General features: G+C 45.7%; 1 protein-coding gene across 1 annotated transcript; it reads right to left on the bottom strand.

Moving 5' to 3' along the window:
* Positions 1–41111: 41111 nt before the first annotated feature.
* On the bottom strand, positions 41112–50522 carry LOC138292477 (regulator of G-protein signaling 1-like). Its single transcript, XM_069231094.1, has 5 exons — positions 50349–50522; positions 46545–46625; positions 45431–45492; positions 44698–44864; positions 41112–42042 (listed from the first exon to the last, which is right to left on the bottom strand). The coding sequence occupies exons 1-5, from the start codon at positions 50444–50446 to the stop codon at positions 41851–41853; spliced, it is 600 nt and encodes a 199-aa protein (XP_069087195.1). The 5' UTR covers positions 50447–50522; the 3' UTR covers positions 41112–41850.
* Between the last annotated feature and the right edge of the window lie 21567 nt (positions 50523–72089).

Genomic DNA, 72089 nt, shown 5'->3' with positions numbered 1-72089 from the left:
AAGTTTACAACAAAATTCGTATAGTGGCAGTATTTCTGATGTCTCAGAGTTTAGTTTGTAGCCAGAAACTACAGCAAAAGATTCAACCTCCACAAGAAATTGAAGAAGTGAAAGTTCAAGATTGCCCATTTGTCTATACTGGTAATTTTAATTTGTTTCGTCTTTAGGTAAAGCCTTGAAGCTTCACATTTTTTGGACTTTTTATTAGAAATGGTTCAAGTGCCAATATAAATAGAAGTGGTGTAGGGGCATCCTTGTAGCACACCTCTTTGTAATGAAAAAGACATATAAGGTTTCCCATTAACAGAAATGGCAGCTTTTGGTGTTGAATATAAGAGTGATATTAAATTCATATTCTTACAGTCAAAGGCAAACCCATTGAAGACAAGGAAACATAAAGCCCCAATTAATTCTAACAAAAGGATTTTTTAGAATGCCTTTTAGAAAGCTTTTTTCTGCATTGAGTATATTTATAAGCGGATGATTTACTTAATATATTAAAGAATAATCTAGTGTTATCAGAAGTATAACAACTTCTGACAAAACCAGACTGCTATCAATAATACATTTAAAAAGGCATGGTTCTGAATGAGGAACCGTGATTGTGGTAAAAAAATTATAATCTGTGTTACCTAGTGAGAGAGGTGTTAAGTTTTACAAAATTTAGGGCCACTGTCTTGTTGACGCGTTAAAAAAGTTAGAGCATCTTGTGATCTGTAAAGTGAGTAAAGAGAGTAGGAGGTCTGGGTAATAAAATATTAGATAAACAGACATAAAATTCAATTAAAAATCCATCAAGTCCAGGAGCTTTATTCTTTTTTAGTAACTGTGTTGCTGAGGTAATTTCATCTAAGGAGATATTATTTTCAATTGATGTAAACTCAGTTTTGAAGGGGTTTAGAATAAAAATGGAGGAAAAGTATTCAGAAATGTTTTCAATAGGGGCAGTATTTTCTGGAGTGTAAAGTAATTGTAGTAGTCTACGAATGATTGTGAGATTTGTTCGTCTTGCCATGTCAATACATTAGTTTTGGTGTAAACACTCTCAACCAGTGTGCATTCTTTTTATGATTTTTAAATATTTGACAATAGTTTCCCCATTTTTTTTTTTGTCTCCATAATGTCTTGCACCATTTGGGTAAAAAAGCAGGTGCATTCTCAAAGTATTATTTGTTAATTTGGAATGTTGCATTTACTAAGGCATCCAAATGTTATGAAGACTTAGAAGTGTAACATAAATGTTCAAGATCTTTGATGGAGGACAGTACTTCCTTTAGCTTTGTAAAGTTCATTATTTTTGTCTTAGTAATAAATCTTATAATGAAATTTCTGGCTGCTGCTTTATAAGAATCCCAAATAATAAGAAAAGGTATGTCGGGGGAGTGTTAAATGAAATAAATTATCTGCAAAAGATTGAAAAGATTGAGTAAATATGTGATCTGACAAAAGTGTATTGCTAAATCTGCATCTTCTTAAGTCTTGTGAGGGAGGAAACAAATCCATATCTGCTATTACCAGTGAATGATACAAAATCAGAATAAGGACAACACCAGCATGTACTGTTTGTTGGGTTAAAGAATTTCGATAAACATGTAAACTACTCTGGTTTGGGAACCATGAACTGGTGAGTAAAAAGTGAATTCCCTTCATTGACAAGTCCCCAAGCATCACTTAAGGAACATTGAGTAATGATTTTAAAAAGTAGCATCTGCATGCTTTTGGGGATGTATTTAACCTTAGAATATATGTGCAAGACATTGGGTTGTTTGTTGATTGCGATTTTAGTCCTGGTCGAGCAACAACCACAAACCCTGTCAGTGTAAACAACAAAAAGTCACTACATTAACCTGTGCTTAACCATGGGTATCTTGGTAGCTTGGCAGAAAACACAGTCAGGCTTAACTTATATGCAATGTGTAAGGTATTTAAGCAGCACACAAACATTAATAAAGTGAAAACACAACACAAGAAATAATCCCACATCTATTAACAATAAAGTAAGATTTAATGAATTAGGTGACACTATAATGACAAAATTCCAATCCGTAGGATCAGAGTTATGTATTTTTTAAGTTTTAGTAAAAACAAGCACCTAAAAAATCAAACTGCCATCTGCTGATATTTAATAGAGCGATGCTGGGTCAAAGTAAAAAATTCTGAAGAAAAGGTTCTGAGAAAGTAAAGCTCAGTGCGGCAAGACTGCAAGTAGTGTCTGAGGAGGGAGTGTCATTGTCTGGGAGCCAATGGACAAAGTCACAGTGAGGATTTCTACGGTCAGACTTAGCCACTTTTTTGGAAGCTGAAAATCTTCATCCGGGTGAAACTGAAGGCTGCAGCTGATGAGAGTTCCAGGAGGCTGGAGACCCTTTTGAAAATGAACCGCTGGAAATGATTTGCTGCTGTGGAGAAGAATGCTCAGGAGCCACAGTGAAGTCAGGATGACCAGCAATGCATCACTGGTGGATCAAAAAGGAGGTTGATCCCAGCCTTCCCTCATTTCTCAGAGCACTTTTTAACCAAATTTTTCCCAAGATTGACATTTTGGCTATCTGGGCAGCTTTACCACCACCACCAAGGGTCTCGAACTGAAGGGACACCGCCTGGGGGGGATTAGAACTTACTCAGGCTGGTTCCAGGTGCAGATTTAAGATGGTAGACGCCTGTAATGTCCCTGTGGTTCTGACCAGGAGGCTAGTAAACTTGCCCTTGTAGTCAATCTGGTAGTCCTGGGTTCAAGTGATGAAGCAGGGCTGACTGAAGAAGCAGACCAGGCCTCTTAGGGTTCAAGACAGACTCCAGGCAGCAATGCAGTCCTTCCAGGTGCAGCAAGGAAGTCTTATGGAGTACACAGCAGGCCATAGCTGTAGACAGTCCTTCCACAAGGCCAGAAAGTAAACTGAAGAGGTCTGAGGGCCCTATTTTTATACCTGGTGCCTTTTTTAAAGTAGGAGAATTTTATTGAGGATTCCCTTTGAATTGTTTGGAACTTCCTGACTCCCCTACACTGGCTTCAGGCTGATTGCAAGGGCATAAATGTGGTGACAAACCCTTTGTGTGAAGGCAGAGCACAGCCCATTTATTTGCAAGTGGGGCTGTGCCTAGCTTTGTCCCCCTGCCCTGACAGAAGATGGCCCATTCAGGTACATCTAATCCCTCTATTGTGTGACTGGGAGATTTCACAAAGTCTAATGGTCAGTTACATCCAGTCATGTGATCCAGGCCAAACCACAGGTACAAAAAGCTAAGGGCAGAAAAATGCCAGCCTACTAAAAGTGGCATTTTCAAAATTGCAATTTGAAATTCGATTTTAACATTAAATAAGATTTTTAATTACAATTTTATAGATCCCAAACATGAAATGCTTATCTGTTCCAAATCACAAATAAATGTATTAAGGTAACCCAGTGTTATCCGATGGGACAGATAGGCCTCACTGTAGTGAAAAATGAATTTAGTGGGTTTTCACTACAGGGACATGTAAAACTTAAGAGTACAGGTCCAACCTTTTTAGTTACAATGCACCCTGTCCCATGGGATGCCCAGTGCCTCCCTTAGGGGTGATTTTAATGCAGTGAAAGGGTAGTTTAAGGTTTTACAAGTGGTTATGTTGTCAAGTCAAATTAGTAGTTGAAAACTGCTTTCATACTGCAAAGGCAGACCTGGAACCTGTTTTAATGGGCTACTTAAGTGGGAGGAACAAATAGGGCTGCAGGCCCACTAGTAGCATTTAATTTCTAGGCCCTGGGTATATGGCATACCAATCTCCAGTGGACTTAAAATTAAATTAAATATGTGAAACAGCTGTAAGGACAATTTTATCATGTTTAAAGGATAGAGCGCAAGCACTTTAGCAGTGGTTAGCACTGGTGAAGTGCTCAGAGTCCTATGACCAATGAAAATTAATTCAGCAAAAAATAGGAGCGGTGAAGGTAAAATGTTTTAGAGGTGACCCTGCATAGAGGGCGATGTCCAACATGAACCCCCCCCCCCCCAGCTCAAATCCCAGGGAGACTAATCAATGCCTTCATAGCATTTCTTCCTTGGGTGATAGAACATGAACAATGCCCTTCGACTGCAGAGGTATTCATCACCTCCACGCCCTTCTAAATTCAGTTGAGTTCCTAAGTCTACACTCTCCTGAGCCACTGAACTGACCCCTGGGGAAATCTTCACCTAGGGACCCCGTCTGTGCAGCACCTAAACTTAACTTGCTTAAAGATGTATCCCAGTATGCAGACAGTACCATCTTGGCCAACAAAATGATGTGACACACTCCACTCTTTTGATCAGACTCCTGACACCAATCCAAGGAAACTCTGCATAAGGTCAGCACCCAACAGAGACCACTGACAATTGTCAGTGTCAAGAGCCAGGCCCCAAGCCTTCGAGGCATCTCTGACCTCTGAGGTTTCTTAAAGTGGAAGCCAACAGCCCTGGGTGTTAAGCACCCTTCTGTCACTCTCTTTCTCATCAGTCCAGACAAAGCAGTCCTTCCAGGTGCAGCAACACAGTCTTTTGGAATACACAGCAGGCCACCGCAGCAGGCAGTCCTCTGAGAGTCCTTCTGCGGGTCCAGAAAGTGAACTGAAAAGCGTATCTCAGGGTTCTATACTAAACCATGTGCCTTCTTTGAAGTAGGACAATTTTCTAGAAGTTTCTCTTTGAAGTGCTTGGAATCTCCTGAGTCCCCAACCCTGATCCCTGCCTGGATACAGGGACACTTAAGTGGTGACAAGTCCTTTGTGTGAAGGCAGTGCGCAGTCTATTCAGTTGCAAGTGGGGCTGTGCTCAGCTTCGTTCATCCTATCCTGTAAGCAGATGGCCTATTGAGGCACAACTAATCTCTCCATTGTGTGACTGTGTGGGAAGACTAACTGCCAAATGCACAGTCATGTGGGTTAGGACAGGCTGCAGGAATTAAATGGCAAAGGGCACAAAAATGACAACTTTCCAGAAGTGGCAGTTAAGTATCTGACTTTACCATTAAAGATATTTTTTATTTACAATTTCACAGATATCAAGCTCGAAATGCTTTTCTGTTGCAATCATAAATGAGCACTCATTACATGTAATAAGGCAACACAATATAGGACAAGGAGGCCTCACAGTAGTGAAAAACAAATTTAGGAGTTTTTCCCTATCAGGACATGTGAGACTTACAAGTACATGGTCAATCGTTTAATTACAATGCTCCCTGCCCTTTGGGCTACATAGGATCTGCTTTAGGGGTGACATATGCAATAAAAGGGGAGTTTAAAGCTTAGCAAGAGGGTTATATTTCCAAGGTTAAAACTCCATTTATGCTGCAATAGGAGACCTCGGAAATGTTTTAAGGGGTTAATTAAGTGGATGGCACAATCACTGCTGCAGATCCATTAGTACCATTTAATGTATATGCCCTGGGTATATGGCATACCAATGTTCAAGGGTCTTATAAGTAAATAAGTACATTAAATATTCCAAACAGGTGTAACCCAATCTTACAATGTTTAAAAGAGAGAGCACAGGCACTTTAGCACAGGTTAGCACTGGTTAGCGATCATAGGGTCCTAAGGCCAATAAAAAGGAATTAGGCATAAAATGGGAGAGGGAAAGGCAATGAATTTGGGGGTGACCATGCAGAAAGGACCAGATCCAGCAATATGTTAAGAGATGGATCCATTAATTGGTTGCAATCGCCAGCAAAATAAGGTTTTCATAACCATATCACATTAGCTTAGAGGACTTGCAATTCCAAAAAAGTATGATCAACTTGAGTTGGGCCACTAAGTTAATTTAGGTAACTGGTATCTTATCAATAGCCAAACGTACACATTTTCACCTTCCTTCTGTATCAATTTCCTGTGATGTATGAACTATATTTATTTTTTGGGACAGAGATGAATAACAACATTTTTGTTCTTACTAGAAGGTGAGAAGAAAGCACTACTCACCCACCTAATTACGTTTAGGTTTGGCAGATTTATTGACATTTGTGAGGGTGTCGTGCTAAAAAGCATCATCAACGGTGTTTATTCAAATTACGTATATCTCTTTGTCTCTTTATGGGTGAAACAAGCCCCTTAACATTCCAATAGACTATCTTCAGTGCTATATAGATGGAGTATTAATTGATAGACAAATATTAACACAGATAGTATTGAAAAAATAGTTCAGTTGTTTTATACAAACCAAAAGGACTCCGCACTCGGAATCTAATTACACAGTTATTTAATTTAATCGGAGGAAACATGACACCAACGTATTTAAACTTTTCGATCTTTCTCACAACCAATAAGGTTCCGTTTTCCATTGCTATTTGTACTCTCCTAGCTTTTAATGCTGCATTTTGGGAGGGGACCCCAAAAAATGTAATGCACAGATACAACATGAAATACATTTCCCATAATGCAATCTAAACTCTATCTTTACAGATTCCTAAATACATTCATCAATTTCTGGTACATTGAAAATCAATTGATGTAGTGATCGACTAACAATTGATTAGCATATCGATGAAATTTTTTTTTTGCTAATTATTGTTTTGTTCATTTTTAGCCCGAGTCGGGCAATGTATACAATATATCAGTATCAATCATGTGGGACACTGTAATAATCAAAGACAAAAATTACATTAAACACACTTACATTTGTCCGCTTGAAAAAGTGTTCTGGAGGAACACAGATCATCACAGGAAGTAGCAGTCTTCATTGGCGCCTACCCACGTCCCCTTCATAAAAAATGTTTAAGGAGACACAAAGCTCACAGCACACATCTACAGCACATTAGATTAGAAAAGTAAAGTCTTCATTTATGGGGCACCAGAGGGATTCATTGGGGGAAATACTGGTAAAAATGACTTTGAGCTCTAATGAGAGACACCAACTTTTCAGTGACCATAGCAGATTATGAGGGGCCAATAAACTTAGGCCCATATTTATACTTTTTGAAGCAAAACTGTGCAAATGCAGTTTTGCGTCAAAAAGTATAGCGCCGTCTTGTGTGATTCCAGGGCGCCAGCCGGGTGCCAAATTTATGGAATCCCACATGCTGGTGCAAAGCATGGGCTAGCGTAAAAAAAGATGATGTTAGCCGGGTGAGGTTGGCGGTATGGGAGAAGGGGGTTTTGCACGAAAAAATGACATTAGGCTGATTAGAGGCAAAAAAAATGCCTCTAACCAGCCTAGTGTCATTTTCTGATGCAAAACCATCCATACTGCATGACTCCTGTCTTAGAAAAGAAATGAGTCATGCCCACGAACCCAATGGGCAGCAGAGGGGACTAGTGTCCCCTGGGCATGGCCATTGCACCCTTCACCATGCAGGTGGCCCCTAGTTGGGCCCCCAATGGCACTTTAATAAAAAAACAAACCAAAAAAAAGTACCCTACTTACCTGGGATGGGGTCCCCAATCCTCCGGTTTCCCTCTGATGTGGGTGGGGGTGTTCCAGGGGCTTGAGGAGGGCACCTGTGGACACATTCCATGGTGTTCAACCATGGAAATGGGTCCACAGGTCCCCTGACTCCTGGTCTGATCCAGGCGTTAAATAATGGTGCAAAGCAAGCTTTGCACCATTATTTAGCCCCTCCTCCCACCCGTGCATCATTTTAGCACAGGGAATAAATATCGGGCTAGCACCATTTTTTAGATGGTAATGCCTACCTTGCATCTCATTGACGCAAGGTAGGTTCACGCACCTAAAAAATGGTGCAAACTCCAATATTTTGAATTTACACGTGTCTAGTGTCAAAATATAAATATGGAGTTAGTTTTGCACCGAATTTGTGTAAAAGAAATTACCAAAAACGGCGCAAATGAAGTACAAATATGTCCCCTAGTATACTATAGGTAGGAGTGCATTGTGTGTGTCTCACTGAACAGCAGAGTTCGCACCGTGTGTGCTTCTGATGAAGTTTGGAAAACAAAGACCATTTTTTGTACCAAGACATCCGACCATGAGCCTTGCTATGGCATATTTGCCTGTTTCCAACACTGCCCAAAAATAGCTACTAAAATGGGAAATAAACAAGCCATGTTTTGCCACCACAAAAAGGCAAGAGTCGGCCAAACTCAAGAAGTGATAAAATACAGCAGAATTACTCCGCCGTCTGTCCGACCTCTGATTAAAAGAGCGGCACAACAGATATTCGAACCTGCGGCGGATGCGCGCCAAGCAGCGGATTTGAGTGCCAAGAGAGTCTGACAAAGCCAGCATCCGAGGGAGTAAATTGGGATTCAAATATATGGGTCGGTGACGTAAAGGAGCCTCAGAGCTCACGTATTTCACGTAAATGCTCTTCTTTGTATATCATTGTCAGTGGCAACAGAGGTACAGTCACTATGATACACAGGGTATCTGCTCTGTTTATAGAATGTCTCAAGAGCACAGGGCCTGGCTGCGAATCATCAGACGTGCCATCTCACTGGCAGAGGCACCGACGCACGGGAACTCAGTTCCAGGACTGAATCCTCCATTAGGTTAGTCAGCAATGCCAGCCACAGTTTAGTTAGTCACAAGTTATTCAGCGCCGTTCACTTCAAGGGAATATGTTAACGTTGATAGAAATGAGCATTTTTTGCTACCCACAAGGAAATGCTAAAAATACACTTTTAAATATACATTTAAAAGAATACTACTCTCATTGGAAATGGTCTGATTAAGTATGTGGTGAATACAAGTTCCAGAAACACTTGGCTTTGTCTGTCCTATTGCTTCACTAATGAGACCTGCGTATGTACTGCATGTGTACATTTGCTGTAACAATCATAGAAGCCCACTTTTGTTCTGAATGTGTACTGTATGCGACTACCTTCGGATTCCCAGAATGAGACTGGTAGCTATATTTTGTTCAGTATCACCGTTAGCACTTATCGAATAAGGCCTTCAAGGGAAGCGTGTCTTAGTAGCCAACGTGGCTCCTGAACTCGGAGCTCCAGGATGAGCCTGCCTGTTTCTTCTTGATCCTCCTCAATGAACAAAATGAGGCCTTCGATCTAGAGGTCAAAATAGTGTATTGGGACCACCTAAATGGAGCAGGGCGTCTGTCATGATGGCTTTTCTGTGTTGCTTCTTTTTGGATCTTCACATTAACTTCAAAAATCTCCGAGTTGATGCATGTTTTCCTGATAGCATAGCTTGGCAATAATTTAAAACCAACTGCTAAAAACCTAACGCAATCTCGACCCACCAACAGTGAAAAGAAGCCCATTCCTGAAAGCCAGCCCATCCTTAAACCACCACACATAAACACCAATATTTACAACATCTCAGTCCGCTAGTCCCCAATAATAGTCTGTGTGCAAGCCATGCCGTCACTTCCCCCTATTTAGTGATCGACCTCTTCTTGTTCCACCTTAAACCCTTCTCCCTTTCCCCACCCATTTCTTTCAAGAACATTAAAGCTCAAATCTACCCCCTAACCTGCCATGAGCTGACGTATTTGTTCTAAGCCAGCCCCGCATTCACCTGTGGGAGTTATCTCCCACCAGCACAACTACATACAAACCTGTCCCCTAGCAGCAAGCAGCCCACAACAAAAGTGCCTGGTACCTAGTGCTGTTCCAAAAAGCAGCCTGATAGCTGTGTAATTGGTAATGATCCACTCAAGAAGCAACAGTCCCGTTATCCATGGAGTGCGGGGAGTGAGGATGGAGAACAAACTGGCCAGCGATCAAGTGTGAAAGAAAATGGAAAAATAGGAAACCTCTTGCGCACCAGCCATTGGTCCACCCCTATCCCCAGTCCCAAGACCATCTGTACGCCAACCCTTCAACATCATACATGGCACACTAGCTACCCAAAAGGCTGAGGAAGAACCTAGGAATCCATGTTGCAACAATAAGGTTGTGTGTAAAAAACTGTTGTAATTGAACAGGTCTGTGCTACCAACAAATCAACCCTTATGTCAAGAAAAAAATCCCATTTCACTAATGCAAAGTCAATTCCAAAGAAACCAAACCATCCTCAAACTGCCCCACGTGCCCACCAACGCCTAACACATTGCACCTTGCCCTTTGTCCAATCACTGTCACTGTACACATCCTACTATTGCTTCACACTTCTCTTTGTTTACCCAATTTTCTCTCCCCGCTTACGTCTTCTGCCTTCCTCATCCATTCCTTACCAGAGCATTGCAACTCAAAAACACCAACCACCATGTTTCAAGCTGACTCACCAGCTCAGTGTCAGTGGCAACCTTTCTGTCACCACTCCAGCTTTTATCCAGACTGCGTGTATGAGACATTCACATGCCCCCATTGCACTTCTTTCTTCCAAACCCCAAACGTGATGCATGCCCATCCCTTAGATTCCCATGTGACTCTTAAACCTGTGAAATTAGCCCGTCTCTCAGTTGGGAAAACACACAAAAGTCTCACCGGTCCATCTGGGTAATTTGCCAGGAATTTTCAAAACAGGAGACTGCGTCAGACCTAAGATGAGAGCCTGGCATGGTTATTTTAGTTGCCCCACCCCACTTTCCTCATAGAAGTCAGTGAATACCACAATGGCGCATTACACGCCTTTATTACAAGCTAATCTTGTATATAAAACATAAATACTCGTCTTTCTTCAGGACTCAGAGATAATGAATAGTAAGGATTCAATGTAAACTCAAGATTAGTACAAATGAATAGTGTGAGAATCAGGATTATTAAATTGGGGTAAATGATTTACTTCCAATACGTTAAGTAATTATGTTTCTAATAGGTAAAACGCAAGTTTCAATAATGGGTCCGAGGTGTACTCTGGGTGCCAGTAGATCAAAGTAACAACCTCCTCTAAAAGAACATACAAGTAATTTATTTTAGCTCCACCAACTCACCCTTAAAGTCAATAAATCAGATCTATTTAGAACAAGGTGAAAAAATGTTATAATTGCAATTCCTCCAAAACGACAACCGTGGTAAATGGGTTCAGGAGTTCTGAATTAAAAAATGCTAAAAGCATAAATGAAAACTCAGAGGGAAGATAGAGGCAATACTTGCCTATATACAGCACAAAAAGGGGCCACTGAGGCAACTCTTGCATCAAAGATGGAAAAGAGTTTCCAGCAAAAAGCTCTGCCTCACGCTGGCTTGCAGAACAGGGACACTGTCAGTTGCTTTGTATGCAGGAAAACTAAGGCCCTGATTTATACTTTTTTTCACCGCATTACTGTCATTTACTGACGCAAAAGCAGCGCAAACTTAAAAAAATACAATTGTATTTTGTAAGTTTGCGCTGCTTTTGCGTCAAAAAATGTCGGTCATTCGGTGAAAAAAAGTATAAATCAGGGCCTGAGTCCATGCACATAAAATGTTGCACCTTGCTAGAAATTATATTTGAACAACCTGCATTTTAAAAAATATTCGTACTTTATTTTGTTGAAATACCTATCTAAACATAAAGCAGTGCATTTTGCAATTCTGAGAGATTGTCTCAGCTTGTGTGGTAAGCAAGCACAGTTGAATTATCATAATGCAACGACATACCAGTTTCATATTTGGCATGTTTCACTTCCATGAATTATGAACCTAGGCCATGTGGAATCCGAACACATTTCACATTATAATAATGCAATAACTATTCCTTAAGGTGCCATCAAATAAAGGATATTCGTGTGCTCTATCTTAAGGTATTTTTAATTCTGACTTTATCCCTGTCTTATCCAGGTGATTAATATATCCCAAATTCTCCCTCATTGATTGGGATTGAGTCTGCCCTGGTAGTATCAGCTTGCCAGAGTGAAATGAGGTGGCCAATGATGAAGCATGCCACGTTACATGGGTAAGACCACCTCATCACAATACCTCTAAGTGGTCTGGTACCTAGGGGTAAGTGACTAAGAACAGGGAATTATCCTTCACCTAACATATTCACTGTACCTGTTGTGTTTTGATTCTCTCCAGAAGGGAACCTGTCCTGGGCCTCATGACTGGCATGCAGCTTGAGTCTGCAAGCACAGTGAAGACAGATCTGTACTCTAAGAACCAGCCCACCCCATACCTCACTGATGAGCCACAAATAGGTTGAAACCGCCCTGTGGTTTCTTATTTTCCCATTTGGGGGAACCATGACTGGCAGTTCAGGTTGGACTGTTTTTCTTAGAACATGATCAAGCTTGGTGTTCATGAAAGTGGGATTTGCCTGGATGTGCATGTTAGGCAAGAAACGATGTGCAGAATAATCACCAGGATTTGAGATTAATCCAAGCTTTCCACTCATCACCTTTTGTTTTTTCCTTGTATATGAAAACCATCACTTGGGTCTTGTGGAATCAATTTGCCTGTTACTGAACAACACTGGAGCTCCACTGTCCTATGGGGAACTCAGTAATCCATTTGACATTCTTAATGGATGTATTACCTGAGCAAAACTGTGTGCCCCTAATTTAAAATGCCCTCTTTTCTATGAACTGTGGTTATGCTGTATGAGAATGACACTGTTCTGTCGGAAAGAATGGAGAACAATCTATCTCCACTGCTAGTAGGCCTTGAAATATTTTACAAGAAGATAGACCTTGTATTTGGCTTTCGTAAGTGTAAGTTGTTTTGAACTGGCATTAATTATAAGCCTAAGACAAACATCTTTATGGTTGGTTTAAGGCTGGATCAAGAGTATGAATTTGATTACTTGGTCATTTGTTTTTGCACAGTAGACAACTGTCCTTCTAAACTTATAACAGCATAGATGCACTGAGGGAGGATTGTGGTGTATTATTTGGTATGCTTCTGCAACCTTATTAACACTTGGAAAAATAGTATGGGTCCAGTTAGTCTCATTTGTAAAACCTTTAGCTCAACCCTGGGTAGCTGTGACTTTGAGCAGCAAGGCTTAAACAAAGAAATTAGTGTAAAGCATTAAGAGGCAGCAAACAACAAAATAAGAAATCCAACGCAAATTTATAAAAATAGATTACATTTTTATGTACCAGACAACAAGAAGAGCAAAGTCCCCCAGAGGGTTCCGAAAGGTTATACACTTTGAAGTAAAATGTAAATGTCAACTTTTTCATCCAAAGAGAAAATAAGCATTTGGAAACATAAAGTTTAGAAACTTTTGAAAAGTTTGAAAGAGTTGTGTTATTTTACTATGGCCCAAATGGGGCGACCTTATCCAGCAGGGATAAGTTCAGGATTGCATCTAAAGAGTATTTGGACTGTTACCTGGCCACCAAAGTAGTCTCAAGTCCAGATTCACGAGTTACATTAAACCTGCCATAGACTTTAATGGAGTGGACCTGATGCTGGAGATGCAGGATTCTGAGGATACTTTGGATGGTGTGTTGTCCACGGGGGTATCCTTGTGGTTACTTTTTGGTCCATGGATGAGGTGGGGAGACTTTAGCCACAGAGGTCAGGGTCTCTCAAAGTCCTCTTTAAGCCAGAAGAAGGCCAGCTGCTGTGCTACTGGTCTCTGTACAAGTGTGTCTGGCAGTATCCTTTGGTGGAGGGTTTTGTCCCTTGGGTGTGACCAATCCAGACTCAGGCAACACTCCCAGGTCCAGTGGACTTGAGTGCAACTTTGAGCCATTGAGGATTTGTCTCTATGGGTGGCTAGATGCGGTTGGAGATGATTCCAGGAATGTGAGTACCACCTTGCCTGATGGGGCTTCAGCTTCGATGGCCCTGTCAGACAAATTACCCTTGCAGTCACTTCTTTGGTCTGGGGCTTAGGAACATCTTTTCCCTGAGCCAGGCGCCACAGACAGAGTCCTCTCTTCGGGGTACCAGGGATGCTATATTTATGACCAGAAAGTGCTCTGAGAGGATGATGCACTCACTAATCAATGGACTACCAGGATCCCTCCCGGCATGTGATGGCTTCTGGCTATGTATGACATCTAGCAAGCTCTGAGTGCACTATTCTGCCCACTTCCAAGATAGCTGAACCCTTCTTTGGATGTTAGTAGTTTGGTAGCCCACCCGACAGGTGTGACAACCTGGGGGGTACACACCCATGGAAAACCAACTTGGGCACTCTCCATTCCCGCCGCCACCCTGTCTAATTAAACAAGTGGCAACTCTTCAGGAGTGTGATTACTATTTGCCCTCCAAAGGCAGCTTTGCCTTTGAACCATGTCTCTTAGGCCAGCACCCTGAGTGGCATTCTGCAAGGGGGAGGTAACATCTCTCCCTGTAGCAGGCTTCAAGTGTTCCCATACTGGGAGACATTCACTCAATATAGGAGGCTGGCCTGGTTTGTAGTGGGTACCAAGGGTTACTTACACTCTGCACCAGGTCCAGGTATCCCTTATTAGTATAGAAGAGGTGTCTAGCAGCTTAGGCTGATAGAAAAGGTAGCTTAGCAGAGCAGCTTAGGCTGAACTAGGAGACATTCAAAGCTCCCACTATACCACTGGTGTCATATGCACAATATCATAAGAAAACACAATACACAGATATACTAAAAATAAAGGTACTTTATCTTTATGACATTATGCCAAAAGTATCTCAGTGAGTACCCTCAGTATGAGGATAGCAAATATACACAAGATATATGTACACAATACTAAAAATATGCAGTACTAGCAATAGAAAGCAATGCAAGCAATGTACAGTCACAATAGATTGCAATGAGAGCACATAGGTATAGGGGCAACACAAACCATATACTCCAAAAGTGGAATGCGAATAACCTATGGACTCCAAACCTATGTGATCTTGTAGAGGGTCGCTGGGACTGTAAGAAAACAGTGAGGGTTAGAAAAATAGCCCACCCCAAGACCCTGAAAAGTAGGTGTAAAGTGCACCTAAGTTCCCCAAAGAGCACAGAAGTCGTGATAGGGGAATTCTGCAAGGAAGACCAACACCAGCAATGCAACAACAATAGATTTCCAGACGAGAGTACCTGTGGAACAAGGGGACCAAGTCCAAGAGTCACACTCAAGTCGTGAGTGGGTAGATGCCCAGGAAATGCCAGCTGAGGGTGCAAAGAAGCTGCCACCGGATGGTAGAAGCTGTGGATTCTGCAAGAACGAAGAGGACTAGGAACTTCCCCTTTGGAGGATGGATGTCCCACGTCGTGAAGAAGCTTGCAGAGGTGTTCCCACGCAGAAAGACCACAAACAAGCCTTGCTAGCTGCAAGGGTTGCAGTTAGGGTTTTTGGATGCTGCGGTGGCCCAGGAGGGACCAGGATGTCGCCAATTGCTTGAGGAGACAGAAGGGGCGCCCAGCAAGACAAGGAGCCCTCTCAGAAGCAGGCAGCACCCGCAAAAGTGCCGGAACAGGCACTACAAAGAGGAGTGAACCGGAGCTCACCCGAAGTCACAAAAGAAGGTCCCACGACGCTGAAGGACAACTCAGGAGGTCGTGCACTGCAGGTTAGAGTGTCAGGGACCAGGCTTGGCTGTGCACAAAGGAAATCCTGGAAGAGTGCACAGGAGCCGGAGCAGCTGCAAATCACGTGGTACCCAGCAATGCAGTCTAGTGTGGTGAGGCAAGGACTTACCTCCACCAAACTTGGACTGAAGAGTCACTGGACTGTGGGAGTCACTTAGACAGAGTTGCTGAGTTCCCAGGGGAGGTGCAGGTCAGGGGAGTGGTCAGTCCCCTTTCCTTTGTCCAGTTTCGCGCCAGAGCAGGGCTGGGGGATCCCTGAACCGGTGTAGACTGGCATATGCAGAGATGGGCACCATCTGTGCCCATCAAAGCATTTCCAGAGGCTGGGGTAGGCTACTCCTCCCCAGCCCTGACACCTTTTTCCAAAGGGAGAGGGTGTAACACCCTCTCTCTGAGGAAGTCCTTTGTTCTGCCTTCCTGGGCCAAGCCTGGCTGGACCCCAGGAGGGCAGAAACCTGTCGGAGGGGTTGTCAGCAGCAGCAGCTGCAGTGAAACCCCGGGAAAGGTAGTTTGTCAGTACCCGGGTCTGAGCTAGAGACCCGGGGGATCATGGAATTGTCTCCCCAATGCCAGAATGGCATTGGGGTGACAATTCCTTGATCTTAGACATGTTACATGGCCATGTTCGGAGTTACCATTGTGACGCTATACATAGGTAGTGACCTATGTGTAGTGCACGCGTGTAATGGTGTCCCCGCACTCACAAAGTCCGGGGAATTTGCCCTGAACAATGTGGGGGCACCTTGGCTAGTGCCAGGGTGCCCACACACTAAGTAACTTAGCACCCAACCTTTACCAGGTAAAGGTTAGACATATGGGTGACTTATAAGTTACTTAAGTGCAGTGGTAAATGGCTGTGAAATAACGTGGACGTTATTTCACTCAGGCTGCAGTGGCAGGCCTGTGTAAGAATTGTCAGAGCTCCCGATGGGTGGCAAAAGAAATGCTGCAGCCCATAGGGATCTCCTGGAACCCCAATACCCTGGGTACCTCAGTACCATATCCTAGGGAATTATAAGGGTGTTCCAGTATGCCAATGTGAATTGGTGAAATTGGTCACTAGCCTGTTAGTGACAATTTGGAAAGCAAAGAGAGAGCATAACCACTGAGGTTCTGGTTAGCAGAGCCTCAGTGAGACAGTTAGGCATCACACAGGGAACACATACATATAGGTCACAAACTTATGAGCACTGAGGTCCTGACTAGCAGGGTCCCAGTGACACATAACAAACATACTGAAAACATAGGGTTTTCACTATGAGCACTGGGCCCTGGCTAGCAGGATCCCAGTGAGAGAGAGAAAACACCCTGACATACACTCACAAACAGGCCAAAAGTGGGGGTAACAAGGCTAGAAAGAGGCTACTTTCTCACACTCTACTCCTCAGGAGAGCAGAAGTCTGTCTGGTGGCTACAACTGTGCGCGCCCATTGAACAGACAGGATAACAGAGTGATAACTTTCTAAAAGTTGTCTTTCCTTAAATTCACCCTTAGATGTAAGTCAGGTTTAATGCCACAATTAATTTGATACCTTGAAGTACCCATTTTAGTAGTCTCATTCAGAAGTTAGACGGGCTGTGGGGTCAGTTAGTAACTCAGTGTTAGCTAATAGGGCTGCAATAGTTTCCACAGCAAAATGACAATTTGGAAGAGTTGTTGTCAGGACAGAATTAAAGTATGTGTCCTATTTAATAATATATAGCTCCCTGCCTCATGGCTTAGTCGGCCTTTCTTAAGGGAGACTCACATATACTGTTAAGGGAAGTGAGAGCTTTGCCATTGGTTTAAATGATACAGTCGAAATAGCAGTTTTAAAACTGTTCTTCAAGGCTGCAATGGCAGGCTGGTATAAATTCTGTACTTTGTCACACCTAGGGTGGCACAACGAGTGCAGCCCTGAGGGGACACTCAGGCCCTCATTACGAGTTTGGTGGTCTTTTTGCAAGACTGCTGCGCTGGCGGCTGCCAAAAGACCACCAGTGATGGTGGTACAATGACCGCCGTATTACGAGTCACAAACTGAAGACTGCCCAAATACAGCTACAAATCCTAAACCAGGGCAGGAGAGAGAAGGTCCCACCACCAGCCCCACCATGCCAACAACAGCCCACCCTCCAGATTACTACCCACAAATAAGCACGGATGTCATTGCACGTCAGAAAACCATTGGCAGTGTGAATCGCTGCGGTCTAAAAATCACCTCCACCAGAACCTAACACCACATTGGACAGTCTGAATACCCCACACCTGACACACGTACCCACACTACACACGCCTGCTCACTGCACTATATAACACACCCTCACACCCCCCCACAATCCATTGCAACCACATTTACCAACACAGACAGCGAGGAGCACACCAACAGAGGACACTGAACGGCATCAAAATACTTCCCACACATCACACACCACACAACTGCACCAGCAAAACAATACACACATCGCCACTGCACACAAACACCATATACCACTAGCACACACAATGAAACACCCCAACCCCCTCCAAGCACCATCCACTGCACCCTACACACACACAACACCCCCCACCCACAAGACAACCACCATGTCCCATCGGAAGCACCCATGTTTCACAGATGATGAGTTGAGGGTCATGGTAGATGAAATAGTCAGGGTAGAGCCACAACTGTTTGGAGCTCAGGTCCAGCAAACCTCGATAGTCAGGAAAACTGAGTTATGGTGGAGGATCGTTGACAGGGTCAACTCTGTGGGCACCCATCCACACACAAGGGAGTACATCAGGAAGAAGTTGAATGACCTACGGGGAAAGGTGTGTTCCATGGCATCCAGGCACCAGATTGCTATCAACAAGACTGGCCTCCACCTCCTTCCCCTGAGTTCCCATCGTGGAAGGAGAAAGTCTTGGACATCATACATCCTGAGGGCCTGACTGGAAGCATTGGAGGACTCACCTCTGGTAAGTCAACATCACACCCCAGGCACCAACCACTCCTGCCTGGCATGCGCCCCCAACACCCATCACTCCCTAGTCCACACCATCTCACACTTCTGCACCCCCGAATCACCCCACAACCCTCCCCTGCATGCCACACTACCCCACTGCCACTAGCACATGCATAGAAAACCATAGCACCTGCCACACCAACTGGATGCTTCAACTGCGTTCCAACACAAGGCAATGACAGCAATGCTATCCACTATCGACAACCCTCAATGGAAAATGGAAACAGAGACACAATCCGTCATCCACAAGCAATGTCTGCAGTGCTGCAACTGTCATTGTCATCACTGGGACGCAAGTCAAGCTACTCCATGCATCAGCATCAGACAATGAAACAAACAAGTACATTTCCACAATGTAACTCACTCCCTATCCATCCATAAGTCCTGTTGCCACTGCCACCCTGCAGCGGATGCAAGAGACAGACAGCCCTCCCCAGGATGAAAGCCCCAGTGAATGTCTGGACATTGACGACTTGCCTGGCCCTTCTGGGACAACTGGTCAGTCTACAACCACCTGCCCCAACTGGGACACATCGGAGTCCCCCACCCATGTGGCTAATACAACACAGCCAAACCTTCATCCCCAAATCGATGACCCAAGGACAGGTCAATCAGCTGTGTACCCACATTACAGGGACCAGCGTCAGGGCCACACACCCAAGACAATGAAAGTCCTTGGGCAACTGGGAGTGGGCACACCAGAGGCACAGGCACAGAGGGATAGGGGCAGAGGGAGGGCACCTGTGGCCCAAGGGATGGGGAACCCACACCAAACGACTGGCCAGGAAGCCATCTCCCAAGTCCTGGGATCATACCACCATTCCCAGGACATTATGGGCCAGATCCTCGCAGCCGTGAAGGAAAACCAGAGGCAGCAGAGAGAGTACCACCAGGAGGTCCTGCAACAATGGCATATCCTCAATGCCACCATGGCCTCCATTGCAGGGGTGCTGAAGGAACTGATCACCATTTTGCGTGCGTCCTCCACCCACCAGCAGGCCCCTTCCACTAACCACATTCCAACAGAGAACTCCACTTCTGCGGCAGCTAATGGAATGGAGGCCCTGCCAGAGTACCCACAGACCACCAGCACCCTTCCAGCTGTAGCTGAAGAACCCCCATGCAAGCGAGGACGTCCATCTAGATATCTGGCAGGACCTGATGCTAAGACCAAGACCACTGCCAAGAAATGACCCTCTCCTGAACAATATCCCTTGTGTGCCACTGACACACCCTGTTGACTGTCCACTGTCATGTCTCCATTATCCATTGGCCCATTGGATCCTGGACCTGGACTACCTACAGCTGGGGCAACTACTCAGATGATTTCACCCACCATGACCTCACTCATCACCTATTGCACCTTTGAGCACAGCTACTGCATACGTGTCTACTTATTGTAATAAGTAAGAATTTCTGTTGAATAACATGTCAATAAAGTCAACCTATTGTCCTGCAAAAGTCTGTGAGATAGACAGAAGAAATGTGCAGCAAGGATGTTAGTAGAGTAGACATATTCTGGATACATATGTCAAGGGAGCCAACAGGCAAGGCAGGAACCAGAGTTGCACCACACTAATGCCCTGCAAACAGACCAAGACAGGGGCAACTATCCCGATAGGATTCAATGTTGGCCACTCAACACACATGCAGTACAATGTTGAAATCCTTAGTGTGATTTGGCATGTGGAATCGCTAACCAAATGCGCATGTCAGATCCCTATCTCTCAGACATCCATACCCAATGGTCCCTTCCTCCCATCTGACAAAACTTAACTAAAGGCAGGTTCCACAGTCAGTAACAGTTGGGTTACACATTCTCCCCATTGTGGACTGTGAGGAGATATAGCAAAACTGTTCACACCTTTATGTTTGGCACTACAATTCCAGTTGACAAAGCAGTACAGGAAACATAGCACATGGACAAATATTTGCATGAGTGACACAACACAACATCATAGTGGAAATAGTACTGACATTTGAACAGTAACACCTGCTCTGATGGGCAAAATGCCCCCCAACCCCACCCAAAGTGAGAGTTGCACTCAAAAGCTCCATTGATGACAGACACCAGGAAGAGCTATGTCACAAGGCAGACATGAGTACAACTCACATACAAAACTCCTTACTCATACCTGTTTCTCATGGGAAGGTTTGATGAATTAACTCTGCTCTAGAGTCAGTTGCAAGCTCATCGTCTTCCTCCTCATCACTCACTATGTCCCCTTCATCAGCCACTGGTCCAGCTGCCACCTCCTCTACATCCTGCAACTCGATGTGACACCTCTGGACCAGATTGTGTACAGTGCAGCAGGCAACAAGGATCTGTCAGATGTTAAGTGGTTTGCAGAGTAGGGCACCTCGGGAGACGTGTAGACACCAGAATCTGGCCTTCAGTAGCACAAAGGTCTTCTCAATGACACACTTTGTCCTGTCGTGGGCCTCATCGAAACGGTTTTCACCATCTGTAGTCAGATATCTCACAGGTGTCAGTAGCCAGGGAAGGTTAGGGTAACCAAAGTCACCTGTGTGCAAAAAGGTAGGACAGATCTCAATACCGGTGGAGACACAGGGCAGATTCTGAAGAGAGGTGAGACCACTTGGGCACACATACTATTGGATACATACCGATGAGCCAGGCCCGGTTCCTCTGTAGTTGTGCCATCACGTGTCAGACGTGGCTGATCCACAGAATGTATGAGTCATGCACATAACCAGGGAACTTTGCCGTAATCTGGGAGATATATTGGTCAGTGAGACACACCACCTGGACATTTATTGAATAAAAGTTTTTGGGGATTCTGCACCCCTGCTCATTTATCCTGGGTGAAGCGAAGGCAATGTGGGTGCCATCTACGGCCCCTACCACTTGAGGGACATTTGCCAAATTGTAGAAGGCGGTTTTAACAGTGGCCAAATCCGCACATTGGTGGAACCAGATGTAGCAGGGCAGATGTTTGAGCAAAGCACACAGTACATCCTTCAACATATTGCTGACCATCGTCTGTGACATCCCTGCTGCCAAGCCCACTGTCATCTGAAACGACCCTGAGGAAATGAAGTGGATAACTGACAACACCTGTAGTAAGGGAAGGATGGCATAGGGATGAGATATGGCAGATCAAGCTCCAACTGGTTACACAGCTCCATGATGGTCTGATGGTTCAGACGATACATCTGTATGACGTTTCTCTATTCCAGGGTAGTTAGGTCGACTAGGGGCCAGTACACAGGTACATGTCTCATCATCACCATTGCACAGTATCTGGGAATATGAGAGAGGAGTAGTCAAAAGTTGATGTATACAAAATGTGGACATTGTCAATCTATGCAGTAGTCACTATATTTCATCCATGTCACACCTAAAAATCATCTACAAACACTTATTGCATGTAAAAAATGGCAGCCGCCTGTCCTGCATGCACAGGCCAGATGGAAGTGACCTCATTCTGTTGGCGTTAGACGTCATGGCGGTAGGCGGTCTCACCCGCCGGGCAACTCCTCATTAGACAACATTGTTGCCTATGGGAGACTGGGGCTAATGGTGATCACCGCCGGCAGTGACAGTCAGGTACGCGGCGTGCGTGACCACCATCTACTGTTGCATAGGACTCCTGACACTCATGCAAGCAAGACCTCCACTGCATGTGCTGCTGTGTTCTGACACTGGAAGCCAATATGCCACGTCCTGCAGGAGATAGGGCCCCAACATTACCTCAGGAGGAGCTGGATAAGCTTGTGGATGGGGTCCTACCCCTGTATGGACAGTTGGATGGTGCACCAGAGCAGCAGGTGAGTCTTATGTCACTGTCCTGTTTGATAGTGATGTGTATGAGGATGTAAGGTTCTGGGATGAGGCAGACGGAGTGGATGCATGGAGATGGATGAGGAGTCTGAGCATTAGTGGCGTGATGACACGTGAATGTGATCATGAGATGTGTCTGATGTGTGATGTCCACTACTGACCCAGTAATGCCACGCTACATGACTTTGTCCTTCTGTCTGTGTCACCCATGCAGGCCAGCGTCCATCAGAAAAAGGGGATTTGGCGTGCCATCACCAAGGAAGTGCATACCGTGGGGGTCCATATCCAGCAGAGCACCCACTGAAGAAAACTGCGGGAGGAAGTGAGACACTGGCCATGTAAGACCGCTGAGGCCCAGCTGGGGACGTCCACTCAATGAGGGAGGGATGCCTGTCGACCCTGACCCACCTAATGGCCTGCATTTTGGCAGTGGCCTACCCTGCGGTGGATGCGCGCTTGAGGGCAGCTCAGCAGCCACAAGGGGGTAAGTACAGACTCACACCTTGTTAATGTTTTGCTTGTATGGCTTCGGGTTGACTACTAGTGGGAAGATGTAGCATAGGTCATTGGTAGTTGCATGTCAAATATGGGTATCAGCCACCCTGGCAGGATTGGAATCATAGATGTGTGTCCATACCATGTAGACAGCGACTTATGAGAGCATTTACTTCCAATTTGGGAATTGTGTAGTCACCCTCACCAAGGTTTGAGAGCCCAGCTTCTACCATCAGGTAGGCATGAGGTTTCAGGGCATTGCCATCAATTTCAGCCTACCACTGTAACAGAGGTAATAAGTGAGTCCTAAATTAGTTGCAATGTACTGTATGTGTAGATAGGCACAGCAAGCCTAGATGTCACTGTGCTATTTGCCAATGGATTAGTGGGCATGCTAACTACCCATGCAGGAATCTGTTGAGTAAGGAGTACAGGTAATGGTTCCATAAACAACTATGAGAATGTGCCAGTCACTGGGCAAGTTCCACTAGTATGACCCTCATCAAATACATGAGTGCTACAGTTCTACCATCAGCAGTTTACTTCAGCATTGCTGTAGTTTGCCCCATGGTGTCCTACTGTAGTAGCATGTATAGGTGATGGTATGGCCTGGCATGGCATATCCGCAGATAATGATGGTTTACTCTGAGTGAATGTAGGGTTGGTATTGACCCACTGCGCCCTGTCTTTCTCTGCCACCCTCCCTCCCTCCCTCTCCTCCTCTGTCTTTCTGTGCATCAGCATTATCAGGTGAAGGTGAAGGGGCACCGGTGAGTGGGGAAGCTGCAGACCACGGGACACAGGAGGCTGATACTAGCTGAGCGAGGGGACCAGTGGGACTGAGTGCGAGGGGAGCCCCACGGAGGAGACAGAATCGACGACAACATCTTTGGATTCCTTCCCTGATGATGCTCTCTGGCTGTGGCGGGCGCATCTGGGACCATCCTTGTCTGCCACCCCCCTTACCAGCACCGCCCTCCATGTAGCTCTCCACCCAGTTGTTGATGCCCCTCACACAGTAGGGTAGGCATCTCCTTTGCCCCAGTCAGCCCTGCTGCCCTCAGCGAGGAGGCTATTGACCTCCTGAGGTCCATCTCTGTGGGGCAGTCAACCATCATGAATGCCATCCAGGGATTGACATCACTGATGCAGCAGTCCAATGCCTATCTGGAAGGCATTCATGATGCCCTGGCTTCCCTGCATAGATCCATTCAGGCTCTGGCCTCCTCACTGATGGCAGCCAATGTCCCTTCTTGTTCTGTACCCCCTCCAACTACCTGTTCCTAATCCCACAGCCTTCTCCACACAAACACAAGCACCACAAAAGACAGCACCGCCATGCACACACACAACAGATACATGCAGACACAACATCCACTCCCTACACCGACTCCCCCACCACGCCCCCTCACAGACACTACACCACTCATACCTGAATTAACCACATCATCACTCCCAGATCCTGCCACAAGTACCCTCATTGCTGCTGTCACCACAATAGCAAGCCCGCATACATGCGCCCCATACACCACATGTGCTCTCAGCACAACTGTCAAAACCTCCAAATGCAGCACAAACACCCTACCTGCAGACACTACCACAACATACATTCACACATCCACCCTGCCATTTCCCTGCATCTCCTCCTTCCTCTTCTCACTACACCTAAACGCCCACAGTCACGCACCCAACAGTCACACAGCACACATGGCATCCACGCTCGCACCTGCACCAAGGCACCTCATCATACACACCGCACAACCACTACCTGTCCCTACACTCCCAAACGTTTATCCCATAACCATCCTTGTGTTTCTTTGAAGAATTTCCCCTGTTCCTTCCCATTGACCCAGTCCCTGTTCCCCTCAGGCACTCTGTTACCCTCCCCAAACCCCTGCCTTCAACCTCCCAGTCCTCTCAGGGTCCCCATGCTACAGCCCATGCCCCTCCCCCACCTAAGAATCCTACCCCCAAAAAGACTAAGCTTACCCCTCCCAAAGCCAAACCCAAGCCCCCTCCCCCAAAATCAAAGTCAAAACCTAGACCCCCCACCCAAACCAAAGGACCTCCCCCAAACCCAAACCTAAGGACCCCCCTCAAAACCCAAAACCCCCCTCAGCCCTCCATCACCCCTGAGGTGCCTGCATGCCCCATTGTTGCCCCTGCCTTGTGGAGGCCACTTTGCAGTCAGGAGTCAAGTTGGTGCCTTGGGCACCCATTACAATTGGACTGGCCAGTAGCCTTCTGTTATAGTTTTTCAATTACTTAACATTGATCAATAATATATCTGCACTAGGGCCCCCTTGTTGTCGAGGGTGCTTTCCTCCCACATGTATGTGCGGCATATGTGCAATTTGTTGTGCGTGGTTTGTGTGTGAGTGTGTGTGTGTGCTGGTACAGGTGTTTGTTTGCCTGTGTACGTGGCAGCCGCTAGCAGTGCTGGGTGTGTGTGTTGTGTGTGGGTGTGTACTAATGGCCTTCCCTCCAGCGTGTGCTAGGCGTGTGTACTTATGGTTGGTATCTTCGTTGCTGGTTCTGGAGTTGTATGGCAAGCAGGAGCATTGAGAAGACTTCCAGTTCGAGTTCCCTGGTGCCTGCAGATGTGCCGGTGTTCCTGAAGGTGAGTATCCCCTTTTAAGTTGTTCGTATGTGGCAGGCTTTTCGTGGTGGGGCAACCACGGCTGTGTGCAATCTCGTAATATGGTCGGCGGAAACCTGCTCCCCGATAGCCTGGAGATGCCTACTGCCGGCCGCCATGACCTGTACGCACTGGCGAGACTGGCGGTGACTTGGCTGTTTTCGGGTCGGAAAGCTGCCATGCTTATAATATGGCAGACTACTCCACCGGGGCCACGTCGGTGCCATCGCCACCTCCACCGCAGCGGTCCTCAGACCGCCAAACTCATAATGATGGCCTCAGTCTTACATGTTCTGGGCACTCTTGATACCATATATTAGAGACTTATAAGTAAGTTATCTTCTGCCAATTGAGAGTAGCCAATTAAACAAACAATTGGTGAGGGGTTAGACCACTGGCAATGAGGTCTGGGTAGCAGGTCTCAGTGCAGTCTCAGTCGGAAAACCAGCAGCATCAGTCCAACACTTTGGGGATGATCAGGCAAAAAGGAGCATATCCTTACACAGTGGATATTGTCTCCTTTTTATGCTAAACTTCTTTGATAAAGCTACCATGGATATGCAATTTCTCTTGTCCTGTAAAGAAGCAGTGACAAACTGTGCAGCCCAGAGTGCCGAAATCTGGGCATAAGAAATGCCATCACCTACTGTATTGGATCAGGGAATTTGACCTGAATTAGGTATTCAACTGATCTTTCCTAAAATATCAGCATATCTGTGTTTTGGATTGAAAGTAGACTATACTTTAGGGACTGGTTGCATACTGATTGGTTAACTCAACCCTGGAAGAATTATTGTGTTTGTCCCGATACAGTATTACAAGTGGTAGCGTTTTTCCATGCATATGATGACTGTGTGTGGTAAAACCCGTACACAGTTCACGATCCAAAAGCATGCCGATTGTATGCTCAGTAAATGGCCCGGTATTAAGGTTAAAAAAAATGCAGAAGCGGGAGCAGTAATTTTGCACCCCGCAATTTATTATCCATTGTGGGGGAATAAATTGTAATTGCACGGTTTAGGAGAGGGGATACCACGTGGAAATGGGAATTTCAGGTTTGGATTTACCAGACCACCATTACTGTGCATCTCATCAGAGGGCCCCAAGTGTCTGATCGTTGCAATTGAATGGCAGCTTGTGGTCAACTTAAAAATATTGCCCCTGAGCTCTGCTCAGTCAGGCTTTTGTATCCGTGGTGATAAGAGTTTTGAAACCGCTGTTTTCTGTTTCTATGTCCACTTTGTGACTTATCCAGGAAAAGCTGGCTGATATATTTGCCACATATCCGTTCAGTAAACAAGACTTTTTTTATTCAGGGACACATCCTGAGGATATTTTAATCATTTTTGTTGCAACTATTTGAACTTACTTGAATAAAATGTACATCAAAGAAAGAATATTTTATATTTTGTGTTGTCGCTGTCTTTTTGTTATCTCAGGGGCTCTTTTGAGGGTATGTCATATTTTGTATTTTGTGGAATTTTATGGCTTTTGTATTTGTCTCAGGGGCTCTTTTAAAGGTATGTCATATTTTTTATTTTGTGGAATTTTATGGCTTTTGCATTTGTCCTATTTTAATAAATGTTAATCTTCTATCTTGTTTTGAATAGCAACGTTTTATTTGAAAAGATTGTGAAATATTGTACGGTTTCTAAAGGCTATGACCAACATTAATTATATGATGATGATATTTACCATTAGGAAACTTTGGACCTTCTGCAGGGCTATCTATCGTTAGTTAGACCTGCTTTCAATTTTGTCACTTTGTATTGCGAGAAAACATACCCTGACTCAGAACTACATAACTTACACAGATGCAACAGCAAAGTGACTTGCAGTTTTACAGCTACCTTACAATGAGGTTGTTATTGGTATTTTATGATTTTTCCAATGACAGATTCCGCACTTGTATTCTGCCAAGCGAGTCCTATTGTAACAGGGGCTACAGAAAAAAGCACACCAATTTAGCAGGTTACATGTGACAAAGACGTGTGCAGCAATCTTCAATCTACTGCAGAGGTGAACTTTTTAAAAATCAGAAGCTAAAAAAATCAGGAGGGAAACAGGATTTAGATATGAATTTGCATCACCCTCTCCTTTTGATACCTGTTGTGCAGTAGGAGCTGACAATAAGATTTACTGAACTGGACTGTAGAGCTAAAGCCCTTCAGTCAACCAGTAATAAGCAAGCCTGCTCCCCTGATAGGCCAACCTGAATTCATCTCTGGACATTGCCCTACTATGAACACTTCATCTTTGTATCAACCCTATCCTTCAAAGATTTGCTGTATAGAAGATTTTGCGGTGAAAAGTTGAAGTTGAATACGAGTAACGCAGAGCTGGAATCTGTGGCAAGGCCCTACATTGAATACGCTCCTTCCTGACCGGCAGAACACAGAGAGTCAGACTCCTGCCCTATCTGTCGAAAGCTACAAAGATCAGCTGTGGGGTGCCCCAGGGATCCTCCCTGAGCCCTATGCTCTTCAACATCCATATGGCCCTCTTGAGTCCATCATCAGAAGCCACGGACTGAACATCATCACCTATGCTGACGACACCCAGTTGATCATCTTACTGACTGAAAACCCCAAAACTGCCAAGAAGAACTTCCACAATGGGATGAAAGCCCTAGCTGCCTGGATGAAGGAGACCTGCCTCAAGCTCAACACAGACAAGACCGAGATCCTCAGCCTGGGACCCTCCGCATTCGCTTGGGTTGATTCCTGGTGGTCGGCAACACTCAGCACCCCCCCACGCCAACGAGCTACACAAAAAACCTCAGCTTCATCCTGGATTCATCTCTTGCTATTAACTGCCAAATCAACTCTGTCTCATCCTTCTGTTTCTACACAATCCGACTTCTCTTGGAAAATTTTCAAATGGATTCCAAACGACTGCCACAAGACCGTAAACCACACCCTGGTCACCCACAGGCCTGACTATGGCAACGCCCTCTACGCTGGCACCACCCAGAAGAATATGAAGAAGCTACAGCACATCCAAAACACATCTGCCAGACTAGCCTGAGCATCCCCTGCCCAAACATAGCACTAAACACCTGGAATACCTCCACGGGCCCCTCGTTGAGAAAAGAATCAATGTCAAACTCTTCGTCCACGCATACAAGGCTCACCACAACTTAGGAACTACCTACCTAAACCACTGCATCACCTTCTACTCCCGCACCAGACCTCTCTGCTCTGCTCAACAGGCACTGGCCACCATACCCCACATACGGAAGACCTCAGCTGGAGGAAGAATATTTGCCTATCTCGTAGCAAAGAGCTCGAACACCTGGCCTCTTCACCTCAGACAGTCACCATTGTTACCTCAATTCAGTAAGGACCCCAGGACCTGGCTCTTGAGCTGAATCACAGAGAACCAAATCCCCACAGCGCCTTGAGACCCTTATGGGTGAGTAGTTGCGGTTTATAAAAGGAAATTGAATTGAATTGAATAACACTGAACCAATCTTGGATCTTATTGGAGAATGAACAATGCATTATTGACGCTTGACTAGGCCTAATCACAGGAGTAAGTGACCACCTTCAGGTGGCAGACTTTCATAGGATGCATGATGGAACAACACATGCATATATTACCCCTGCCTTTACAACAAGGTCTCAACAACGACCGCGTCCTTACCATGCATGCCTTTAACACACATGTCTTCACAAATTATTTTGTTGTAAGAGTATGTTTGCTAACGGAACATGCATGGTAAATCATTCCCTGCCCTGGCCCCTTACACCTGATACCATACTCCACCTTGCCCAAGCCCTTAAAACTGTCCCTTCCGCACCTTGCCTTACACCCCTCCTGCCCCGAACCCTAAAAGTAACCCTAACCTGTCCTAAAAATGACTTTGACCCCCGCCTGAATCCTGAAACCTACCCCGCCCTGCCCTAAAAACTACCCCGTCCCTGCCCTGAACCCTAAACCATACCTTGCCTTGTCCTAACAACTATCCTATTCCTCGCCCCCACTCTGAACCCTAAAACCTACCCTGCACTGTCCTAAAAACTGCCCGAGCCACCCTGAACCCTAAAACCTAACCTGCCCTGTCCTAAAAACTACTGCGACCCGCCACCATGTACCCTAAAACCTACCCTACTAAAAACTACCTCACCCGCCTACCCCCGTCCTAAACCCTAAAATCTACCACACCCTGTCCTAAAATCTACCCTGACCCCCCACCCTCACACTGAGCCCTAAAACGTAACCCATCCTAAAAATGACCCCCACGCCCTATCCTAAAAACTACCCCGACCCCTATGCCCCTGCCTTGAACCCTAAAACCAACCCCACACTGTCCTAAAAACTAACCTGACCCCCCCTGGCACAACCCTAAAAATTAACCTAAACCCTGAACCCTAAAATCTACCCGCCCTGTCCTTAAAACTACCCCGACACCCCCGCCTGCACCCTAAAAGCTACCCCACCCTGTCCTAAAAGCTACTCCGACTTGAACCCTAAAACCTATCCCGTCCTAAAAATGACCCTGACGCACTGCCCACAACCCTAAAACCAATCCGGCCCTGTCCCAAAAACTCCCCTGCCCCCTGCCCCTGGCCCCCACCCTAAACCCTAAAACCTATCCTGCCCTGTCCTTAAAACTACCCTGACCCCTCCGCCCCACCTGAACCCTAAAATCTACCCACCCTGTCCTAAAATCTACCCTGACCCCTCACCCCCACCCTGAGCCCTAAAACGTACCCCATCCTAAAAATGACCCCCACGCCCTATCCTAAAAACTACCCCGACCCCTATGCCCCCCGCCTTGAACCCTAAAACCAACCCCACACTGTCCTAAAAACTACCCAGACCCCCCTGCCACAACCGTAAAAATTACCTTAAACCCTGAACCCTAAAACCTACCCACCCTGTCCTAAAAACTACCCGAGCCCCGCCTGCACCCTAAAACCTACCCCACTCTGTCCTAAAAACTACCCTGACTTGAACCCTAAAACCTATCCCGTCCTAAAAATTACCCTGACCCACTGCCCCAACCATAAAATCAATCTGGCCCTGTCCCAAAAACTCCCCTGCCCCCTGCCCCCAGCCCCCACCCTAAAACCTATCCTGTCCTGTCCTTAAAACTACCCCGACCCCTCCGCCCCACCGAACCCTAAAACCTACCCAACCCTGTCCTAAAAACTACCTGATTCCCCGTGCACTCTCCTAAAAACTACCCTGACCCTTCCGCCTCCATCTTGAACCCTAAGACCTACACCGCCCTGTCCTTAAAACTACCCAGCCCCCTGCCCTGCACCCTTTAACCTACCCCGCCCTGCCCTACAAACTACATGACCCCCTGTCTCCACCCTGTACTCTACAACCTACCCCACCCTGTCCTAAAAACTACCCCGACCCCCTGGCCTGTCCTGAAAACTATCTCAACCTCGCCCCAAGCCTGACCCTACCTAATTTTCTCTCCTTTGCTCTCTGTTGCTTCCTGTTCCACTGAGACATCTAGACCACTTTCTCTGCTGTTACCACGCATATGCGTAGTTTTAGCATGAGTAGTAAACGAATGCTTAAAAAACGCATATGCGTGGCAATGGCAGCGTGGTCAATGCATAGCCTTGCATTGACCGCAATGTAAGTGATGCCCCTTATGCCATCATCATCCTCTACTACCTGTCATGAGCTGGTTAGGCTGGAGTGCTGTGTCTCACTCTGCATTTCACACCTAGGTCCATATTTATACTTTTTTAGCGCCGCATTTGCGTTGTTTTTTGGACGCAATATCGGCGCAAATTTACAAAATACAATTGTATTTTGTAAGTTTGCACTGCTTTTTCATCAAAAAATGACGCAAATGCAGTGCTAAAAATGTATAAATCAAATCAAATCAAATCATTAACATTTATAAAGCGCGCTACTCACCCGTGCGGGTCTCAAGGCGCTAGGGGGGAAAGGGGGGGTTATCGCTGCTCGAACAGCCAAGTCTTTAGGAGTCTCCGGAAAGCGGAGTGGTCCTGCTTGGTCCTGAGGCTGGTGGGGAGGGAGTTCCAGGTCTTGGCCGCCAGGAAGGAGAAAGATCTCCCACCCGCCGTGGAGCGGCGGGTGCGAGGGACGGCAGCAAGTGCGAGGCCAGCGGAGCGGAGGGGGCGGGTGGGGACGTAGAAGCTGAGGCGTCTGTTGAGGTATTCCGGTCCCTTGTTGTGGAGGGCTTTGTGTGCGTGGGTGAGAAGACGGAAGGTGATCCTTTTGCTGACTGGGAGCCAATGCAGGTGTCTCAGGTGGGCGGAGATGTGGCTGTTGCGGGGTACGTCGAGGATGAGGCGGGCCGAGGCGTTTTGGATGCGTTGCAGGCGGTTTTGGAGTTTGGCTGTGGTCCCGGCGTAGAGGGTGTTGCCGTAGTCCAGGCGGCTCGTGACGAGGGCGTGGGTCACGGTTTTTCTGGTGTCGGCGGGGATCCAGCGGAAGATCTTACGGAGCATGCGGAGAGTGAGGAAGCAGGCGGAGGACACGGCGTTGACTTGCTTGGTCATGGTGAGAAGAGGGTCCAAGATGAAGCCGAGGTTGCGGGCGTGGTCTGCGGGGGTCGGTGCGGTGCCGAGGGCCGTGGGCCACCAGGAGTCATCCCAGGCGGACGGGGTGTTGCCGAGGATGAGGACTTCCGTTTTTTCAGAGTTCAGCTTTAGGCGGCTGAGCCTCATCCAATCTGCGACGTCCTTCATACCCTCTTGTAGGTTGGTCTTGGCGCTGGCGGGGTCCTTGGTGAGGGAGAGTACAAGTTGGGTGTCGTCGGCGTAGGAGGTGATGATGATGTCGTGCTTGCGTACGATGTCGGCGAGGGGGCTCATGTAGACATTGAAGAGTGTCGGGCTGAGCGATGAGCCTTGAGGTACGCCGCAGATGATCTTGGTGGGTTCTGAGCGAAACGGAGGGAGGTAAACTCTTTGGGAGTGGTTAGCGAGGAAGGAGGCGATCCAGTCCAGGGCCTGGCCTTGGATCCCGGTGGAGCGTAGGCGGGTGATTAGGGTGCGGTGACAGACGGTGTCAAAGGCAGCCGAGAGGTCGAGGAGAATGAGGGCGACTGTTTCACCGTTGTCCATCAGGGTTCTGATGTCGTCTGTGACTGAGATGAGGGCGGTTTCCGTGCTGTGGTTGGTTCGGAATCCGGTTTGTGAGGGGTCGAGCAGGTTGTTGTCTTCCAGGAAGGTGGTCAGCTGTTTGTTGACTGTCTTTTCTATTACCTTGGCTGGGAAAGATAGAAGAGAGATGGGGCGGAAGTTTTTCAGGTCGCTTGGGTCAGCCGTAGGTTTCTTTAGTAGGGCGTTGACTTCAGCGTGCTTCCAGCATTCGGGGAAGGTAGCAGAAGAAAAAGAAGAGTTGATGACGGTCTGGAGGTGCGGGGCGATGATGTAGTCGGCTTTGTTAAAGATGAAGTGAGGGCAGGGGTCCGAAGGGGCGCCGGAGTGGATAGAGTTCATGATGGATTTGGTTTCTTCCGTGTTGATGTGGGTCCAGTTGTTGAGGGTGATGTCCGGGGAAGCGGGTTCAGTGGTATATGGTTGGGTCTGGTGTCCGAAGCTGTCGTGGAGGTCGCTGATCTTGCGATGGAAGAAAGTGGCGAGGGATTCGCACAAATCCTGTGAGGGCGTGACGGCGTTGGCGCTGGCGCTGGCGCTGGGGTTGGAGAACTCTTTGACGATGCTGAAGAGTTCTCTGCTGTTGTGGCTGTTTTTGTCTAGTCTGTCGGTGAAAAAGTTCCTTTTGGCAGTGCGGATCAGGTGGTGGTGTTCGCGTGTAGCGTTCTTGAGGGCGGTCATGTTGTCAGCGGTGTGGTCCTTGCGCCAGGCCTTCTCAAGGGCACGACAAGTTTTCTTTGATTCTTTGAGGGTGTCAGAGAACCAGAGAGGTTTTTTGGTGTTGGTCTGTCGATGCGTGCGTTTGAGGGGAGCAAGGTTGTCAGCGCAGTTGGAGATCCAGTTTGTGAGGTTGAGAGCTGCGTCGTTGGGGTCGGTGGTGAGGGTGGGTTGGTTGGCGGCGAGAGCGGAGAAGAGTTGCTCTTCAGGGATCTTGTTCCACTGTCGATGAGGGATGGGTTGAGTGCGGAGGTGGGAGGTCTCGCGTCGGAATGTGAAGTGGACGCAGCTGTGGTCGGTCCAGTGTAGGGCAGAGGTGTGGCTGAAGAAGACGTGTTTGCTGGCGGAGAAGATAGGGTCGAGCGTGTGTCCGGCAATGTGGGTGGCGGTGTTCACCAGTTGTTTGAGGCCGAGGTTGGCGAGGTTGTCGAGTAGGGTGGTGGTGTTGGGGTCGTTGTTTTGTTCCAGATGGAAGTTGAGGTCGCCTAGGAGGATGTAGTCCGGTGAGGCGAGGGCGTGCGGGGAGATGAAGTCGGCGATGGCGTCGCTGAAAGAGGCGCGAGGTCCGGGAGGACGGTAGACGAGGGATCCTCTGAGGGTGGTCCTTGGGTCGGTGCGAATCTGAAAATGCAGGTGTTCAGCGGCGAGGGGGGGGTCTTCGGTGGAGGTGGTGACGCTGATGGAGTCTTTGAAGATGATGGCGACACCTCCTCCTACTTGGTTGGTGCGGTCTTTTCTGGAGATCTTGTAGCCTTTGGGGATGGCGGTAGCGATGTCTGGAGCAGAGGAGGCGTTCATCCATGTCTCCGTGATGAAGGCGACGTCCGGGGCTGTGGAGTCCAGGAGGTCCCAAAGTTCAACGGCGTGCTTGTGGACGGAACGAGCGTTGATCAGGATGCACTTGAGGTGGTTGATGGCGCGTGGGCTTGTGGTCGTGGTAGTTGCGTGGTGGAAGATGCGTTTGCAGGAGTTGCAGGCGAAGGGTCCATGGGTGCGTTTGGGGTGAGCTAGGAAGCAGGTTTTGGAGCGCCCTGGGTTGAGGGCGTGGAGGGTGGTGGGGTCGTAGCGGATCAGCGGGGTTTGGGGGAGCTGGGGACCAGGGGTCGTGGCGCTGGGCGCGGGCCAGGCGCGGACGGGCGCAGACGGGCTTGCCTCTGGCGCGCCTCCGGCGCGCCAGCGGCGTGCCCGCTGCGCTCGCCCGCTGCGCAGTCGCGCAGCGGCCGCCATAAGAGGTAGGAGGGGGGGGGAGGGGTCAGCTGGGGGCGAATGGGAGCTGGGGGGCGGGGGCGTGCAGGAGGTCGCGGCGGGAAAGCGCGAGGGAGGGGGGGGACAGGTAGAGTGAGAGGAGCTGGGGGAGGGGGTTTAGGGTGGAGGAGGGTGAGTGTTAGGAGGTTTGGAGATTAGGGAGAGAGATAGGAGTAGGGTTGTGAAGATAGGGGAGGGGGGGTTGTAGAGGTGGGTGAGGGAGAGAGGTAGAGTGAGAGGATAGGGAGATAGGTAGTAGAGGGGGTGGCGGGAGGGGGGGAGAGATAGAGAAATAGATAGAGAAAATAGATAGAGAAGTCGATAGATAGGGAAATAGATAGATAGACAGATAGGTAGGTAGGAGGAGGTGGAGAGTGGGGGAGTTAGATAGTGAGATAGGGAGCTAGAGAGATAGGAAGATAGGAGGAGTGAGGGAGGTAGATAGCGAACGGGTTAGCTAGGGGTGAGAGAGGGGGAGGCGAGTGAGGGAGGGGGATGAGGAAGGAGCAGGAGGGCAGGCTCGGGGGAAGAAGACGGAGGAGGTAGAAGAGCCGAAGACAGGAGAACAGAAGACAGAAGAACAGAAGACAGAAGAACAGAAGACCGGAAGAGCAGAAGACAGAAGAACAGAAGAACAGAAGAACAGAAGAACAGAAGACAGAAGCACAGAAGATCGGAAGAGCAGAAGAACAGAGAAGAACAGAGAAGAACACAGAAGAACACAGAAGAACCGAGAAGAAGAACACAGAAGCACCGAGAAGAACAGAGAAGAAGAACACAGAAGACCGGAAGAACACAGAAGAACAGAAGGGAAGAACAGAAGAGAAGAACAGAAGAACACAGAAGAAGATTGCAGAGGGGGAGCGAGGAGGAAGAGACAGAGAGGAGGAAAAGAAGCAGGAGCAGGAGAGAAGGTGAGTGGCGCGGGGCAGGGCGAGGGGCTGGGAGGAGGGGGGTACTTACAGTTAGGTGGGTCTCAGGAACACAGGAACTCTGGAACTTGGAGGAGCTGCAGCGGCAGGGGGAGCGACCTACCCTTGGGTCAAGGGTCGCTACCACTGTCGCGCAGCGGCCGCCATAAGAGGTAGGAGGGGGGGGGGAGGGGTCAGCTGGGGGCGAATGGGAGCTGGGGGGCGGGGGCGTGCAGGAGGTCGCGGCGGGAAAGCGCGAGGGAGGGGGGGGACAGGTAGAGTGAGAGGAGCTGGGGGAGGGGGTTTAGGGCGGAGGAGGGTGAGTGTTAGGAGGTTTGGAGATTAGGGAGAGAGATAGGAGTAGGGTTGTGAAGATAGGGGAGGGGGGGTTGTAGAGGTGGGTGAGGGAGAGAGGTAGAGTGAGAGGATAGGGAGATAGGTAGTAGAGGGGGTGGCGGAGTGGGGAGAGATAGAGAAATAGATAGAGAAAATAGATAGAGAAGTCGATAGATAGGGAAATAGATAGATAGACAGATAGGTAGGTAGGAGGAGGTGGAGAGTGGGGGAGTTAGATAGTGAGATAGGGAGCTAGAGAGATAGGAAGATAGGAGGAGTGAGGGAGGTAGATAGCGAACGGGTTAGCTAGGGGTGAGAGAGGGGGAGGCGAGTGAGGGAGGGGGATGAGGAAGGAGCAGGAGGGCAGGCTCGGGGGAAGAAGACGGAGGAGGTAGAAGAGCCGAAGACAGGAGAACAGAAGACAGAAGAACAGAAGACAGAAGAACAGAAGACCGGAAGAGCAGAAGACAGAAGAACAGAAGAACAGAAGAACAGAAGACAGAAGCACAGAAGATCGGAAGAGCAGAAGAACAGAGAAGAACAGAGAAGAACACAGAAGAACACAGAAGAACCGAGAAGAAGAACACAGAAGAACACAGAAGAACCGAGAAGAAGAACACAGAAGCACCGAGAAGAACAGAGAAGAAGAACACAGAAGACCGGAAGAACACAGAAGAACAGAAGGGAAGAACAGAAGAACAGAAGAACAGAAGAACACAGAAGAAGATTGCAGAGGGGGAGCGAGGAGGAAGAGACAGAGAGGAGGAAAAGAAGCAGGAGCAGGAGAGAAGGTGAGTGGCGCGGGGCAGGGCGAGGGGCTGGGAGGAGGGGGGTACTTACAGTTAGGTGGGTCTCAGGAACACAGGAACTCGGGAACTTGGAGGAGCTGCAGCGGCAGGGGGAGCGACCTACCCTTGGGTCAAGGGTCGCTACCACTGTCGCGCAGCGGCCGCCATAAGAGGTAGGAGGGGGGGGGGAGGGGTCAGCTGGGGGCGAATGGGAGCTGGGGGGCGGGGGCGTGCAGGAGGTCGCGGCGGGAAAGCGCGAGGGAGGGGGGGGGACAGGTAGAGTGAGAGGAGCTGGGGGAGGGGGTTTAGGGTGGAGGAGGGTGAGTGTTAGGAGGTTTGGAGATTAGGGAGAGAGATAGGAGTAGGGTTGTGAAGATAGGGGAGGGGGGGTTGTAGAGGTGGGTGAGGGAGAGAGGTAGAGTGAGAGGATAGGGAGATAGGTAGTAGAGGGGGTGGCGGGAGGGGGGGAGAGATACGGAAATAGATAGAGAAAATAGATAGAGAAGTCGATAGATAGGGAAATAGATAGATAGACAGATAGGTAGGTAGGAGGAGGTGGAGAGTGGGGGAGTTAGATAGTGAGATAGGGAGCTAGAGAGATAGGAAGATAGGAGGAGTGAGGGAGGTAGATAGCGAACGGGTTAGCTAGGGGTGAGAGAGGGGGAGGCGAGTGAGGGAGGGGGATGAGGAAGGAGCAGGAGGGCAGGCTCGGGGGAAGAAGACGGAGGAGGTAGAAGAGCCGAAGACAGGAGAACAGAAGACAGAAGAACAGAAGACAGAAGAACAGAAGACCGGAAGAGCAGAAGACAGAAGAACAGAAGAACAGAAGAACAGAAGAACAGAAGAACAGAAGACAGAAGCACAGAAGATCGGAAGAGCAGAAGAACAGAGAAGAACAGAGAAGAACACAGAAGAACACAGAAGAACCGAGAAGAAGAACACAGAAGCACCGAGAAGAACAGAGAAGAAGAACACAGAAGACCGGAAGAACACAGAAGAACAGAAGGGAAGAACAGAAGAACAGAAGAACAGAAGAGAAGAACAGAAGAACACAGAAGAAGATTGCAGAGGGGGAGCGAGGAGGAAGAGACAGAGAGGAGGAAAAGAAGCAGGAGCAGGAGAGAAGGTGAGTGGCGCGGGGCAGGGCGAGGGGCTGGGAGGAGGGGGGTACTTACAGTTAGGTGGGTCTCAGGAACACAGGAACTCGGGAACTTGGAGGATCTGCAGCGGCAGGGGGAGCGACCTACCCTTGGGTCAAGGGTCGCTACCACTGTCGCGCAGCGGCCGCCATAAGAGGTAGGAGGGGGGGGAGGGGTCAGCTGGGGGCGAATGGGAGCTGGGGGGCGGGGGCGTGCAGGAGGTCGCGGCGGGAAAGCGCGAGGGAGGGGGCGGGACAGGTAGAGTGAGAGGAGCTGGGGGAGGGGGTTTAGGGTGGAGGAGGGTGAGTGTTAGGAGGTTTGGAGATTAGGGAGAGAGATAGGAGTAGGGTTGTGAAGATAGGGGAGGGGGGGTTGTAGAGGTGGGTGAGGGAGAGAGGTAGAGTGAGAGGATAGGGAGATAGGTAGTAGAGGGGGTGGTGGGAGGGGGGGAGAGATAGAGAAATAGATAGAGAAAATAGATAGAGAAGTCGATAGATATGGAAATAGATAGATAGACAGATAGGTAGGTAGGAGGAGGTGGAGAGTGGGGGAGTTAGATAGTGAGATAGGGAGCTAGAGAGATAGGAAGATAGGAGGAGTGAGGGAGGTAGATAGCGTACGGGTTAGCTAGGGGTGAGAGAGGGGGAGGCGAGTGAGGGAGGGGGATGAGGAAGGAGCAGGAGGGCAGGCTCGGGGGAAGAAGACGGAGGAGGTAGAAGAGCCGAAGACAGGAGAACAGAAGACAGAAGAACAGAAGACAGAAGAACAGAAGACCGGAAGAGCAGAAGACAGAAGAACAGAAGAACAGAAGAACAGAAGAACAGAAGAACAGAAGACAGAAGCACAGAAGATCGGAAGAGCAGAAGAACAGAGAAGAACAGAGAAGAACAGAGAAGAACACAGAAGAACCGAGAAGAAGAACACAGAAGCACCGAGAAGAACAGAGTAGAAGAACACCGAAGACCGGAAGAACACAGAAGAACAGAAGGGAAGAACAGAAGAACAGAAGAGAAGAACAGAAGAACACAGAAGAAGATTGCAGAGGGGGAGCGAGGAGGAAGAGACAGAGAGGAGGAAAAGAAGCAGGAGCAGGAGAGAAGGTGAGTGGCGCGGGGCAGGGCGAGGGGCTGGGAGGAGGGGGGTACTTACAGTTAGGTGGGTCTCAGGAACACAGGAACTCGGGAACTTGGAGGAGCTGCAGCGGCAGGGGGAGCGACCTACCTAGTTTGCTCATAATGGCCCTCAGTATCGCAGATGCTGGGTACGGTAAAGGGAATGTTTTGAATGGTAGGGTAGGCAAGGAGAAAAAGGGGGCTGTGGCAGTGGAAGCCTGTACCAAAAATAAATCTTGTGTTGGAACGGGGACAGAGGATTAGCCGCTGTTGTGTCCAAAACCTCAGGTGACTTTATCAGCCACAATTACTGGCAATTAAAAATCTGGTTTGATGTCCCAGCACCCAAGAAAGATGGGCGTGGGAATACTAGTTCGGTCATGATGAAGCAGAGCAAAATCCCACCTGGAGATACCACTTCATTGGACTCGTAATGCGGGCCCTAGTCGGAGAATAATTACATTGTGGGTAGTTTAGAGCTTTTGGGGGATAGCAACAGATTTTCTGTTTCTCATAGCAGAGGATCTATAAGGTTCAACAGAATGGGAAGTTGTATAGTAAATCTGCTTCAACAAATGAGATGCACGTGTAATTATGAAAACAGCATCAACGCGGTATTGAATATTTTATATGTCAGGTTCACGTGTTTTTGTAAGTAGTCACGTTGAAAAGAGTGGAGGATCTCGCATCGATGATGGGAGTTTTAAAGTACCCAGCATAGAATTATAAAGCTATTTAGTGCGCTTTAAATGGCGGGGAATCTATCCCTTTCTGGCTACTTTATTTTGGACAATTCGATGCTTAGTGATGACAACAAATGGAAGACTATTAACAGAGCTCAGCTCTGAAAGACCAAAGGAACAACTGCAGGTGGCACAGCCACAGAGATTAGTCAGAGGAGTGAACTGACAAATAAAGGCAGGTGTTACAGCTCATGGTTTGTTTTGCAAGGATGATCAAGGAATCAGACATTGACGATTAGGTTATTGGTGGGACCTGCTGATGTACAATTCTGCCCTTAGGAAATCATGGCACTGAAAAGGAAGTGAACGGAAATAATATGTTAATGAAAAAATCTATCTTTGTGTTGGCCATTCACAGTCAGATTGTAGTAAGTCTAGTAAGACAGTCCACTCTAAAGGATTAATCAGTTGAGTTGGAAAAGTGATAGAGTCTTGACTGAGAACCCAATAGAGACAAGGCACAAGAAAACCGTTAAGGGGAGAAGCAAGAAGTTTTTTCCGGTCACTTTAAATAAATTCCACTTTTTTTTCTAGAGGTAAGTCTTAGTGAGTGGCAGTGATTTCATGTAAGTGTCTAGAAAGAGTGGCAAGAAGCTGGATACACCGAGAATACGCGAATAATCAGAGGCTTTGTGCCCCCCCCAATTGCTCTGAGCATAGTGAAGTGGGTGATAAGGAATTACTTCTTGTGCGACATTTGATCAGTGGAGTGGTTTTGTCTTGCTTCCTCAGATGCACTTCTAAACATTCTAATTTCGCATTTTGTGGTGATTCTTCAATATGTGAGAGCTGAATTAAGATGCATGACAATATGAGCAATGGTACTTGAAGACATACCATACAATTATAAATTACCACTTCTAGATATTACATTGCATAGTCACACACAGGGTGTCTCGTGATTAGGCTAGGGAAAGAGATATTGGGGTGCACAGTACTTATCACCACGTTTTGGGATGAGCTTGGGATCTCAGGTGGAGTGCATAGTGGCTTCTGCTCACCCAACAGTCAGACTACTCCACAGCTGAGAAGCCAATGTGTGTTCCCTTTCTAGCATCTAGAAAGCAAATCCTGAGCTTTATATCCCAAGGGTGACTAAAAATTGCCAGTTCCACCGCTGCTAGAGGCAGTTTCCTCGATAATGTTTTACTACTATGTTACAACATATTACACAGCTACAAAAAAGTTTGTAGAAAAGCAGAAGTGACAAACTCTGGATGAAAGATAGTATCCAGTACTGCTAGAGTGCTCAGGATACTTCCATTCTAGGATTTTCACCAGCCGATCTCTGCAATGCTTTACAGGTTAGACTGTCACTTGCCAGAACTTTCTACATCATCGTTTTGTACTCAAGGGGTTACGAAGGATTTACTCAATTAATTAAAATTGTGCAAGGGGCTTGAACCATGCTTAAGCCTCAGACAAGCTTGGTTCATCAAACAATACATAGTCATGGTGGTTTGTGTCTTCTAAAGAAACAATTGTAGTGTATCGTCCATTTTGACCTCCGCAAGCCATTAGATTCTTAGAGAACTCTCATGAAGCCAATCATGCCCAGGGTTTATAGAGCCAGTGAACTGCTGCTTGGTGAGCCACTATCCAAGAACCACAGCCAAACTAGCACAACGTTTGTTAGGAGTTGAAGAACATAATTTGTATCTTCTGAGGCAACATCTAACCCATGGAAACGGTGAGTACACAACCTTTGCAGTGCAGAATCTGTTTTAAGGTTGCCATGATTCAATATTGACAAATAAAATATCAATTTCACAAAACAAACTAAATAAACACATCTTCTTATTTTAATCTTTTATTCTGCCCATCAAATATTTTGATTGCTCTCATATATTATTAATTGCTTCTTCATGTTCCCCATTATACATATTGCACAATTCTCAACATGATTGGAACAGAAAGACCAAAAGCTTAAATCTCTCTTTATCACATAAAGCGCATTCTTCTTAATATTATGTTGATGCTGTCTTTAAAAATACTCACAAAATGATGGTGCTTAACAAATGTTCATCTCTTCAGAAATGCCTCAATGAGAGCATATTTCATTTCTCTAGGGCAGATTTGTATCAGGAAATGTCAACATGAGATGCTCTGTATCAGTATGCAACCTTAAAGTAGAGACATGTGAGCCTCTGGAACTGATAGACAACTTGGTGCTTGTAAGTCGAACTATTACCCATACCTTGTAGTGGGCCTCTGAAGCCCTGTCCCTCATCTGGCACTTTCTTTCAAACCATTTAGGGTGCATTATTGCAGTTACTTAGAGATAAAAACAGCAGTGAAACACCTCTTTTACTTTTTGTATATTTTCTAGACCCTTTAACTAGCCAGCTTTCCATCTTCTACATCCATGGCCCATCTTCTCCCTCGAAGGCTTGACCGTGTGCAGCACTCTAGCTTCTCACTTCATGACTGGCCAGCTCTACTCCACTCCACTAGAGGGGCTGAACCCTGTATAGGGGAGGATCTGACAGTGCCTCATGGGATTGATATCACTCGGTGCTCACCATCCATGCGTTCAGGCCTCTTTTCCATTGCAACCTTGATGTCTGTTGACCAGGTTCAGGTACACATCAGATTTCAGGAAGCGAGGGTAGGAGTCCCGCTCCATCAGCACGAAGACTGATCGCTGCACCTCATCGAAGCATGTCAGAGTGGCCTCTCTCACCTTTTGGGTAACAGATTCTCTTGTGTGGAAGTCAAGGTTTACCTAAACAAATAAGAGGAGAATGTTCACAGTTTTATGTCTTTCTTCATTCCTTTCATAATATCTAACACGTGCTGTGAACTGTGATGTTGCACAATCAGTCTTTGCAAGGCATTTGAAGGAAGATACTCCAAAGACCACTTGGGGTTTGTGGCAGAAGTAGGCAGTTCTCTAGGTTACAAGGAAGGGAGCTAGGTTACACTAACTCTACTTGCTAACAACACAACAGTCCATCTGCATACATATTGTCTAGCTCTATTTCCCACCAGCACAGGAATCTAAATACATACAAGTCTAGTTCCACTTTTGACTTGCACAGTAGACTACCAGTATGTTTGCTCAACATAAACTTAAATACACGACAATCAGTATACATGCCAGCTCTGCACCCAATTGACACTGCAATCTACATGTCTATCTCCACGTAGTTCATTGTGCAACTTTAGTTTCACTCCAAACTCTCAATATCCATCCTACCCACACCATCATTTACCAATCTACATGTCTAGCTCCACTTGTGGCAAACACAACGATCTACAAATATAAATGTTGAGCCTAACTCCAAATTAGAAAACAGTCTACCAGTCTAAGGGGGTCATTCCGACCCCGGCGGGTGGCGGGCGGCGCCCGCCGGGCGTAAACCGACCAAACACCGCACTGCGGTCAAATGACCGCGGCGGTGATCACAACTTTCCCGCTGGGCCGGCGGGCGATCTCAAGCAGAACGCCCGCCGGCCCAGCGGGAAAGCCCCAGCCAAGATGAAGCCGGCTCCGAATGGAGCCGGCGGATTTGCTGGGGTGCGACGGGTGCAGTGGCACCCGTCGCGATTTTCAGAGTCTGCTTTGCAGACACTGAAAATCTTAATGGGGCCCTGTTAGGGGGCCCCACAACACCCGTTCCCGCCAGTCTCTTCCTGGCGGTGTAAACCGCCAGGAACAGGCTGGCGGGAAGGGGGTCGGAATCCCCATGGCGGCGCTGCTTGCAGCGCCGCCATGGAGGATTCCCTGGGGCAGGGGAAACCGGCGGAAAACCGCTGGTTCCTCTTTTCTGACCACGACTTTACCGCCGCGGTCAGAATTGCCCCGGAAGCACCGCCAGCCTGTTGGCGGTGCTTCCTCTGCCCTCTGCCCTGGCGGTTACAAACCGCCAGGGTCAGAATGAGGGCCTAAATGTCTAGCTTCCTGCCCGAGCTCTGCAACAAAACACTATTACACAAGCCTAGCTCCACTCTGACACTTAAGCATTTGACATGTCTAGCTCCAGTCCCATGTCCTGCCCTACCAAAAGTTTACATATATACATGCCAAGCTTCAATCTTGGTCTCAGTAACAATCCACAAGTATGCAAGTCTAGCTCCACTCCCACATTTTGAAATATGCAACCATCTGCAAGCAGGGGAGTAGCTTTTGGGGGGGAGGGGTTTTAGTGGTGTTATACCACCTAATAAATGATTTTCTGGCAAACAGTTGGGTACAGGTGGTTTTAGTCGGGTTTGGTGAGGTGTCTGACTTTTTACATAAACTCAGGCAAAAAAAGACGTGCACACTCTCTAGCTCTTAGTTTTGAAAGTCTTCCAAAATGTTGGTTATTTTACAAAATATTGTGATTTCTCTCACATAGTACCACTACCATTCCACACTCCCCTCTCTTTTCCCTGCCCCTTAAGACCCTCTCATGTGACCTGCTTGTCGGTATATTATATGTTTACATTAAATTGTCGGAAAATCTAAAACTCACACACCATAATCTCACTGACCAAACTATGCCTCTGTTCGCCAGTCTGTATTTCTAGTTCCTCTCCCTGCCTACACAGCAACCAACCAATATATATGCATACTACCTTACCTAGTCAGTAATAAATCATTATGCATAATCAGCTTCCTGCTTTTCTGCCTACCTATAGACTTCCCACCAGTGGATGGGCCAAGATCATTCCCTATCTGCCTACATAGTTAATACTCGGCTTACCTCACTCTCTCCATGACAAATCAACCAGTACTAAGGTAGCTACCTATCTCACCGCCTGCTTAGTTATCCACCTACCCAACAGCCAACAGACTATACCTCTCATGTGTTCCCTACCGTCCACATCCCTCTACCATTCTACATACTTTGTCTCACTTTATTTGGCCTTCCTAATAACTATTGCCAACCTGGTTGTGAATCTATCAAAGAGAGAACACAAGGAAAGAGAGAGGAGGATTGAGAAAATGACAGATACAGATGTAGGAAAAAGAGGGAGACTGAAAGAGAGTGTGTGGAAAGGAGAAAGGAAGCGATAAAGAGAAAGAGACTAAAAGGGCAGGGAAAGTGTGGCACATGGCGAGATCAATAGAAAGAGCAGAGACGAGAGGAAGGGAAAGAAATAAATGCACAGGATGTAAGACAAAGAACGGAAAGCAAGGAAGAGAAACAGGTAGGAGAGAGGAACAAAAGAGAAAGCAATAGAGAAGGCAAAAGGGATAGGGAAATGTGAGAGTAAAACAAAGATTTTTCGAAGACAGCGAAAGAGTGAGAGTGAGAAAGAGAGAGAGTTGAAAAACACTTGTTGAAGTCTCAAGACTGCGGTATCACAGAGTCTCACAACAGAGCTATTTTGCATAGAAACTACACCATTATTCCACTTTAGACTCACACAGACCCAGATGTTGACGCACCTGTCGCGGGGCGTCTGCTTGGATGTATTCTTGGTAAATCCTCTCAGCCTGGCTCTGCAGACTCTCTGTGCAGGTGACTTTCTTGAAGTGCTCGCAGGCCAGCCAGAAGTCCAGGTTCTCATCACTGTACTCTGACTTCAGGAAGACATGGAAGGCAGCTCTGCTAGCTAGAGAGAGACAGTCAGGAAGTAGAACTTAATTATGCATGTGGAGAAATGGTTGTCACACATACAGATGGGGAATTTGGAATTCTTAAAGGGGAATGTGTAGTTAGTGGTTTATTGCAGGGCCAGAACTCTGTAATATAGATGTGTGTTCTCACTTCAGTCAGAATGAGTAATAAAGATGATTGTTGGTGCTACAGCCCTTCCTGAAGGTTTGATGACTATAAGGTAATGCCACTTTTCTCCTTAATCATACTAAATGGTCCGGATATTCTGCTGTACCTTCTTGTTCCCAAGAAGCCCAGCTAATCAGCGAGAAGTCTATGGCATTTATTTTAAGATAGTTGTAGGTGACACAATGCAAAGAGTGGAAGCATGGATGACTTCCCTGCCCCACACTGAATGCAGTGCCTTAGTTCAGGACTTTTACACCATGGTTTGCATCCTGAGGTCAGTAGCTCTTTGTGGACAAGAAGAGGTAGAGGGTGCGTTGCCTGAGATTAAGGAAATCTGCGAATTCACAGTCTTGAGCCTGACACTGAAATCTGATAAAATGGTGAGGTACTTACTGCTGTAGCAGAGCAGTTGTTCCAGGGACTTGGACCAAGGTGCAGCCTCGTCTTCATGGAACCTAGGGAAGCAGCAGAGAACATGAAGTTATAATTTATAGAAAAGCATATATTTCTCAGACAAATCAATTCCTAGCCCACGGACCATAATCAAATCATGGCGAAAGAACAAAAAGATAGGCCCCAAAGCAAAATACGCCTGGAGCTTGAAACCACCCGACACAAAATTGCTATAGCAATAAAGCTTCACCTACAGAGAAACCCTCAGTTCAAATTTAAGTGAGTTTTGTCATTCTGCGTTTGTTGAGGGCACTCATAGTTACTGTTAGAACGTTTCTAGCCTTACGTGTCATGGCCCTCAGTAGTAATGGCAGCAGGTTTATGACATGCTGTCAACATCTGGTGTTCTTGGCTAGGCAGAGGACGACCCCTCCCCCGCCTTTATGGCAATGGGACTGCATGCACCTCAGGGTAAAGTCAGCATGTGTTACTGCACTGACTAGAGCAGCCATGTTTGTTTTGCAGCCCATAATTATATTGGTATATTAGACTTGTAAGGCATATATAAACAAACATAGTAACCCAGAGATTAATGAGCAATGAGCATCTGAATTAATTTGTGTCTCCAGGGTCTTGTACAAAAGCCTCTTGCTCTCTTTTTGGCATATCCTATGACCAGAAGCGGTGGTGCATTCCACGAGAGAAAGATAGGTGCTTCACTGGCTTTCTGACCATTCCCCACCTGTGTGACCAAGTTATGTGTTTCTCGAAAAATCATACTTAGCTCCTAGGTGCGTAGGACCTTTCTCTTCCACGCGTGGGATCATTTAGACATGGACTAAAAACGGCCATTAAACTCTTTATAAAATATATACGTTTTGTATTTACGGTATGCACAAGACGTACCATGGCGTAATACAAAGCTATTTTACTTTATAATAATTAGTTTGATATCGATTCGTTTTATTACAATGGGTCGGTCAATAAAGTGAAAGCCTCTTGGATCTGTCTCACACTCAGAGAAAGTTGGAACGTTATTCTGTTTACTGTGAGCTGAATACAGTAAAGACCACCCCCTCATTCCTCTTGTCCGTTCTCTAGGTTGATGTCTTACTTCTGCATCTTGGAGTAGGAAGACTTAATGCCTGGCTCCAGGTGAGGAAGCATCGATCTCAGATACACCTTTAGGTCCATGCTGGTGGGCAAAGAGAGAGCAAAGGTCAGTCCTCTGTAAAGTGCTATTGCATCTTAGTAACTTAGCTTAACATTGCATATGTACATTAAGTGTTTACACCTTTTTGATCTATACCAAATCACTGACCAGTTCAAAACTTCTCCATGCCTGTGATATGGTTTACAAGCCTTACTCTCTATGAAACTTACTATTAACAGAGAAAGGTAACAACTGGAAGAAAATTGAAACTGACATTGATGCCGCACATTCACTACCAGAAGAGGTCTGCAATCAACCAGTGCCCCCCTCAAATTGCCCCCAGAAATATGTGAGCTCACATACAATGATTTGACTGGGCCAGAGGCATTTTCTGGCAGTCACCAAAACATAAGGACATTCATACTTTTTCTCTCTCTGATAATGTGATCCCTGGTTGCTATAAGTTACAAGGGACACAAGAGAATTTTCCTTTCAGGGGAACACATGGAAGGTAGTCAAAGCAGCTGCAAAGTGCTGCCACGCCCTGGCGCCGCAGTTGGAAATGGGTGACTTGTTGAGATCAGAGGAAGGCACAGCTATAGAGAACCAGTGTGTAGTGGGCAGTCCACGCCTTGCTGCTGAGCTGGCACATTCATTTTAAGTTCCACTGGCTATGTAGTCACCTCTAGAGCAGCACAGGAAAAGGACGTGGAAAGGCTAGGGGATATAACAATTTGGAAGAAACAAGAAGTGCAAAGAGTCTTCACACTCAATACGTTTCCTTAAACCATAGGTTTCAAAGATTGTGTTCAAGGTTCAGATCTATGCCAGATTTTAAATACATCCACACAAGATAAATCCCCTGCAATGATTCTCAATGGGACCAATTACATAGTATGTGGTTTCTTCTGAATTCCAGGTATGCATCCGGCTCTCACAGGCCTATGTTGGTACCCGACCCCAAAGTAGGAGTTTTAAATTCAGAACTTTATAATGAGCAGTGTGCATGAAACCGCATCACTTTTGCACACTTGAGGCACCTCAGGAGACATATGCTGGCAGCAAGCAGTGTCACTGTCATAATCAAAATGATAACTGTGCTCAAATTGTGCTTTTTATACACTTGACAACTGACATCTCTATGAATAACTGAATATTAGATACACCTAAAAGTTTTATTTTCGGTTTATTAAGGGTGCTGGTAGGTTTTCCGGGGAGCAGACCACGAATACATGCTAAGAGAGCCAGCAATCATCAGCATCTCCGGACACTGACCGAGTTTGTGCCAAAAGCAACCACTTAATCATCTCTTTTAGGTTTGTTGCATTACTGAGGATTCTGAAACACACTGCCTGCACCCTAAGCTCACACTTGTGGCACTATACAGTATATTGCTGTCGTCATGCGTTGGCAGCCTTGTCTTATCACACAATGCAATATCCTGACGACTGTTGAAAGAGATACAGTGTGGAAAGCACAGTTCCTCTTCTCCCATGAGAATAGCTACATGACTTCCTCATTCTGGTGAGAAGGAGGAACCAGCCGAATGTTCACCCGCCCCCTACATTAGGGGGCGGCCTGCAAGAGGCAGGGATCAATGTTCACGGTGGGTCGTCTGACTCTACGAAATGTGAGATTAGTTTACGGGTCTTCTAAAGTCACTCAATGGAAGAAAAAAAAAACAAGTGCCCTGGTGTTATTAGCATCGCTGAGTGGCAGCACTAGAAAATGCAGATTATTTAGGCACGAGGCGAGGTCCTAGTGTTTCTGAATAAAATGCCCTGAATGTTCCTCACTGTCCAGTCACCAGTTTCCCTTAAAAGCATCCACCTCTGTAGCACTGGCATGAATAGATGGCCTTATCCTTTACCAATGACTCCTAAGGCAATGGGTGTGTCGAAGAGAATAGCACTGCCATTCCTGGGTGTCAAGCCATGAAATGGATCTATTACTGGCGCACGTGCTGCACCGAGATACGGGACCTGTGAGAGAAGGGCCGTGAGTCTAGACCCACAACCTGCCACCAAACTCTACATAATGCTGTTACTTCTCCAAACTAGTAGGATACACACATCTCTTTTTTATCCTGCACTATTGAAGATCTTGTGGTCTAATAAGTGCCTGTGGAGGCATCGAGACTTTCAGTATAGCTTGTTGCATAACATCCCTAGCCTGTTCTGCCATCTCAATATGTGCCTCAGAGAAGACCACGGTGACCTGGACATCAGGATCTGGTCTGTGTCGGAACTTTTTCTGGCTTTCCAAGAGCCCACGAAGTACATGTATGCAAACGGTTTCCCAGCTCTATGGATGAGTGAACAAGCAAACATATTAATGACTACTTAGTCACTGAAGGAATTAACAATTTAATTAATTTATTAATTAAAATGTGGTTTCACAGAGAGCTTCAAAATGTGTTTTTTCACGGTGTTTAAACAAAAATGTGAAAAAGAAGCATTAGTGGTGATGTTATGTAAAAGCATACTTCTAATGCAGCAATGGGTGACTTTTGTGACCTACCTATCCATTTATGCCACAACATATTTATCTTGTCCAATATCCTTCAGAAACTACACACAAACAATTCGAAACAATGGAATATCTTTCAGTAGCAACACCCATAGTAAAGTGTATGACCTATATTATACATGGAATAATGCTTCTCCAACCATATACAACAATTGTACAAAACATTCGAGAGATTGTTGAACCTCAGAAACAATGAGTCTCTGGGAGGTACTTTATTCAGTATAATAATCCAAAGAACACCCAGTACTTCTACTCAGTCAATATGTTTACACCTCAACATTCTTTCATCTTCTCACTTCTATTTTTTTGCTCGCGTTGTCGTCCTAAATTACCCTCGCTAAATCCAAATGTAAATCCTCATACACATTTTAGGAAACACAACTCAAAAACTTTCAGAAGACAATCGACCTTCGTTTACTCTAACAATAATCTTGGCCCTTGCTTCTGTTATTACTTCCAATATTAAAAAAAATACTTCATTGGAAGTAAAGCTGCTTAGCTGAAGCTTTTTTAATTGAAAGTTTGTGGCTATGTTCCAATTGATGCGCCGGAGTACAGGTATATAGTCAAATATATTGCAAAGAAGACCAAAATACTTCCTTAGAAGGTGTGAAATCATATAATTTATTTTGGAGAAATTTGCGGAAATTGCGTGAATTTACGTAAATGGTTTGAAAAGTGTCTTTTTCATGCAAAAGCAAACATGTCATTAAAACGCTAGGTGAAACACGAGGAAGATGAATCTTAGACTTTTTTTTTGCTTTAAATAGTCTACTGTGAAGAAACGTAAGGGAGGAAAATGCATAATCCAAAATGTATGATGTTTACAGCTTTTGTGAGCATAATTAAATATCACACTGGCCTACTGCTAACCTCAAAGAGGATCAACACTAGCACTGCATCAACTGTTCTAGCCAAATCATATTATCCAATATTGACCTGTCGATGTTGCACATAGTTTGGGACCTTGGCCAATCTTTCTTGAAGGTACACAGATTAATTCAACTATTAGAACCCAATCACGATAACTTACAGTAAATACTCTTTCATGGCAGAAGCCTGGCTCAAGGGTGGGCCTGACCTGCTCACCTCCTGAGATGAACTTCCTGTAATTGACCTGTTTGGGTGGGCTTCTCATGACACTGATAGCTCACTAGATAGCACAGAATAGTTTGCACATTATTACCCCAAAAACCTGATACTTCTAGAGACACGCGGCGTGCGGAGTACACTTACAAAGTCCTCAGTTTCTTTTTCTCAGTTGCCTCTTCTGTGGCTTCCAGAGCTTTGGTCTCCGCTGGGCTGGCTATGTGAGTGTAGAATATTCCAGGCATCTTTCTAGGCGTGTGGCGTGGGCTTGTGGTGTCCTAGTCTCAAGTCTGTCCGCAGTATTGTGGCTAAGACCATGTGCAGCACCGCCTTTTATTGCTGCTTACTGACGTGAGTGCAGGGGGCGTGTGAGTGCAAGCGCTATTATCAACTGACGTGACCACAAAGTTTCAAGTTCCTCTTTCTTGGTGTTGACGTGTAAATTGAAGCAGACAAAAAAAGACAGCAGACAGACATTCAGTGTCACATTTTCAGCTTTACTCGCTTTCAGACACAAGTTTATTTTTATTTGAAAATCCCCTTTGTATGTGTTAGGTCCTGTCCTTGAACACTTCAACATGGACGTGATGTCCTCTGGGCATCTCCATTGGTTGGCCTTCTTGAAGAAGGTCTGAAGAAGCTTCTGTTCATGAAGTTATTGAATAGGTGAAATACATACAGACTATGAACTTAGGCTTTTTAAATGAGGGGCAATACTTAATTTGTTTAGGTGATTGCGGTGTTGGACAGCTGCATTCATTTTTGGGGACAGGGTACCTAATCACAAAACATTATTTACTGGTGTTTTTCCATGTCCTTGATGGTAAGTTAGCCCCTTCGCTGCCAGGCCTTTTACCCCTCAGCTGCCAGGCCTTTTTTTGGCTATTTGGAGCAGTTCATACTTAGGACCTCATAACCTTTTGTCCACATAAACTACCCACGACAAATTTGCATCCTTTTTTTCGAACATCGTAGGGATTCTAGAGGTATCCAGAGTTTGTGGTTTCCCCTGAAGGAGACCAAGAAATTAGCCAAAATACAGCAACATTTTAGTTTGCGGTGCTAAAATCACCATCTTCCCAGCTTTCAGGAACAGGCAGACTTGAATCAGAAAACCACATTTTTCAGCACAGTTTTGGCATTTTACTGGGAAATATGCCATTTTTACTATTTTATGTGCTCTTAGCCTCCTTCCAGTTAGTGACAGAAGTGGGTATGAAACCAATGCTGGATCCTGGAAAGCTAAACATTTCTAAAAAAGTAGATAAAATTCAGAATTCACCAAGGGGTCATTTGTGTAGATCCCAGAAGGTTCTCCTACAGAAAATAACAGCTGAAATAAAAAAAATATTGAAATTGAGGTGAAAAAACAGCCATTTTTCTCTACGTTTTACTCTGTAACTTTTGCCTGCGATGTCATATTTTCAAAAATAATATACTGTTACGTCTGCTAGACTCTTCTGGCTGTGAGGATAGATAGGGATTGTAGGTTCATCAAGAACCCTAGATACCCAGAGCCAATAAATGAGCTGCACCTTGTAATGGGTTTTAATTCTATAACGGGTATACAGCAATTCATTTGCTGAAATATAAAGAGTGAAAAGTAGATACCAAGAAAACCTTTGTATTTCCAAAATGGACACAAGATAAGGTGTTGAGAAGCAGTGGTTATTTGCACATCTCTGTATTCCGGGGTCCCCATATTAGCATGTGAATTACAGGGCATTTCTCAAATAGACGTCTTTTTTTACATACTGTCTTACATTTGGAAGGAAAAAATATTGAGATAGACAAGGAGCAATAACACTTGTTCTTCTATTCTATATTCCCCCAAGTCTTCCGATACAAATAGTACCTAAGTTGGGTGGGTAGGCCTAGTTCCTGCGACAGAAAACACAACATGGACACATCACATTTTTACATTGAAATCTGATGTGTTTTTTGCAAAGTGCCTAGCTGTGGGTTTTGGCCTCTAGCTCAGCCGGCACCTAGGGAAACCTAGCAAACTTGTGCATTTTTGAAAACTAGACACCTAGGGGAATCTAAGATGGGGTGACTTGTGGGGCTCTCACCAGTTTCTGTTACCTAGAATCCTTTGAAATCTCAAACTTTGGCCAAAAAACACCTTTTCCTCACATTTTGGTTACAGGAAGTTCTGGAATCTGAGAGGAACCACAAATTTCCGTCCACCCAGCATTCCCCCAAGTTTCCCGATAAAAATGGTACATCACTTGTGTGGGTAGGCCTATTGGCCGCAGCAGGAAAGGCTCCAAAACACAACGTGGACACATCACATTTTCCAAAAGTAAACAGAGCTGTTTTTTGCAAAGTGACTGGCTGTGGATTTTGGCCTCTAGCTCTGCCAGTACCTAGGAAAAACTACCAAACCTGTGCATTTTATAAAAATAGACACCTAGGGAAATCCAAGATTGGATGACTTGTGGGGCTCTCACCAGGTTCTTTTAACTAGAATCCTTTGCAAACCTCAAAATGTGGCAAAAAAAACACTTTTCCTCACATTTTGGTGACAGAAAGTTCTGGAATCTGAGAGGATCCACAAATTTCCTTCCTCCCAGCGTTCCTCAAAGTCTCCCGATGAAAATGGTACCTCACTTGTGTGGGTAGGCCTAGTGCCCACGAGAGGAAATGCGGCAAAACTCAATGTGGACACATCACATTTTCCTAAAGAAAAGAGAGCTGTTTTGTGCAAGTGCCTATCTGTGGATTTTGGCCTGTAGCTCAGCTGGCACCTAGGGAAACCTACCAAACCTCTGCATTTTTTTAAAACTAGACACCTAGGGGAATCTAAGTTGGGGTGACTTGTGGGGCTCTCAGCAGGTTCTGTTACCCAGAATCCTTTGAAAACCTCAACATTTGGCAAAAAAACACTTTTCTCTAACATTTCGGTGACAGAAAGTTCTGGAATCTGAGAGGCGCTACAAATTTCCTTCCACTCAGCATTCCCCCAGGTGTCCCAATAAAAATTGTACCTCACTTGTGTGGGTAGGCCTAGTGCCCGTGACACGAAATGCCCCAAAACATAACGTGGACATATCACATTTTGCCTAAGAAAACAGCTGTTTTTTACAAAGTGCCTAGCTGTGGATTTTGGCCTCTAGCTCAGCTGTCACTAGGGAAACCTACAAAACCTGTGCATTTTTTAAACTTAGACACCTAGGGGAATCTAAGCTGAGGTGACTTGTGGGGCTCTCACCAAGTTATGTTACCCAGAATCCTTTGCAAACCTCAACATTTGGCAAATAAAATACTTTTTCCTCACATTTCAGTGACAGAAAGTTCTGGAATCTGAGAGGAGCCACACATTTCCTTCCATCCAGGGTTCCCCAAGTCTCCAGATAAAAATGGTACCACACTTGTGTGGGTAGGCCTAGTGCCTGTGACAGGAAATGCCCTAAAACATAATGTGGACACATCACATTTTCTCAAAGAAAACAGAGCTGTTTTTTGCAAAGTGCCTAGCTGTGGAGTTTGGCCTCTAGCTCAGCTGGCACATAGGGAAACCTACCAAACCTTTGCAGTTTTTAAAACTAGACACATAGGGGAATCCAAGATTGGGTGACTTGTAGGGCTCTCACCAGGTTCTGTTACCCAGAATCCTTTGCAAACCTCAAAATCTGGCAAAAAAAAAAACTTTTTCCTCACATTTTGGTGAAAGAAAGTTCTGGAATCTGAGAGGAGCCACTTGTGTGGGTAGGCCTAGTGCCCGTGACAGAAAATGCCCCAAAACACTATGGGGGCAGATCAAAATGATCAAATACAAAACTAACTGTTTTTGTAGGGTGGGGGGGTACCTGCTTTTCTGGTCCTGGGCTCAGCAGCCATCTAGGGATACCTACCAAACTCAAACATTTCTGAAAACTAGACACCCTAGGGAATCCAGGGAGGTGTGACTTGTGTGGTTCTCCTAGTGTTTTCTTATCTAGAATCATCAGCAAACCTAAAATTTAGGTTAAAAATGTCATTTTCCCCACATTTCTGTGTGGGATCACCGCACCGGCACAAATTTCCTACCACTCAATGTTCCCCTCAGTCTCCCAGTAAAAATCATACCTCACTTGTGTAGGTGGGCCAAGTGCCTGTGACAGGGAAGAGCCAAAAACATGTAACAAATCAGGAGGAACCAAAGAGGGTCCAAAAGGATAGTTTGAAAAAGACGTTTTGAGGCTGACAAGTGCAGCAGATTTTTTATTGGTATAAATGCGACTGCTGGGTGGCAGGAATTTTGTGGATTTCTGCAGATTCCGGAAGGTTCTAACACAAAAATGTGGTAAAATGTGTGAGTTCCAGCAAAGTTGGAGGATTGCAGGGCATTGTGGGTAAGAAAATGGTACAGGGTGCATGTGAAGCACACTACCCTGACTCATGCAGATGTTTAGTTTTCAGATGTGTCTAGGTCTTGTGGATTTTTCCACATGGCAGACTCCCAAAGTCCAAAAAGTGCAGCCCTCACCATTCCGAGTGGGACGATTTTGAGAGTCAGACAAGCTCTCACGGCCCAAATGTAAAACCAAAACCCAAAATAATAAAAAGTCCTCTTGCTTGCCATGGGATAAGATGTTTTAGCGTGTGGGGAAGAGCTGAAAGACTGCTACCTCATTCAGTTGGGATGGAGGAATAACCATGCTCATACTGGTTGGTAGCCACCACCCCACTATTTTTTTTTAATTCCCTGGCATCTAATAGGCTTTCTGCCGGAGAGTGGATCGGGGTAATTGTGCATCTACCCACCGGTGGGCAGAACAACTTTGGATCAATTTATTTGGGGTGGGGGTATGGCAATACCCCCACCCTCTTTTTTTGAAAAAATAATTTTCCTTGGTCTCTGGTGGGCTTTCTGGCCACGTTGGGGGCAGATGGGCTTTCCAAAAATAGGCTGATCTGCCCCCAAGGGGAGCAGATATAGCCAACAGTAATGTGCCCCCATGGAGAGCGACCCTTCCCCAAGGGGCTGCCCCCCCAAACAAAACACACACATACACACACACCAATCCCTGGTGCCTAAGTGGTTTCTGCCCAGCCTGGGGGCAGATCAGTCTAATAGAAATATGCCGATCTGCCCCCAAGCGGGGCAGAAATGGCCTAAAATAAATTTGTCCCCCTTGCCTAAGGGGACGCTCCCCTTGCGTGAAATTGGCGCAAATAAAAATCCCTGATGGCCAGTGGTTTGCGCCCCCGTAGGGCGCAGATTGGCCTGATAAAAATAGGCCGATCTGCCCCCAAGGGGGCCAGAAATGGTCTAAAATAAATTTGCCCCCAAGGGGAACAACCCTTGCCTAAGGGGTCGCTCCCCTTTTGTGAACCTGACCCCAAAAAATAAAAATCCCTTGTCTAGTGGTTTGTTATAAAAACATGCTGATCTACCCCAAATGGGGGTAGAAATAGCCTAAACATTTTTTTACCCCCAGGGGAGTGACCCTTGCCTAAGGATTCGCTCCCCTCGTCTAAAAAAATAACACAAAAAAAAAAAAATCCCTGGTGCCTAGAGTTTGGCCTAATTAAAATAGGCCGATCTGCCCCCAATGGGGGCAGAAATGGCCTAAAACAAATTTGCCCCCGTAGGGGAGAGACCCTTACCTAAGGGGTTGCTCCCCTCATGTGAAACTGACAAAAAAAAACAAAATCCCTGGTGTCTAGGGGTTTCTGCACCCCCATTGGGGACAGATTGGCCTAATAAAAATAGACCAATCTGCCCCCAAGGTGGGCAGAAATGGCCTAAAAATATTTTTTCCCCCAGGGGAATGACCCTTGCCTAAGGGGTCACTCCCCACGTCTAAAAAAAAAAAAGAAAAAAAAAAGATCCCTGTTGCCTAGAGGTTTCTGACCCCCGTGGTGGCAGATCAGCCTAATTACAATAGACCGATCTGCCCCCACGGGGAGCAGAAATGGCCTAAAACATATTTGCCCCCTAAGGGTAGTGACCCTTGCCTAAGTGGTCGCTCCCCTCACGTGAAACTGATAAAAAAAAAGATCCCTGGCGTCTAGTGGTTTGTGCCTCCTTTGGGGGCAGATTGGCCTAATAAGTATAGTCCGATCTGCCCTCAAGGGGAGCAGATCTGGCCTAAAGTTAATTTTGCCTGCAGGAGAGTGACCCTTGCCTAAGGGGTTGCTCCCCACATATAATAAAATTAAACAACAAAAAAAAAAACTGGTGTCTAGTGGTTTCTGCTCCCCCTGGGGGCAGATCAGCCTAATTATAATAGACCGATCTGCCCCCGGGGGGGGAGAAATGGGCTTAAAATATATTGCCCCCCTGGGGAGTGGCCCTTGCCCAAGGTGCTGCTCCCCTTTTGAGTAAATTTTAAAAAGAAAAAACTCCCTGGTGTTTAGTGGGCATTTCTGCTGCCCGATCGCATCGCTTTTGCATTTCTTCTTTGATCCGCGCTGGAAGCTCAGCTTACAGCATGGTGGGGGCAGCCTCTGATGAGGTCAGCGCGCAATTGCACGCTGATGTCATCAGATGCTGCGGGGGGGTCCAGCGGGGCAGGGGTGAAAGGGGAATCAATTCCCCTTTCATCCCGGCCCATAGGAGGTGGGTGCGAGGCCCTTGGGGGAGCGCTAGTGCTTCCCCCGAGGGCCCATACCAGGATGTAACTGTTACGTCCTAGGCACCCAAGCCATGCACATGAGGATGTAACCGTTACGTCCCGGGGGCTCGAGGGGTCAATGCAGTGCTTAGTGAAAATTCCTTTTACCACTGTAGCAACAAAGCAAGTGTCTGAAGATCATAATGTGTGAAAAGAATGTCTGTGCATAGTTATTGTGTGGCATTTTACTGGGATGGTGATGTATTCTGTTGTTTTAGTGCTGCTCTGTTTTTGTTTATTGTAATGCGATGTACTGTTTTTACTAGGTTCTATTTTGAATGATTTATTGTGTTGTCGCATGTTATGTTTTAAGGGTGCTATTATATTGCTTTGTGTATGTTATTGTGTTATATTCTGTTGTTTACTTTAGATACATCAATGGATACTGCTATATTTAATCTAAAAAATAGCACATGCCTTCAAAGGTCGTGTGACAAATGTTTTCCATGGTGTGCAGTGGTAAAACAGCACTGCTTCAGCTCTTCAACTGTTAAAGACAGTTAACCCAAAACTGCTGGCAGAGCTTGCGTCTTATTTTATCACTTACAGTGTTCACTTGAGCCAGAGGCTCTAGGACTTTTCATCATTAAACTTTCACCCAGAGATAGAAGAAACCAGAAAATAGAAAAATAAAGATTAAGACAATGATAGGCAAAGAGTGACAAAAGAGTTGAAAAAGAAACTGCAAGAGTGAGATAATGCCATAGGAATTGTATGGTGGAGGAGGAAGAATAAGCCATATGGTGGAATCAATACTAGGGAGTCTTGGGATTCGGCAATCATGGCATTTGGCAGAGCTGAAGACAAGTTCACAAGAGAAATGTGGGACATTTAGTTATATGTTTTACGATTTAAGAATCCCATTTTAGATCCAGTCAACCTGCAGCAAGGGGTCCACAGGGTCCGATTCTCTCTCCAACTCTTTTCAACCTTCAGCAAAAACCCCTTTGATTAACACTCAGAGACTTGGGGCCAGATGTAGGAAAAAGCCAAATTGCGACTTGCAATTTGCGAGTCTGTGCGACTCGCAAATTGCAACTCGCAATTTGGTATGCAGAAAGGTGTCTCAGACACCTTCTGCAACTCGCAATGGGGTCGCAAAGACCCACCTCATTAATATTAATGAGTTGGGTCGCATTTTGCGACCCCATTGCGGGTATGGGCACTCACGGGGATGGTGGTCTGCTGGAATCAGCAGACCACCATGTCCGTGACTGCTTTTTAATAAAGCAGTTTTTTTTTCTATCTGCAGCCCGTTTTCCTTAAAGGAAAACGAGCTGCACTTAGAAAAAAACCTGAAACCTTTTGTTTCGGTATTTTTCAGAGCAGGCAGTGGTCCATAGGACCACTACCTGCTCTGAAAAATTATTTTTGTGTCCATTCACAAAGGGGAAGGGGTCCCATGGGGACCCCTTCCTGTTTGCGACTGGGTTACCATCCACTTCAAGTGGATGGTAACTGTCGCAAATGGAATTGAATCGCATTACGAGTCGCAAATAGGAAGGGGATACCCCTTCCTGTTTGCGAGTCGGAAATGCATTTTGCGAGTCGGATCCGACTCGCAAAATGCATTTCTGCATAGCAAAGAGGCTTTTGCACCTCGCAAACGGAGTTTTGTGCTGTTTGCGAGGCGCAAACCCTTTGCTACATCTGGCCCTAGGTGTTGTAGGGTAGAAGGAGTCTTGCTCCATACTCTTGATCTTGCTCTACACTCATGATCTTGGAAGACCACTGATGCAAGGTTATAAATAGTGTGGTTCTTTAATAAGTCACAAAGAAAGAGAACCCACAACCAAACCACAATGTTAAATCTGTTGTTCATGCACTTGTTGTTTCCAAACCTAACTACAGAATTTCACTCTTTTCCAGCATTCCCAAAGTCCACATAGGTCCTCTCAGACCAGTACTACGTGTGGCAGCCCACTTCATGACAGGACACAAGAAATTCAATGACATCTCCCCATTCTACACGCCATGCAGTGAATTCCATAGGGGTGAGAGCTCAATTTAAAACTGCATGCACTAGTCATAAAGCTCTCCACTGTTAACCCTCCTCTCTCTGAGAAAATGAAAGTCTCAAGTACTGGCTGAGATATAAAAAATTCTTATTTTTGTTCCTCCTCAAGCTCCACACCATCAAGCAGGAGTGATACATGCTTCTCCAGACACGCCACATGAATCTGAATGTCCCTCCTTCCAAGCCTCTGCCTGATCCAATGTCATGTTACCTTCAAAAAAGACCTCAAAGCTCTTCTCTTTGAACAACACCTGGCTTAAACCGCTCCTACCTCCGCGCACTCCTGAAAATTACATATCAACCTCAACCATCATAAACGATTGATGATCCTCACATGGTGCTATGTTTTACGATGAATTTGTGTGAAGCGATCCACCACTCAGGGGAGGCTAACCTGGTGATCAGTCCACCTATAATTTAAATAAATATTTTCAATCTGCTTTATTGTGAAGCAATCTGATGCCACCAGGAAATGTCACGACACATAAAATTTCATAAATAAATAAATATATGTATATAAATAAGAACGATACATGAGAGAGGGAAACAGTATAGCATGCTTTTAGCAGGAACCACACTTTAGCAAAGTATCACAGTATTTAATAGCTGCAGTGCAGCAGTCCAGCTTGGTGCTGTTGATGTCATAATGTTGAGTAGGAATACGTTCTGTCTGTTTAAAGGGAAGAAAGAGGGGATAGGTGCTGTCCTGTCCTTGATGGCTCACTAGTTGCAACATTTATTCTAAATTATGAAAGAAAAGTGAAAGCTTTGTGTGGTGTTACAAGAGATCTTCGGTAAGAAGAAGGACGGGTTCAGGGAAGACTGCAGGGTTCTGATGATGTAACATGCAATTAAATCCCATCCATGTCTGTGTAAAGCTATGAAAAAGTAAGCACAACTTGGGTAGAGTTTCACCAAAACGTTATGCTTTTTTTATGGGATCAACTGAAATCACTTACACTGTAGGAGCATGTAGAAGGGGCACCATAATCTGTGACTTTAGAACCATGGAATGATAGCAGAGTGAGAAAACTAGAAAGAAGAAAATCAGTGTATGTGCCTCTAGCACTTCACCACACTTCTTGAGGCCCTGGAGGTACCGCAGTCAGTGATGGCACTTGCTCCATTTCCCTGACTGCACCCTGTGACTATTATCGGCCTCCAGTATCAAACACAATCCCTGTTGGGCAGGGGGTCTCGAACATCTTCTCAATAGAATCTGACTTGCACTGATCAGAATAACATCACTCTCATTTGACCGAAGGCCTTCGCTTTCACTACAACAGCAAGTCCTCGCTCTCAATATCACAGAAGGTGCATACTGTCACTATAAAGCAACCTCTCAGTGTTACTGTGGAGCAAGCCCTTCGTGTCACTATGACAAGCCCTCGCTGTTACTGTCATAGCAAGCCCTGTCACTATGAAAGCAAATCCTCACTGTCACTTTGACAGATGACCCACACAGCCATTATGAAGCAAGCCCTCACTTCACTATGACAGCAAGACCTTACACGTCACTATTACTGAAAGCCCTACTTATCACAACTGAAAGCCATCACTTCACTATGAGAGCAAGCACTCGCTATTACTATGATGGGAAGCCCTGTCACTATGACGTCAAGCACTCACTAGTACCGTGATAGGAAGCCCTGCCACTATGACAGCAAGCCCTCACTTTTACTATGATAGGAGGCCCTGTCACTGTGACAGCAAGCCCTCGCTGTTACTATGATAGGAAGCCCTGTGACTATGACAACAAGCCCTCACTTTTACTATGATAGCAAGCTCTGTCACTATGACAGCAAGCCCTGTCACTATGACGACAAGCTCTCTATTTTACTATAATAGCAAGCTCTGTCACTATGAAAGCAAGTCCTCGCAGTCACTTCGACAGTAACCCACACTGTCACTATGAAGCAAGCCCTCATTTCACTACAACAGCAAGACCTTACACTGTCACTATATTAGTAAGCCTTAGTTGTCATCACAACTGCTAGCCCTCATTTCACTATGACAGCAAGCTTCCGGTGTCACCATGACAGCCAGCCCTTACTGTCACGATGGCAGCAGGCTCTCTCAACCAATAGACAATTGCTGCCCCTCTTTGAAGAAATGTACCTTCTACATGTGTTGACCTGGAGAAATCCTCGCTATATTTTAGTCACTAGAGACTAAATAGTAGATTTCACACACTAGATCAATAAACCAAACCGAATCTGTTTTGGATAAATGTAATTTGAAAATACGTCATGAACATCACATATAACATATGATAATCGATTCAACCTCAATAACCACATCAGTTTATCAAGAAGTTAATGATTTATTTCCCTACATTAACAACGCTAAAGTCACGAAAATAATTCTCAAACACAAATGATACATATGAAGAAACAACAAAGGCTGATTCAAATGCCGGATATATCTATGTTTAATCAACGAGAAATGACAAATTATCTCAATGGTTATAACACAAAACCATAGCAAAAGAATCTGAGCAAGTGAAATTGAACACATCTGAATAATGATAAGACAGAAAAATATTGACAATTCATGAGCATGAACAACTCACTAACCACTAATTAGCATTAACATCTTAGGCTTCATGTAAAAGTTATAGTAAAACAAATTTAGGAAAACATCTAGCTATGGCGCTATCAAAATTTAGCAGCAGTAAATAAACAATTGCAGCTGGTACCTGAAAAACAAAAGACAAATAACAATTCACATCATATACATTTACCAAATCACTATGGAAAATAAGCAGCAACGACTACTTCGTCAGTGGGACAGCAACATCAGGCACCAACATCAGGACAGGATCAGGAAAAAGGGTAGGGGTAATGGTTTATAATTTGGAATACACTAAACCATCTAGCATAGATTCAATATTGAACAGACATAAACTAATAAAGTACTATCAATAGACTATCTGTAAAACATGAAATGTCAAAGTGACAGATCATAAACTAATAGAATCTCTAGGATTCAGGATACACGGAAATCCCAAAGAAGAATGACCCACAAACAATGGTGAATGAACATTAAATTAAACTTGTTAAATGAAAATGATTGGATAAAGTATGAGGTCAGAAAGTTATGACCAATCAGAACATTAGCAGATATCAAAGTTATACAATTAATTTACTTCAAGCTCTTCTATTTGCTGTTATTTCATTGACAAAATCTAAACTAATACTTTTGTATCCTATACTTCCTCTTCTTCAGCTTCATCTGTGGATCCATTGTTTTCACTCCACCGGAATACGAAGTCACAGGAAAATGATTACAAAATATGTTACCACACCATTTCTTTTCCCTTGAGGAAAGACATACAAGTTAGAAACATATCTTCAAACAATGAAGTCAGTCAAACTAAAAAACACACTAGAAACATTTTAAACAGTTTGCATTGCACAGCGATCTTGCATCTGCTTCTATTTCAGTCCAGCAGAGGCCACTAAATACATATTTAATTATATTATTTGTTTTAGTTAAGAAACAAACTCTCTTGTAAGAACAAAATAATTTCATAAGCTAAAGTTAGCATGGGCAAAATATGGGCCTTACACAAGATGATGACCATTCAGTTAGCCACAATTCTCGTAAACACAATATTATCATTAAATTAATTCACACATTTATCTGTACGTATAATTACGTAAAGATTAAACATTTTATCGAGAAAATCTGAGCTTCACACATGTGACATCCGAGACCAATGTAATAAGCACCCACTGCCACATGAAATGAACATTTCTGCCTTCAGGTACTTTTTAAGCGGAAGCACTGACTCTGCTACGCTTTCCTAAAAAAGTCTTGGGTGGGGGGGGGGAGCTTTGGGGGACCTGTGCATGCAGGTGTGCAAGGGCTGTTTTGTAGAAAAAGTTACGAACTTGATTCTTATTACGGAAGATCATGTGACTTACAAATAAACTTTGTTTAAAGCAAAGAAAATGTAGTGGAGAATAAGCAGAAGATAACATTATAAGAGTGTTCTATCAAGTGTCTCTTGCACGCACAGGAAGTCTCAAGCCAACGTGTTCAAGGCTTGCGCGCGCCTGCTGAACTCATGCGGTTAGTATGTCTGCCCACTTCTAGCCAGGAAGTTCGTCATCCCACCATCTGACATCCTCCTGCCAGACACAAGTGCATTTACATAAAACACCAAAGCAGACTCGCGGTGGGAAATGTGCCTCAATACATTCGAATTTCGACCACAAAAACAATAGAACCATATAAATTGTACTTTATATTAACAATAGCATACTTCAAAAGGTTCATGGGCCTTGCCATGAATGTACCCGGTTGCACAGAGTATAGTGTGCACCCTTTTTTAAACAAACTGCCTCACACGCATATACTTACCTCAGAAACTCTCCGAGTTAGTGCACGAATTTCAGACAGCACAGCTCTAAAGCAGGGAGCTCTGATTGCCCCTTCCTATAGCCGGGCCAGTTCCCCCTGTTTCCGGGATGTTTTAACTTTAGATAATGCATTCAACTGACTAATTTCTGAATTAATTATGTGCCATTCTGGGAGTAATAAGGAAAGCTAGAATTGTAAACTGAAAAAAAAATGTGATGGTCCTCAGTTAATGCATGCTAGAAACACTGGTTGAATGATGTGACAATTCCATCTTCTCAACAGGCAACTCTTTAACAACGAAAGCTCTTGGCATTTACAAACCTAACCCTTTCTTAATGAAGTCATTACCAACCTGAGATTCGCATCTGAATCAGGCAATTCTTACCTAAACAGTGACCAACACTGCCGAGGTATCTGGGGACAGGAGACAGTGGTAACAGCCACACTAGATCAAGCTGAAAAGAGTATTACATGATTGTAGAAGACCTCTTATGGACTTACTCCTGAATGGGGACTGAAATGTTTGGGACATGACACTGACTACTAAAGATACCACCAAAATATTTTGCTTCTTTGCAGTGGCGGAAATCTTGATAGCCACAAGTCAGCACACCACTGTGCGCACACGATGTCCTCAACAAACCAGAGCATGTGATGTTGTACTATGAAGATAACGCCTACATCAGATAACCCTAGCCACAATGTATTAGCATGTTGTTTACATGCTGCCTATTTTTAGCACTGCAGGAAGTGAAGCAAAGAACTCTTAGAGCTATGTTTTTTAGTTCAATAACAAAAGTATAAATGGTCATATTTAGAGTTATTTGTCTGTTAGATTTTCTGGGTGCTTGGCATGCCTAGCACTGTCCAGTGAGCAAGTTGTGCGGGTAAGGCTCAGAATTGAGTCACAGTTATGTTGCCCAAGGTAGGGTAGGGAGAGCTGCAGCAGGCTTGCCAGAAATCGTCTATGATTCTTTCCAGTTTTTGCCTTTTTCCATTTCTGGTCTAGATGACTTTGAAAGTCCTATCAATGTGGTTATATTTTCGCAAGTGGAAGGGAAGTCAATCAATCAATCAATAACTTTATTCAAATGTATTTAACATCCATAAAAGTGCATAGAGAGAACATGCAATAAAATTATAAAATCACAACATCAAATTTACAAAATAATCATACACAATGAGGCAATATATACAATTGCTAAAACAGAATAGATCTGCGGGCACGTACAGCCGACTTTCGAAAAAGACCCTACATAAAAAAGCAACTTCTTTCTTGGCCAAGAGCAGCAGAAATCTCTTGGCGGGTCTGCACTGTCCTACAACATATAATATTTTTTTTTAAGTGGGATTTAAAAGAGCTTGGTAAATTCTAATGTATAATGGGCAAAACAACATAAAGTGTAAGTAAGTTTGGCTAGATGAGTCCTCACAAGGACAAGCCTTGTCATCAAGGTTATGAACAAATCCCTGGGGAAAACAAAACAGATATTGTATGGTGCCCGCCCTTAAACAGAAATGCAATGGTCGCTCCCGATGGGTTCAGGTCATCTGCATATAATCAGTTGAACAGTTCAATTCCCTCAGGTACAGATATTCATTAACACTGAGTTTCCTCTCTGTGTCCCTAAGGCACCTTTGTTGCACATAATCATAAAGTGCTTTTGCTAATCTGTTTTTGTTTCCCCCAGTGCATAGAAATGAATGTGTAAACAATTCTGATATGCCTACTTTGGTAAGTTCCCTTTTTACATACCGAATCCAGGGTATGAGGAAGCCACAATCTAAAATCAGGCAATGCCTTTTTAACTCTTTGGTCGATTAAGCCTTGAATTTTGCCAGATGGGAAGCCATAACAGAATTGGCCTTACCCTGATCACATCCCCAATATAGGGAAGTTCTAATTCATTGTGACAAATTAAATAAAAGGCTGAGATGGGGACCGACAATATCCTTCTACAAAACTTGTTTTCCTCCCTTTGAATGGCCATACATTCGGCAGTTCCCCATATCTCAGCCCCATACATAGCGATGGGTATGCACTGAGAACTATATTTTTAAGACTGGTGACAAAAAACCCATCCCTAGGCTGAGGGAGGCTACATAGGGACCCAGTGGCTGACAATATTTTAATGGAGTGCTAGACAATATTACGGGTCCAGGAGCCCTTGACGGAGAAAGCAATACCTTAATTCTTCTCGGGTACTGATTGCCAAATGACCTATATGATAACAAGCAGCACTTAGGGCCACAGGCCTAATATCAGATCTATTAAAATTGGTTTGAAGGTCGAAAGAAGACATGTAATCAACAAAGGTATAAATTAACTGGTGTCATGCCCTGGAGGTGCGAGCTAAAAGTACAGCATTATCTGCATGTAGAAGTGGGGGAAGTGGTTTGCCGTGAATTACTGGAACATCGGGTGTGGCCTACATCAAATGTGAGTGTGAATCATTAATATATAAAAATTCTAAAATAAGGGCCAAAATGCACCCCTGTCTCACTCCACGATCTATTCCGATATACACTGTCACATCGTCCTGCCTACTCATATGCCCCTGCGCCCTCATATCCCTATGCAAATGGGCTAAAACTGGGTCTAGACCATGAGTTGCAACTAAACGCCACAATTTATCACAGTTTACACAATCAAATGCTGATGAGAGGTCTATAAACGCTAAATAAAGCGGAACTTTTTTGCCACTGTGTATTTGCCAAGGACTAAATGAAGCCTTAGGCACTGCGCAACAGTTCCAACTTTGCACCTAAACCCATATTGGCAATATTGCAAAACAGAGTAATCCAAGACCCAGGTCATACCCCTATTATAAATAATTTGGCCAAGGATCTTGGCAGTAGTGTCAATAAGTAATATTGGCTGATAACATTTCGGAGATGAGCAGTCTCCTTTTCTAAGTATAGGGACAACAGTAGATGTCCCCAGGTCTTGGGAAGGGGGGAGTAAGATAAGTTATTAAAGACATTGGTAAACAAGGGGGACCATAAGGCAATATGCATTTAATGAGGTCAATGGGAATCCCGTATGGACCTAGAGCCTTTCCACCCACACTCTGAAGTACAGCATTCTCTAATTCATCAGGAGTTATCCGAAAGTGCATCACCAAGGCATAATCAATACAGAAAGGGGAAGAAGATGGGGGGCTGCATAAATATTGCTAAAGTGGTCCTCTCAAACACTAGCAAGAGTATTACAGAAATTGTATTGGGTGTTCATGTGGTGTGCTTAACATTTGTTACTGAGGCTGAAAAAGACTCACTATTTCCCAGACTGGAGCCTAGGACTAAGGTTTCCTATTGTGCAGACACAAACTCCTGCTAACACTTGACAGTAACTATTTAATATTGTTTGCGAAGATGAGCCACAAAAACTGGATCCCTTTGGCTGGCACCAAGTGCAAACCTAAAGGAGGCCTGATTTGCTACAGAGCAATCTAAGTTAAACCACCTGGTTATCAGGCATCGGTTTAGTCAGCTTTAAAAAGACCTTCCTAATCCCAAGGCACCACTTTGTGAAAGCTTCCCCCACATGAATGCCTTAGGGCTACTCTGATAAGCAGAGATTAAACTGAGCAAGATTATCTTCCATTACTTTATTCAAAGTTTAGATCAGATCATACAGCAAGTCTCATGTTGTCAGTTCTTGGTTTCAAGTACGGTGCACCCACATCCCTCCTAAACTCCCCCTTTAAACGCAGGGATAATATGGTCTCTAAGGGATTATGGTTGCTATAACATGAGGGAAGAATCCTACCTTGTATAATTAGGCCCTCCAAATTGTGAGTGAAAAACACACAGGCACTCATTACAACATTGGCAGTATTGAATGCCTACCGCCACGGCGACGACAGCCAACATACCGTCGCCATGGCTACGAGCCGCCCACCCGCATTATGACCATAGACGGAATTCCACCAGAAGGCTGGCGGAATACCATCGATGGTCATGGTGGCAGACAGTGATAAGGGGCGCTGCTGTCAGCAGCAGTGCCACACCAGAAAAACACCACCAACCGTATCATGAGCAATGATACGGCCTGGCAGTGTTTTGCTGGCGGATGCTGTTGCTGGCAGCAGCGCCGCGTCCCGTCTCCTGCCGGAAAAGTTCTCTGACAAGAGCGGGGGTTGGGGGTGGTGTGTGCGTGTGTGGGGGTGTTGTGTATGTGTCTGTGTGGGGGTGGGGGTCTGTTTTTGTATGCGTGCATGCGGGTGTGAGTCACGTTGAATGAGTGTGTGAATGACTGAATGTGAGTGTACGTGTATGTTGTGTGTTGTGAATGCATGTGTGCGACAATGTATGTTGGTGTGTGTTGTGGTGTGTGGGTATGTATGTGTGCATGCGTGGGTGGTGGTGGGTATGCGTATGTGTGCGTGTGTGGGTGTATAAATGTGTGGGGGCAGGAGAGGGAGGGGGAGAACTTTGTGGATGGGAAGGGGGCGGGGAGACCCCTATCAGTGCCAGAGAAGGAATTCCCTGGCACTGATAGTGCCTACTGCCATGGTTTTTGTGGCGGTACACTTACCAGGCAGGGTCATAATCCCGAGGGTGGCAGACGGAGTGGTACATTGGCGGTTTTGCTTGAGCCAAACCGCCAATGTCATGATTTGGGAAAAGGTACCGCCAGCCTGTTGGCAGTCCCTTTCCCCAAATTACCGCCGACCGCCAGGGTCATAATGAGGGCCATAATCTATTATTGATGATCTACATTGTCTCTTATAAGTAGGGACAGTGCTAATAGGAGTACCTGAAGTGGCCAACATATTAATCATATCAAAAGTGGTAAGGGAGGACACTAGTTCAACACTACGAGGATCAGTAGAAATGTGAAATTGCAATTATAATTCCTAGTAGTACACAAGCAACTGCACATTAATGTCATTGGCAGTGCAGAAGTGTAACACATGCCCAAAGCAAGCCATGCCATCTGCTAGCTCTGAGATAAATTTAAATAAGGGGGGGAATCTAGAATTGGGAATACCTGTAAAATTATTACTATGAAAATGTTCAGCATACTAGGTTAGCACTAATTTGAGGGTTACAAACTGAAAGCTACTGTCACTATGCTCAACAGTTGAAATATTTCCACTGAAGGCAGTTCTAACCCAAATTGCCAAACCCCCTGATGCTCGGTCACTGCATGAGGGAACAGCAGGAACACTAAAACACTGAAAGCCATCAACTGTAATAGCAGAAGTATCCCATGTTTTTTAAATAAAATAATATACCCCCTAATAAAAGATAGCCAGTCAGGCACAACAACCTTTGATATGAGGCCAGTCACATTCCAACTTAAAATTTTAAGAGAGTCAATGTCTCTGTCATTAGGATCTCTATCATTGGGTGCTATGGTTCTTGGGTTAACACTGTAGTATGCATAGAGGCCATATTGGACAAGATAGTTGAAGATGAAGAGTGCACCATTGTCTCGCCCACATGCAACGCCACAGTAGGTTTGTCACTGTTACTGGTAACTCCCATGGGCTCCTGATCTTCATGGCACACCTGGATGGTAATAGAGGTTCACCCAAAGAGTCATTCTACCAGCTGAGCTCTCCAAGTGCAGAGATCATGTTAGAACAAGTAATGCTACTCAATGATTACGGGAGCGGGGTACACAGAGGGGTAAATGGCAGCTTATAAAAGTACCCCAATGGGAAAGTAACAACGTCAGTCTCAACACTAACTCATGTTTCCTTATTTCACAATATCTCCCGTATACAAGCCGGCCTTCAAAAATTTACTACAACACAATCCCCCAGGATGTTTTTGAAGAGTGATTCAGCCAACCAATTCGCCTTGCCATAATCATATCATTTGGCCCTCAAGCATTAAAACGTTTGTGCACAAGTAATCAGTGTGCTACCTTGTTCCTTAGTTGCTCCCATGACTCCTGCTGACCTTGTTTAATCGAGGGGACCCAGACCAAAACTAGCACGTAAGAACAGGACGAAGGTGGAAAGCTTAAGGTAATTTGATACAGTGTAGCCTGATGCCCATCACCATTGGTAAGATCAACAGAACGTGTATTACACATTTTTTGAGGTAGGTCATTAATAGCAAGCACTGCTCTTGCACATCTCCTGACCGAAGGATTAGCAGGGCACCCTCTACTATCCCCAACAGGTGTAAGGGCTTCACTGAGAACATTTGAGGCGGCACAGGGCGGGATCACTCACTGCTGTGCAGCTACCAGCGTGTTCAGGGGAGAGACAGTTTGATTTACTAATTATCTGACCATCAAGACGGTCCAAACGGTCAATTTCATTGAAAATATTGCCAATCATCACACATAACAATTCAGTCAACGAAATGTCTGAGAGCAGAGGCTCATCAGTCTACGAAGCCATAAACTGCTTTGAGAGGCTGGATTTAGGGTCAGATGCGCTTTGTATAGACACAGGCTGCTGAATCCAGCAAAAGAAATGTTTCTAACTGGGAGGAGACATGGAGACTGTTTTCTTTTAAAAGCTGTTGGCTTACTACGCAACCTTGTACACTTGGCAGTAACGGGGGCAGACTACAAAGGGGTAGTCTCAAGTGCATCCTTCGCAACTGAAATAATGCTGGGTCCAGGACCTAAAGGTTTGGTAAAAATCATCAACCATATTGGCAGAGATGGCATTATTTACAGAGTCAACATTGCTAGCGTCAATTAAAGGTGCAGCCAAGGTTATTCCAGAGCCCATAGAAACCCTGCGCTCGGCCAATTCAATCTTGTTTGACACAATATCAAAAACTCTTTCTAACATGCTATCCATAGACATAGATGGGAGCAAAGAAGCAGACCCTTCATCACCCTTATGCTTCCCCATAGCAGCACCTTATCACCTTACCAGCTGGGGGGCCGGGCACATAGCAGATAACAGAAAACAGGGTGGGGGCAAAGAGACGGGGCCCAGCCCAGCCTCGCCCAGATGCAGGAGTGTCGGAGGCTGGCCTGGTTTGTAGTGGGTACCTTCGGAACTTACACCTTATACCAGGTCCAGTTAACCCTTATTGGTGAAATGTAGGCAGTGTTCTAGCAGCTTTGGCTGTCTAGAAGTCGCTGTAGCAGAGCAGCTTAGGATGAACTAGGAGACTTGCAAAGCTCCCTCAATACCACTATAGTTACACAGTACTTATATCCAACAAAAGACAATACTCAGTGTTACCAAAAATAAAAGAACTTTAGTTTAGTGACACAAGGCCAAAAATATCTTTGAGACAATACTACTTCTGGAGGTAAGGATTATACACAATATACATGTTAGAGACCAAATTCAGGTAAGTAAATAGTCATAGAATAGTGCAAACAATAGAAAATACAATAGAATGCAATAGGCCTAGGGGCAACACAAACCATATACTAAGAAAGTGAAATGCAAATCACAAATTCCCCTCTAGGCAAGTGTAGTGTATAGAGGGGCGCTGGGAGTGCAAGAAAACACCAAAGGTAAGTAAAGTACCCCCCCCACAGAGCCCAGGTAAGTAGGAGTAAAGTACTGCAAGTTTCGTCAAGACACACTACAAGTCGTGATACAAGATATTGCAAGAACCAAGCAAGACTGCAATCAACAACCAGTGGATTCCTGGACCTGAAGACCTGTGAAGAGAGGAGACCAAGTCCAAAAGTCGCAGAAGATACCAGGAAGGACAGGAGCCCCTGCCAATCTAGAAGATGGTGCAAAAGTGGATTCTCCGGTTAGAAGAAGTGAACAGAAGAGCACCAAAGAAGATGGCTGTGGGTTCCTGCATGGTGCAGGTGATGTCTCACCATAAGATGTTGGATGCAGGCTGTTTGCGTCACTGGATTCGTCCAACACGCCTTGGTTCAAGCAAGTTCACGGTTTGCATCAAAATGGCGCTGCTTGGACCCAGGAGGAACCTGGGGATCTCAACTTGGACTGAGGAGACAGAGGGGGCTCTCAGCACTGGAGAGAGTCCACAGAAGACCAGGCACACACTGGAGGAGCTTGCCATGGGCACCACAGGGGTGGTGATGGACAGGGGAGTGGTCACTCCCCTTTCCTTTGTCCAGTTTTGCGCCAGAGCAGGGACTGGGGGTCCCTGAACTGGTGCAGACTGGCTTATGAAAGGAGGGCACCATCTGTGCCCTTCAAAGCATTTCCAGAGGCTCTTGGAGGCTACCCCTCCCAAGCCTGTAGCATCTATTTCCAAAGGGTTAGGGTGTAACACCCTCCTCTCAAAGGAAATGCATTGTTCTGCCTTCCTGGAACTGAGCTGTTCAGACCCCGGGACGGAAAAAACCTTTCTGCGAGGTGGCAGCAGCTGGAGCAGCAGTGCAAACCTCAGAGAGCTGGTTTGGCAGTACTGGGGGTCAATGGTGGAGCCCCGAGGATGCATGGGATTGGCCCCCCAATACCAAATTTGGAATGGCATGACAATTCCATGATGTTAGACACATCACATGGCCATATTCGGAGTTACCATTGTGAAGCTATATATAGGTATTGACCTGTATAGTGTATGCATGTAATGGTATCCCCGCACTCACGAAGTCCAGGGAATTGGCCCTGGACAGCGTGGGGGAACATTTGCTAGTGCAAGGGTGCCCTCACACTTAGTAACTTTGCACCTAGCCTTCAGTAAATGAAGGTTAGACATATAGGTGACTTCTAAGTCACTTAAGTGCAGTGAAAATGGCTGTGAAATAGTGTGGGCACTATTTCACTCAGACTGCAGTGGCAGTCCTGAAGAAAGGTTTGTATGAACTCCTTATGGGTGGCAAAAGAAATGCTGCAGCTCATAAGGATCTCCTGGAGCCCCAATACCCTGGGTACCTTGGTACCATATACTAGGGACTTATAAGGGGGGGTCCAGTATGCCAATAGGAATTGAAATATGAAGTCACCAAACTATAGTGACTAATTTGGTAAACAG

This window comes from Pleurodeles waltl, chromosome 4_2 (genome assembly GCF_031143425.1).
Source record: "Pleurodeles waltl isolate 20211129_DDA chromosome 4_2, aPleWal1.hap1.20221129, whole genome shotgun sequence".
NCBI lineage: Eukaryota > Metazoa > Chordata > Amphibia > Caudata > Salamandridae > Pleurodeles > Pleurodeles waltl.
This window is presented reverse-complemented; position numbering and strand designations above follow the sequence as displayed.

Bases quoted from the DNA above. Each gene is read 5' to 3' on its own strand.
- LOC138292477 (XM_069231094.1), bottom strand. From the start codon at position 50,446: ATGCCTGGAATATTCTACACTCACATAGCCAGCCCAGCGGAGACCAAA. The intron at 46,626-50,348 runs GTAAGTGTACTC...TTTGCCCACCAG, and splicing joins AAAAAGAAACTGAGGACTTT to CATGGACCTAAAGGTGTATC. The intron at 45,493-46,544 runs GTAAGACATCAA...CTGCTTCCCTAG, and splicing joins TCCTACTCCAAGATGCAGAA to GTTCCATGAAGACGAGGCTG.